The 62,949-nt window shown below is 38.9% G+C and overlaps 2 protein-coding genes and 2 pseudogenes across 2 annotated transcripts; 3 read left to right on the top strand and 1 right to left on the bottom strand.

Annotated features, from left to right (window-relative positions):
- Positions 1 to 18,613: 18,613 nt before the first annotated feature.
- On the bottom strand, positions 18,614 to 20,033 carry LOC148693627 (uncharacterized). Its single transcript, XM_088678690.1, has 3 exons — positions 19,536 to 20,033; positions 19,224 to 19,455; positions 18,614 to 19,140 (listed from the first exon to the last, which is right to left on the bottom strand). Exons 1-3 carry the CDS (start codon positions 20,031 to 20,033, stop codon positions 18,689 to 18,691), a joined length of 1,182 nt encoding a protein of 393 aa, XP_088534816.1. The 3' UTR covers positions 18,614 to 18,688.
- A 7,211-nt stretch (positions 20,034 to 27,244) lies between these two features.
- LOC148693626 (uncharacterized) lies at positions 27,245 to 33,801 on the top strand (annotated as a pseudogene).
- A 6,057-nt stretch (positions 33,802 to 39,858) lies between these two features.
- LOC137727387 (pentatricopeptide repeat-containing protein At4g35130, chloroplastic pseudogene) lies at positions 39,859 to 42,867 on the top strand (annotated as a pseudogene).
- A 10,177-nt stretch (positions 42,868 to 53,044) lies between these two features.
- On the top strand, positions 53,045 to 62,172 carry LOC137730217 (disease resistance-like protein DSC1). Its single transcript, XM_088678070.1, is given in 10 exon segments — positions 53,045 to 53,584; positions 53,586 to 53,675; positions 53,777 to 53,829; positions 53,832 to 53,891; positions 53,894 to 54,595; positions 54,598 to 54,847; positions 59,908 to 59,932; positions 60,097 to 60,438; positions 60,535 to 61,599; positions 61,696 to 62,172. Coding segments are annotated over 10 exon segments (3,465 nt in total). The 5' UTR covers positions 53,045 to 53,183.
- Positions 62,173 to 62,949: the final 777 nt, after the last annotated feature.

Below are 62,949 nucleotides of genomic sequence, written 5' to 3'. Positions count from 1 at the left end.
CGTTAGTTCTCCACAAGAGCTCTTCTCTTTTTACATTATGTCAAACAAAGATCTCATTGATGCTTACTTCTCATTGTGAAAATACAACTGCAAACTAAATGGACATAATTATATAAATTACTTACAATTTCTAAGCACGGTTTACTATTTATTAAGTCTGCATCTAACATGCCTACATGTAATAACTAATGAGAAATAATATTTTCACTAATTAGAAAATAATCTTACAACATGTATATATACAAGTATCACCACCAATAACAATAGCACCACTATATTCTAACTAACTAACTAACTAACTGTCAAATATCTAAGTAAGATCTTTTACATCTGCATTTACGTTTGTACCCTCAATATCCCCTTTCAAACTGATCTGAAGACAACGAAGAGCAAGTTTGGCCCTGAGAAATAGAAATCTGGACTTGGACAGAGCTTTGGTACAAAAATGTCAGCCACTTGATCCTGTGAACAAACAAAATGCAGAGAAAGTTCATGTGCCAAAACTTTTTCCTGAATGTAGTGATAATCTATTTCAACATGCTTAGTGCAAGCATGGAAAATATGATTCTTAGCTAAAGAGATAGCTGAGATATTATCACACCACAACTTTGGTTTACAAGGTAATTGAAAACCAATGTCAATAAGAAGTTGGCAAATCCAGGTTAGTTCTGCAGCAGTGTTAGCCAATGATCTATATTTAGCCACTGTGGAATATCTTGCCATTGTGGATTGCTTCTTAGCACTTCAATTGAGAATGGAGTTGCCCAGAAACACACAAAAACCACTAGTGGACTTGCACTCAATAGCACAGCCGGCCCAATCAGCATCAGAATAGGCATTAATACTTGATGTTAAAAAGCTTTTAGAAATCCAGAGACCACATTCAATTGAACCTTTGAGATACCTCAAAATTCTCTTGACTGCTTAAAGATGAGAGACTCGAGGACAATGCATAAATTGACTAACAAGGTTCACTGCAAATGAGAGATCTGGCCGAGTCTATGCGAGATATTGGAGTGTGCCAACAAGTGATCGATATTCAGCGGGGTTATCCAAGAGAGGAGAAGAATGATCAAGCTTGGATGTACTAAGTGGGGTAACACACAGTTTGGCACCTTCCATTTTGGCCTTGTGCAACAGATCCAAAATATATTTTGTCTAAGAAATGAAAATGCCCTTGGAAGATCTCTTAACCTCAATGACAAGGAAGTAGTGTAAGGGACTAAGATCCTTGATTGGAAATAGAGCACTCAACTGACCAATAACATGCTTGCAAGCTTGAGAAAAAGGGCTAGTGACAAGTATGCCATTAACATAGACAACAATGGACACCAAGTGAGGATCTTTCTTGACAAATAAGGAATGATCTGATTGTGATCCAACAAATCCCAAGGAAAGTAATGCACCATTTATCTTTTCATACCAAGCTATATGAGCTTGTTTGAGACCATACAAGGATTTATGTAACCATCAAACGGAATTAGGCTGTGTAGGGTCCTCAAATCCTGGAGGTTGTTGCATGAAGACAGATTATGTGAGAGTACTATGTAGAAAAGCATTGCTTACATCAAGTTGGTTGAGAAACCAATCGTATTGAGCAGCCAAGATAAGTAAAAGTCGAATGGTGACAGGTTTTGCAATGGGACTGAAGGTCTCAGTTTAATCTAACCCTTCTTGTTGGTGAAATCTCTTGGCAACAAACCGTGCGCTGTACCTGTCTATAGAACCATAGGCTTGCGCTTGATTCTAAATACCCATTTGCAGCCTACTAGGTTCTGAGAATGAGAAGAGGGAACCAAGGACCATGTACCAATGTTGAGAAGAGCATTGAACTCTTTTTCCATGGCTTTCCTCCAGTGAGCATATTTGGATGCTTGATGATAAGTAGAAGGAACAAAATCAACATTGTGATGAGAGGGAATGTGATGTTTGGTGGCATGTAATTAGGTTTGAAGATTCCAAGTTGGATCGAGTTTGCATTGGGTGAATATTGGTAGTAAGTGGTGACAATGGTGGAGAAGAAGAAGATGAAGAAGTATTCGGTAAATAAGAGATAGAAGATGAGGTTTGAAGATAAGGTGTGGTGTTTAATGGTGGCGGAGAAGGGTGAGCTAAAGTAAATGTGAGATTGGATGAGATAGTATGTGATGATGAAAAAGAGAGAAGTTGAGAGGAAAATGAAGGTGATGGAAAAGGTTTATGAAAAGGGAAATTGCTCTTATCAAATATAACATGCCGGGAAATATAGAGTATTTGGGAGAGAAGATCCAGACATTTATACCCTTTGTGATGTAAACTGTACCCCAAGAAAACACAGTATTTGCTTTTTGGTTCTAACTTGGAACTAGTGCAAGGTTTTAACCAAGGAAAACAGGTACAACCAAAGACTTTGAGAAAAGTATACTCTAGAGCTTTCTTGAATAAAGATTCCCAAGGAGATACTTTTGTTGCAGTAGGCATTCTGTTGATAAGGTAAATGGCTGTGGAGAAAACAGGAACCCAATACTTGTGTGGAACCTTTGAAACTGTCAATAAAGTGCGGGCAGTCTCAACAAGGTGTCTATGCTTGCGCTCAACACACCCATTTTGCTCTGGAGTGTGAGGGCAGCTGAGTTGATGTGTAATACCATGATGAAGTAAAAACTGAGAAAACTTTGAGCTCAAGAATTCACCACTAGAGTCTGAACGAATAAAAATAACTTTGGTACCCAACTGATTTTCAATAATAGCTTTGAATTAAACAAATGCATAGAATACATCATATTTAGATTGCAATGGATAAAACCAAGAGTACTTGGTATAGTCATCAACAAATATCACATAGTTTTGAAACCCATGTACAGAAGCAACATGAGCTAGTCCCCATACATCTGTGTGAAGAAACTCTAATGGCTTTCTTGTAGTACAAGAGACATACAAAAAGAAGCTTAGAGCTTTTGCTTACAGCACAATCTGAACAGAAAGTGTTATTCATAGTATTAGAAACAAAAATACATGAATTTGAGATCAAATTATTTAGGATTTTAGCAAAGGGATGGCTAAGTCTTTTGTGCCAAAGATCATTGGAAGCTTTTGTAGCAGCATCAAACAATTTTTGATTACCAGTAACAATAAATGATGCATGAAATGGATATAAGCCATCACGAATTGGTCCACTAAAAGGCATCTTCACCAAAGAAATATCCTTCACAGTGAAGTGAAAAGGATAAAGATGCATGGAACACCAGTTGTCAAGAAGAAATTTATTTACAGATAGCAAGTTTTTCTTTAAATCAGGCACAAGAAGAACATTTTTCAACTGAAAACAATGATTACTAGTATTTAAGGTAGAAGAACCAGAGTGATAAATGGGCAAACCTTTGCCATCACCAGTGTAGACTTGTTCAGGACCATGATAAGCCTTAGGATTTTGAAGATTTGTGTAGCTATTGGTCATATGTGAATTGGCGCTAGAATTGACAAGCCAAGTAAGGGTAGAGGAAGAAGATCCAATGTTAGCTACCATGGCAGAATGAGAGGAAATGCGAATGTAGCTTGGATTTATTCTTTGTGGACAGTCAATAGCTTCATGATCATATTGGTGGCAGATTTGACAAGGAGCTTTTTTGCTAGAGAAATTTGAGAAAGAACGACCACCACGAGGAATACATTGATTGTTATGCTAATAACTGTTGCGTTGAGAGTTGCCTTTGAAATTACCCATGCCTTGAAAATTTCTAGGGTTTGAAGAATTGCCCCGATGTTGAGAGTAATTTTGAGAGCGTCATTGAGAAAAATTATGTGAGGAATTATTTTGAGCATTGTAAACCTGAGGAGGCATAGTGACGTGGGAAGAAGACCTGTAGAAGAATTAAACGCTTGAAAAGGATCAGTGGGAGGCAATTTCTTGCGATTTTTCAACTGAATTTCTTTGCTCATAAGAAGGCCATGTAATTCATCAATCATAGTCGATATGATGCGAAATTGAATAGCATTGACGAATGAGTCATACTATGATGGCAATCCATGAAGTGTGACATAAATGAGCTCGAAATCATCCACCGGAGCTCCAGCGCTCGCAAGGGCATTTGCAATTTCCTCAACTGTTGGAAAATTGAGCGGCTGTGGATTCACCTTTGGTAATGTTACGCAGATGATATCTGAGATCATGGATGTGAGATTGAGATGCAGCAGCCAATCTTGATTCCAATTTTGCCCAAAGTTCTTGAGAATATGTAACTACAACAATGTAAGGAATTAGGATTTCAGACACTGTAAAATTGATCCAGATGAGTATATTTTGGTCATTCTCATACCAAGAAACATACTTTGGATTTATGAATGAGGTGCGATTACCAGAATCATCCAGTAACATTTGAGGCGGTGGAGGTGTTGATCCATTAACGATGCCGGTGAGATTGTAGCAACAAAAAATTGGAGCAAACAGAGCACTCCAGATGAGATAGTTTGTGGTGGTGAGCTTAATTGGGATCATCGATCCAATGTTTGAATCATGATGGAGGAGGTCGCCAGAGGGGTGATTGTGATAGAGGAAGTCATCGGAGGAGGTTGATGAACATGAGCGGTAGAATCAGAGGAGGAGGAAGCAGGAGCCGCCATTGATGCGCAAGGCTAGGGTTTGGAGATCGCGATCGCAATCGGGAAAAAGGAGGGAAAAATATCACAGGTAGTGAAACGTGCTTGGATCAGGTTGTGAGACAGAAGGCAGTTAATACCATAATGAAAAATAATCTTACAACATGTATATATACAAGTATCACCTCCAATAACAATAACACCACTACATTCTAACTAACAAATTGTCCAATATCTAAGTAAGATCTTTTACATATGCATTTACATTTGTACCCTCAATAATAACTGTTGAAAATAATTCACGCCAGTGCTCGACGAACGTAGTATTCCTTAACTTCTAAATAAAAAAGTGCACGAACTTCAACTACCTAGACGAAATCAAGAAATAATTCCTCACGTGTAAAATTAAAGAATACCTCTCTTTAAGATCAAACAATTCCATCAAATTGAGTATGATTATTTGTGGTATGTAAAATTATAGGTAACCAATCATGTCTGATAATTAAGCTTATCGTGTCCTCCTTCAAGGCTTCAACCCCAAGACTTTTGCCTACTAGCTAGGGTTTATGAACTTTAAGCTTGATACGTTCAATAACTGTGCTGGTTGAGGGAGATAGCAGGAAGAGAGGCTATATATAAACAGCTCATTAACATACCTTTGACATTTTGCATTCCATTTTTTTGAAGCAACCCTAATTTATATGAAATTAGAGAGTTGAAAATTTATCCCCATAACCACATATAGATTCTTCATTCTCGAATGCCACCTATTTACAAACCTTTTAAATTTGGACCAAACACCATCTGATTATTAATTTACTAATCTCAAATAATGTTCTCTTCAACGTTATTTAGATTATTTAGGACTTTGCATGTGAAAACCGTCGTTGTGTCACATTCCCACATATAATTAGGTAATGAATGGTCATATAAAATTATCAAATCTAATGATTGAATACGTGACCGGCTAGTCTTTCAAAAATATGCCATGAACAACTTAAAATGTGAACCTTGTTTCATTCATATTTTAGTAGTTATATACCATTGTGTTGGATAATAGATTTTCACATTGAAAATATAATAAATAATATATAGTTTATTTAGGGTAGATTTAATCTTAGGCTTTTTAGCCAAAATGGTATATGAGATTTGCATAACTCCTTACTCTGGTCCTTGAGATTTGAAATCAATAGAAGTGGCCCTGAAATTGTCAATTATCAATCATTTTGATCATTCCATGAAAAATCTCCATTAAATAAGAATAAAATGACAAAAATACCCTTAATTTTTTGTCAAATCATTTTGGCCTTTTGTTTGTTAAATTGAGGGTATTTTTATCACTTTGATCCTTATTTAACATAATTCTTCACGGAATGACCAAAATGATTGATGATGGACAATCTCAGGGGCCACTTCTATTAATTTCAAATTTCAGGGATCAAAGTAAGGAGTTATACAAATCTCAAGGACTATTTTAGCTAAAAAACCTTAATCTTAATATCACTCGTTGTCTGTTAGTTTAAATTGTTGTGACATGTTAGTCTAATTAAATGTGAAACGGAAAGAAAAATGTAAACTTGATATACATTATTATCTCATTTTTTGTCAGTTTAAATTGGTGTAACCTGGTTGTTGTGTAGGCCCTGTTGACTTCGACTATCGCAGCTGACACCCAAATGGCCATAGAATATAAGTTTCTTTCTAACATAGTCAAATGGTTGCTACCATTCAATTTTATGTTAATTAAAACTTCTAGTTACAACTCAGATAGCAAAATCCCACATTGGCAATTCCCATAAAAGCTCAATCAGAAATTGGATGTTCATCAGTAAACAGAGGTTTAATTAAAGCTTAACTAAAAACACACAACACATTAAAAAAAATAAAAAAAAGTCGCCAAAGTTCATGGATCTCGGAGAACTTCTTGTCCCTAACTTAGCAAGCACATCTTCCATCAGGTTAAACTCTATAAATGTGTCAGAAAGAAACCTTTTGAAAACTGTTAAGAGTATGAATCCCACATCGGGGAAAAGTGATACCCTGTCCTTAATTTTTTAAGTATTTGTCATATGAATTTACCAAATTGCCCTCGTAACATGAACGTTGACTTTCATTGACCATCTTGTCGTGGCGCGTATGACTAATTTTCTTAATTTATTCTTTTTGTACTTGACGCCATGAACATTTGGGTGCGAGAAAATTGGAATTTGGAGCTAGAACAAAGGTTTTACGATTTTCAAAATGTCGAGGGTATTACGGTAATTTCACGTTTGGAACCTATTTCATGTTTTTTCTTTAGTGGTCTTCATGTGTGAGCCACTGGGACCCACTTCTATACCCTTGCCCCTCGGCCCTCCCTTTTTCCCGTGTGATCCCTCTTCCTATTTTTTTTTGTCACTTTTATCTCTCTCTAAACTCTCTCTGAAACCAGCCCTCCTCAAGGGGACACACACAAACAACAATGACAACAACAACCCCACCATCACCCTTGTGAACACAAACAAAAGATGACCCCCCAAACTCTTTTTTTTTTCTCTGCACTGTCACTTTATATCTCCAATGAGTTCTCTCATTTTTCCGGCAACGGTAAGCCTCAAACTTAGTCCAAAACTTGTAGATCGTGTCTTGATGTATGTTTGGGACTAGTTTTAAGAAGTTTTGGTAACTTTGGACAGAGCACACTCATGGGGAAAACTTCCCCCAGCTTTTCGACGAAGACAGCCATTTTGCAGCCATTTTTTGGCCAACTCCGGCCACCACTATGTCCCAAATTGGTACGAATCTCTTCTCCTCGTGTCAAGCTTCATTTTGGCTTTTGAAAAATAAAAAATGGTTGAGAAACGAGCTCGAACGAAGCTCGGGAAATCGAGCCCAGAAACCAGCCAGTTTCAGGCCTCGGGAAGAAAGCAGGCAACCTGCACTCTCTGGAGCGTGATGCTGCACCTGGAGCACACGAGCCTCTCCAGAGGTATTGTGCACGTGTGCTCCGTAGACGTGGACAACGGCGCCAACGACTATTCCGGCTAACTTTCCGGTGACGTAACTCGGCGCATGGCTTTTCGGGTCATCACCCCGTGGCGGTGCGTGCGACAACACGTGGGGGAACTCGAGGTCCCCTTCCTTAGGTTTTTTGACATTCTGAATCCAAATACAATGTTCATTTTCCCAAATTTAATCATCTTGTTAGGGTTTACTAATTAGTCTTCTTTTGTGCTTAGGTGCGTCATTGGAGGTGATCCCTCCCTCCCTATTATTTAACGGCACTTTAGTAACGGATTAACTGGGAGTTGACCCCTTCTAAAATGCATGCTTTTAGTACTAGAAATGCATACATGAAAAGCATGATTTTATGACTACGTTTTATGAAACGTTTATGAGTTATCGGATTTATGCTTTATGAAATATCATGCTTTATCGAATTTACGTTTATTGAAATATTTATGAACATGGATTTGTGATATGGTGTTTAAGTTATTGAGCTCCAATGATATATATTTTGAATAGATTATGTTTATGATTTTCTGTGCTTACTTAGCAGGTATTCATACAATTTGCCTTTGGGCAAGTGATGAATGTGCCTTCAGGCGGGCGATGTATGTGCCTTCGGGTGGGCGATGTATGTGCCTTCAGGCGGGCGATTATGATACCACTACTAAGCACACTATATATGATATATGTTTTACGATGTTTTTATGGCATGCTAAGGTTTTTGGAAAACCTATTACTTATTATGCTATATGAGTTTTCTAAAACTGGGGGTTAGTACGTTTGAAAGGTAATTGATTTTAGTATTATTTACATTAAACTTGGTCCACTCATATTTTGTTTTACACCCCCTTCAGGACATAGGAATGTGGCGTACGATCCGAGCTATGAGGCATTCTCATATTAGTGACTTTGTGTCGTCCCATCTTCATAGGACATCCTTAGTCATCGCACTTTTTAACATCATTTCCGCTTGTATTTCGAATTAGTAGTATGCTCTGAAGTCCATACATGATCTCTTTTTAAATATTCATAGTTGAATATTTTCCTTTTATCAGTGATCAGTACCTTATTATTATTATTATTATTTCATTAAGGTGTGTATTTTGATTTTACCTTGCGTGGTTACGACGCAAAATTTGTATGCATGTTTTACATGTTCTCGGCATATGCATTAATTAAATGACTTGCGTCATCCTCGTGTGTCAGCTAGCACGTGGCTATCCCGTTGTCATTCGAACACCGAGATCGAGGTGTGTTAAATTAATATCAGAGCATCCTTAGGATTTCATTCTATTCCACTTGGTAGTCATAATTCTTCTTGCACAATCATGAAATCTTTCGTCTTTCTAAACCTTGTTTTGCCTCTTATTAGAATCATGGATACTCATGGTGGGAATGTGCCTCGTTGGACTTATACTACTTTGATGGGTGGAATTTAGCAATTGACATCTGCTGTGCGACATGCTTTCCCTAGGAATAGTGAGCAGAGTCGTACTTACATGGAAATTGCTCGGATTCATGGTGTTACTGATTTGAATGTTGTTGGTGCTTGTGAGGTGGCCGAGGATTGGCTTGAGAAGATGGAGGACACTTTGGAAAGTATGTCTTGCCCAGCAGCTGAGTGGGCAAATACGGCAAGTTACTTTCTCCAGGGTAATGCAAGATTTTGGTGGAAATCAGTGAAGGACTCTTGGCCACTTAACTCGTTGATGACTTAGCCTGTTTTCAGGAAACTTGGGAAACACTTTTTGAGCTCGTAATACAAGTTAAGAAAGAGACATGAATTCTTAGAATTTTGCCAGGGTAACTTGTCGATTATTGAGCTGGATAGTACTTTTCGACAATTGGCGAGACACTACCTCACAGTCTTTAGGAACACACATGAGATGATGTCTCAACTTGAAATTGTTCTGAATGGTGACATCCACGAACTTATGGCACCACAAACTTATGCATCATATGAAGATATGATTCGGGAAGCTTTGAGGATTGAACAGTCAGGTTGAAACTGAGTTGCCCAGAATCCACCTTGAAATCAGTTTCAGCATGGTCGAAGTTTTCGATCTCGGAGCACGAGAGAGCTTTTCGCTTCTTCTTCTTCTTCTTTCGGCCCTTGACACTCATTTCATTCAAATGCCATGGTTAGGGTTCGAGATCTTCCAATGAGGGATCTGGCAATGAGATGTCAAGACAGACTTCCAGTCATTTTACTCCAGCAATCTCAAATTGTACGCGTTGTCGTAGGCGACATTTGCAAGAATGCGTTGCAGGCATAGGCTCGTGTTTGAGGTGTGGTGGCACTGGACACTATACCCGAAATTGTCCTACTGGACGGCCAGCGGAAAGTTCTATTTCTGGTTCAGGTTATGGTAGAAGTAGCAACTTGGGTACTGAGAGGTCGTAGTAGTGGTTTGGAATGATAGGCTCACGGACGTGTCAATGCCATGACGCAGCGGGAAGCAGAGTAGAATGCCAGAGTAATCACTTGTACGTTACTTGCTTTTGATCGTTGGGCTCATGCGTTGATTGATCCGGGTGCTACATATTCATTCATATCTCCATAATTTGCATGGGTTGTGAACCCGCAATCTTCACCGCTTGATTATGATATATTTATACAATTACCCATGGGGATTTACTTTGTGCACAATGGGAATTTAGGGATTGCCCAATTATTGTCGAGGGAGAAATTTTGGAGGCCAATTTGGTTCCTTTTAAGTTGGTTGAGTCTGATATCATTTTGGGAATGGATTAGCTATCTAAGCACGATGCACATGTCAGTTGTAGACAGAAGCTTGTGACATTTGATCAGCCTAGACAACTAGCAATCACATTTTAGGCTGAGTGTAAAATAGTATTATTTCTACCATCAGGACGAAGAAGTTGTTATAGAAGGGTTATGTTGGATACTTGGCTCATGTGGTCTCGCATGGTCAACCTTCCCTGTGTGTTGGGGATGTGCCAGTGGTGAATGAATTCACCGATGTCTTTCTTGAAGATTTAGAGTTATCGTCTGCAAGGGAAATTGAATTCACCATCGACTTAATTTCAGGTACTAATCTTATTTCTTTAGCACCATACCGAATGTCACCAGCTGAATTAAGGGAGTTAAATATTCAACTTTAGGAGCTTGTGGATAAAGACTATATCCAACCCAGTACGTCTTCCTGGGATGCTCTTGTATTGTTTATGAGGAAGAATGATGGGTTGATGAGAACCATTACCCCCTACCTCGTATTGATGACTTGTTTGATCAACTGAGGGGTGCTCAGGTATTCTCAAAGATTGATCTTCATTCAGGTTATCATCAACTGCTAATCCAGAATGAAGATGTGTCGAAGACCGCTTTTCGCACTCAATATAGACATTATGAGTTTCGTGTCATGCCTTTTGGATTAATGAATGCATTTGCAGCCTTTATGGACTTGATGAATAGAGTTTTCAAATTGTATTTATCGATGACATATTGATTTATTCCAAGAGTAATGTCGAGCATACAAAACATTTGAAGTTAGTGTTGGAGAAGTTGAGGAAGCACCAGTTGTATGCAAAGTTTAGTAAGTGTCAATTTTGGTTGGACCAGATTAGCTTTCTCAGGCATATGGTTTCTGCTGAGGGAGTTTGCGTGGACCCTCAGAAGATTTCTGCAGTTGCAGCATGGGAGCAACCAAAGATTGTTAAAGAAGTATAGAGTTTTCTTGGTCTAGCTGGTTATTATTGACTATTTGTGCAGGATTTCTCAGTGATTGCCTTGCCTCTTACTAAGTTTACTAAAAAATAAGTCAAGTTCGAGTAGGAAGAAAATTGTGAAAGCTTCCAGGAGTTTAAGCATCGTCTTACTCATGCCCTTGTCCTTGCTCTTCCAGACGATGGCCGTGAGTTTGAAATTTAAAATGTTTCATCCTTGTCAGGCTTGGGTTGTGTTCTGATGCAGCATGGGAAAGTCATCGCCTATACTTCCAGGAAACTCAAACCTCATGAGAAAAATTACCTCACCCATGATCTGGAACTTGGAGCAGTAGTCTTTGCTTTGAAAATCTGGCGACATTACCTTTACGGCGAGAAGTGCCACATCTTTACAGATCACAAGAGCATGAAATATGTTTTCACCTAGAAGGAGTTGAACTTGAGATAGAGAAGGTGGATGGAACTCATTAGTGACTATGATTGCACTATTGAGTATCATCTTGGTCATGCAAATGTCATAGCAAACGTTCTTAGTTGGAAATCCTATGGACAGCTTGCCTCTCTTCGAGCTATCCATGTTCAACTATTGTTTTCTCTCAGATGAACTGACTTTGCGTTGGCTCCATATCCACATGGAGCATTGTTGGCTCACTTTCAAATTAGATCTGTATTGGTGGATCTGGTTCAGAAAGCTCAGGAACACAATCAACAGTGTGCAGACCTAAAAGAACAAGTGCAGAATGGGTTGAGACGAGATCTGAGGATTTGAAGAGATGGAGCTTTGATGATGGGAAATAGAGTATTCATGCCCAAAAACAATGAAGTCGTGAAAAAGGAAATCTTTAATTAGGCTCACATTTCGCCTTATGCGATGCACCCGAGTAGTACTAAATTATACCATATTATTCGTCCATTCTATTATTGGTATGAGATGAAACGGGATGTAGAGGAGTATGTGAAGAGATGTATAATTTGCAAACAAGTGAAAGTTGACAAACAGAGACCAGAAGGGCTGATGCAGAACCTCCCTATACCAGCTTGGAAGTGGGAGGAGATCACTATGAATTTTATGTTTGGATTACCGAGCATGCGGTTAAGGTTTGATGGCATTTGGATAATTGTGGATAGGCTGACTAAGATTGCTCATTTCTTACCAGTTCGACAAAATTATACATTTGAGAAGCTAGCATAGCTGTTTATCAAGAATATTGTCAAACTTCACAGTGTACCCGTTACCATTATTTCAGACAAAGATCAAAGATTCACCTCTAGGTTTTGGAAAGCATTCCATGATGTTATGGATACTCAACTATTGTACAACATTGCCTATCACGCACAGATAGATGGTCAATCTAACAGTTCGACAGATTGTACGCCTTGATTCTAAGCCCTGAGGGGGCGCAAAACAAAACATGAGTGGACCAAGTTTATATATAAGTAATACTAAAACAGTTATTCTTCAAAGTAGTAACCCCTAGTTTTAGAAACTCATATAGCATAATAACTAATAAGTTTTCCAAAAACCCTAGCATGCCATAAAACTTTCATAAAACATATATCATATATAAAGTGCTTAGTAGTGGTATCACAATTGCCTAAAGGCCCTACATCGCACGCTTGAAGGCATATATAAATCTTTCGCCTGAAGGCCTTACATCACCTGCCCGAAGGCGTACATAAATCATTTGCCGGTAGGCCCTACATCACCCGCCTGAAGACATAAATAAATCATTCGTCCGTATGCCCTACATCACCTGCCCGAAGGCATTTATAAATCTTCGCCCGTAGGCACATAGTATGAATATCCACTAAGTACAGAAAATCATGAACATAATCTTTCCAAAATATATCTCATCAAAACTTAATAACTCAAACATCATATCATAAATCATATTCATAAATATATCAATAAACATAAATTCAATAAAGTATGATATCTCATAAAGCTTAAATCCGATTTACTCATAAATGTTTCATAAAACGTAGCCCTAAAATCATGCTTTTCATGTATGCATTTCTAGTAGTAAAATCATGCATTTTGGAAGGGGTCCACTCACAGTATCCGTCGCCAAAGAGCCGTTCGAACTAGAGAGAGTGGGATCGCCACTAACAAATGCACCTAAGCACATAAAGGGACCAAATAAGTAAAACCCTACTAAAACAATTGAATTTGGAAAAACAAAGCTCAGATTTGGAATCAAAGCGTCGAATTACCCTAAGAAGGTTCCTGGGCAAATTTCGTAAAACTCAACAAAGAGTTAACGCAAGAATATTCCAAGGATATTCAAAATATTCCAGAGAATATTCCCTAACAGAATACTCCATTGGGTCCAGGTCGGGTTGAATCTGGGTTGGGCCGGATCTAGGTTGGGTCAAGTCTAGGTCAGGTCAGGTTTTGGGTTGCTAGGGTTAGGCTGGGTAGCTGGGTTGGGCCTGGTTGTTGGGTTGGATTCAGTTTTGGATCGGGTTTTGGGTTACGGGTCGAGCAGACTCGATTTTAGGCTGTGGGTCGGTTGGAATCTAGGCAGAGGTTCTAGAGTTTCGTTTAGCTCATTTTTTCACCATTTTCGATGTTCTAGTTATGGAAATGAAGCTTAGACAGAGAAGAAGAGGTTCATACCAGAGAAGAAGAGGTTCATACCAATTTGGAGATGTGTCATGGCCGGAGTTAGCCGAAAAATGGCTTCGAAGTCACGATATCCCTTACTGGAAAATGCGTTTAGGATCCCCGCACTATTTCTACATCTAACAAGTGAAAACGACTTAAAACCTACCTTAATCTAACCCTAAAACATAACCTAAGAGGTTCTAGAGACTTACTTACGTCGGGGGTGGCGAGAAATCACCATGGGTTCGTCGAGGAGGAAGGTGAACCGTGGTCTCTGCCACTGTCGAGTTTCTAGGACCTTGGCCCAAGGTTTGCGATCGTGACATTCAAGGGGTGGCACTAGCGTTATTTATTTGTGAAGGTCAGTGCCTCGAGGATGAGAGGATATTGCAAAGGTAAGAGAGAGAGAGAGAAAAAAGAAAAGAGAGAGAGAGAGAGAGATGAGGTTCACAGGAAGAAGAAAGGAGAGAAAAATGAGGGAAAAAGAGAAAGTGGGCTGAGAAATTACAAATATCCCAACCAAAGTGAAATTACAAAATTGCTATCGACGTTCTGTGTTTCATAAAATCCGGGATGGTTCATTACATAATAACAGTTATCACTCAAGCATCGGTATGACACATCTGAAGCACTGTGTGAAAGGCCGTGTAGGACACCACTGTGTTAGACTGAGGTTGGTGAACGAGTTTTGGTGGGGCGAGAAAATGTCGACACCGCTAATGCAAGAGTATCGCTAAACGAATTCTAAGGATCGTGAGTATGAAATTGGTGACTTTGTATTTCTGAAATTGTCGCCCTGGAAGGGTGTGGTCCACTTTAGTAAGCGAGAAAAGTTGAGTCCTCGACATGTCGGCCCCTACAGAATCATAGAGAGAATTGGCAATGTTGCTTATACATTGGAGTTACCACCCGAAGTGTCGCAAATACACAATGTGTTTCATGTTTCCATGTATCGAAAGTACGTACCAGATCTATCTCATGTTTTGCAACCGCAATCGTTAGAAGTGAGTTAGGACATGAGCTATGTTGAGGAGCCAGTGGTAATCATCGACCGACAGGATAAAGAACTGAGAAACAATGGCATTCTGTTGGTAAAGGTGTTGTGGAGGAACCAAGCAATTGAGGAAGCGACATGGGAAATAGAAGAACTGATGAGAAATCAATATCCATACCTGTTTACTTGAGGTAGTAAATTTCGGGGACAAAATTCTCTTAAGGGGGTAGATTGTGATACCCCATGCTTAATTTTTAAGTATTTGTATTATTAAATGTGTGAATTTGCCAAATTACCCTCGTAGCATGAACGTTGACTTTCGTTGACCATATCGTCATGACGCGTATGACTAATTTTCGTAGTTTATTCTTTTTGTACTCAAAGAAATTTGAATTTGGAGCTAGAATGAAATTTTTACGATTTTCGAAACATCGAGGGTATTTCGGTAATTTCACGTTTGGAAGATATTTCATGTTTCGTCTTTAGTGGTCTTAATTTGTGAGCCACTAGGACCCATTTCTATACCCTTGTCCTCTGGCCCACCCTTTTTCCCGTGTGACCCCCTTCCTATTTTTCTGTCACTTATCTCTCTAAACTCTATTATCTTATCTTTCTCTCAACTCTCTCTGCTTTCTTTGAAACTAGCCCTCCCTGAAGGCGCACACACAGACAACAGCAAAAACAACGACAACAACCACCCCCACCACCACACTTGTGAACCCAGAAACGAAGGAAGACCCCCCAAGCTCTCTCTTTTCTTTGCACTGCCACTGTTCACGAAATCTCTTTGGTAAGTTCTCGCCTTTTTCCGGTGAAGGTAAGCCTCAAACATAGGCCAAAACTTGGGTCGTGTTTTGGTGTATGTTTGGGGGTAGTTTTAAAAAGTTTTGGTAACTTTTGGACGTAGGAAACTCACAGGGAAAACTTCCCTAAATTTTCGGTGAGGACAACCACTTTTCGTATCAAGCTTCATTTTGGCTTTTGAAACATTGGAAATGGTTGAGAAACGAGCTCAAACAGAGCTCGGGAAGTTAAGCCTAGATATCGACCAGTTTTAGGCCTCGCGAGGAAGGCGCACTCGTAGGTGCGTGAGGCTGCAAGTGGAGCACATGCACCTCGCCAGAGGTACTGTGCTCTACTACTGGCCAGCCACTTTTCCGGCGACCTAACTCGGAGCGTGCAATGGCGCATGGTCTTCTGGGCCGTCGCCACGTGGCGGCGTATGGGGGAACTCAACGTCCCTCCTTAGGTTTTTCAATGTCCTAAATCAGAATACGATGTCTGTTTTCCGAAATTCAATCTTCTTGTTAGAGTTTACTAATTAGTCATTTTTGTGCATAATTGCGTCATTAAAGGTGATCTTGTCCTCCTTATTGTTGAATGGCACTTTGGTAATGGAGTAACTGTGAGTGGACCCCTTCTAAAATGCATGATTTTATTACTAGAAATGCATACATGAAAAGCATGATTTTATGACTCTGTTTTATGAAACGTTTATGAGTTATCAGATTTACACTATATGAAATATCATGCTTTATCGAATTTACATTTACTGAAATATTTATGAACATGGATTTATGAAATGGTGTTTGAGCTATTGAGCTCCGATGATATATAATTTCAATAGATTATGTTCATGATTTTCTATGCTTACTTAGCAGGTATTCATACAATGTGCCTTCGGACGGGCGATGTATGTGCCTTCGGACGGGCGATGTATGTGCCTCCAAGCAGGCGATGGATGTGCCTTTGGGAGTTTATGATACCATTACTAAGCACACTATATATGATATATGTTTTATGAAGGTTTTATGGCATGCTAGGGTTTTTGGAAAACCTATTACTTATTATGCTATATGAGTTTTCTAAAGTTGGGAGTTAGTACGTTTGAAGGGTAATTGATTTTAGTATTATTTATATTAAACTTGGTCCACTCATGTTTTGGTTTGCGCCCTCTTTAGGATCTAGGAACGAGGCACACGAGCCGAGCTACGAGGCATTCCCATATCAGTGACTTTGTGTCCTCCCCTCTGCATAGGACATCTCTAGTAATTGCACTTTTTAATATCCCTTCCGCTTGTATTTTGAATTGGTAGTATGCTCTGAACATGTCCATGCATTATCACTTTTTAAATGTTTACAGTTGAATATTTTCCTTCTATCAGTGATCAGTACCTTATTATTATTATTATTTCGTTAAGGTGTGTATTTTGATTTTACCTCGCGTGGTTATAGCACGAAATTTATATGCATATTTTACATGTTCTCGGCATATGCATTAATTAAATGGCTTGTGTCACCCTCCGGTGTCGGCCAGCACGTGGCCATCCCATTGTCTTTCAAACATCGGGATCAAGGCATGTCACCTTGTATGTGCTTATAATATAGGGAGTAGTCCAACTTGCTCTTACAAGCACATCCAAGGTCCCTCTTTTTTCCAATGTGGGGATTCATACATAATAACAAATGTTAATAACTTACTTACCAGACAACGAATACCAAGGCATGTGAAGTGACTGTAAAACAATGTCAGTTAGGGTTTTGATTAGACCAATTGACATGAAGTATAACCAATTTATCTAAATTAATTAAGCTCTGTTTGATAACTGTTTTATTTTTTTTAATTATTATTATTAAGGGGAGAGGAAATGATTCTAATTATTACAATCATTTAGGGGATGCGAGAGTTTCGAACATCGGACGTTGATAAAAACCCAACACCCTATCTATTTTCAATTTAATTACGTGGGTAGTGCTATGGAGACTAAATTTGTAAATTAAATTTTGTAAACTGAATGACATAGAAGTTGATGATTGGATTATTACTTAATTTTAGATTGACGTGCTTATTGCTCATTAGTGACACATCATTTAGTTTACAAATTTAGTATGCGTAACATTACTCTAATTACACTAAAGGTGAATAAGTTTGGGAAAAAGGAGGGATGTAGAAGAGAAATGAAGGATTGTGGGGTAGAGATGTATAAGAAATGTATAAGGTAAGGCACACAAATGAAAACAAAAAAAAAAAAAAAAAACCCTAAAACCATTAGAAATAGGGGTGAAAAGTAAAATGGGCTGTGTGAATATCACACCCCAAGAAATATTCAAGAAATGTATTAGGAAAGACCTACATGAAAAGAAAAAAAGAAATAAAAAAACTAGTTTTCACTTTCAAGATTTTGATTTCATCATTCATTTTTTTTCCTTGTCTTTTATCCCATTTTCTCAATTTACTTTCTTCATATTTCAAATAAAAATGTCAAAATTTAAAACTGAAAACAAAATAATTATTAAACATGCTTTAAATTTTAAATTTTCCTCCCCTTGTTGGGAAAAACCTCATAATTTACCAATCATGTCAAATAATTAAGCGTCCTTCAACCCCAAGACTTTGGCTCATGATAGGGTTTATGCGCTGTAAGCTTAGGACTGGTTTGGTATTGCTGTGCTTTGAAAAAAAGCTGCTGTGAGAATAAGCGGCTGTGCTGTGAGAATAAGCGGCTGTGAAATAAAGCAGCAAAGTGTTTGGTAAACTTTTTTGTAAAAGTGCTTTTGGAAAAAAAAAACAGTATCATAGTGTTTGGTAAACTTTTTTGTAAAACAGCTGTGACTGTGTGAAATGACCAAAAAGGGTATATTACTAGATGTGCTATTAATTTAATTTTCTTAACAAATAAAAGTGAATTACTAAATATATTTTATTTTTAGAAGAAAAGTATTTATAAACTTTATCTTAAATATTAATTAGTATGACAAACTACTTTAATAGAAATATTTTAGAGTGAATAGCTAGGATTCATTAGTACAATATTGTTAATGTACTTGAAAGTAGTCTAATTAGATGCATTCATCAAACTTGTTGCTATTCTATTTCTTAATGCCTCTATCTCATGTGATCCTTCAACTTGATAATTTTGATATTCATCATCATCATCATCACTACTATCGCTTTCTTCGCAAAAGTCCCTGGGGTCATCAAAATGACGATCACGTTCAGAATACCTCCGTATGTAGTTATGAAGAGCCATTGTAGCAATGACAATCTTCACTTGCTTATTGAATGGGTAATTAGGCATATCCCTTAAAATTGCCCATCTTTTCTTCCATACCCTAAAAGTTCGTTCAATGATGCTCCTAAGAGAAGAATGCCTGTGGTTGAATACCTCTTTGTGACCCGTTGGTTCGGCACCCCTACGAAAGTCCGGGAGGTGATATCTTTCACTTTTATATGGTCCGAAATAACCTCTCATTTGTGGGTACCCCGCATCTACCAAGTAATATTTTCCTGACAATTGAAAATTTGTTTTGTATTGTAATAATTATACAAAGCAAGTATGTAAAATGTTATAATAAGAGTATTAAGATTACCATTTGGAGGCTCAGAAAAGTTTAAATTTGGATTCCGTAGCACGGATAGAAAAACCCTTGTATCATGTGCAGTGCCTTCCCATCCGGCACAAGCAAATGTGAATTGCATGTCAAAATTACATGCAGCCATAACATTTTGAGTCGGTATTCCTTTCCTACCAATGTATGGAACTTGATCCGGAGGTGGTATTGAAGCCTCAACATGCACTCCATCTATGGCACCAATACAATCCTAAAAATAATAATATAAAAGAAAATCGTCAACCTACACTTGTAGTTTGCAAATAAGTTAGAATACGAGTCAAATTTTACCTTAAAATAAGGCATGTATCTTGTATCTCTCCTTATTTCTGGGGGAATGCCACGAAACTCCGAATCCATTGGTTTGATAATATCTATTGCCATCTTACATACGATATCCAACATAGCACCAAAATATCTACTAACAGTCTCACCAGAATGTTGAAATCTTTCTTGAGCTAATCTATTTTTCACACCATGTCCCAACATATGCAAGAACATTCCTAATATTTCAGTTGCATTCATTTTCCTTGAACCTTTCAATCCATAATTAGTTTGCAAGTCATTGGATAATCTATAAAAGACATCTTTGTTCATCCTAAACATTCTATAGCATCGCACATCATTTCCTTGCAGTACTTCCATCAACCAAATATTACCTGTATGGGAAGAATTCATACATGGAGTTTTGTGGACATATTTTAAATAATATGTTTCAACAGCTCTCGCTACAGCGCATATAATTAGACCATCCTCCAACTCCTCAACATCATCATCAGAGGTGTTCATATTGAATATACCTGTAACCTAACACATAATTCAACATTCCATAAGTCATAATCCAACAATCACTAAGAAGTCATAATCCGACATTCAAGAAGAAGTCAATCCAACGTTTAACAAGAAATCATAATCCAACATTCAATAAACACAAAATACAAGCAACATTCAACACATAGTCTTAATGCAAAGTACAAACTACACAAAGTTCTAATTCATAGTTATAGCTTCTTATTGTTCCTTGTTGAACATATATTTCAACCAAGTCAGCTGGACTTCAGGATCTTGTATCGTAAACACCTCTCGCTTCTCTGCAGAACAAAATAAACATGTAGCAAACAACCATAACTCGCTAGGTGGCTCACAACAAGGCAATTGTGCAACAACCGCTAACACTTCCGGAATACTACTACCTATATGCAGCGACCTCATCAATGAGTTTGCAGAACTCCTAGTTTCATAAGCTTCAACAAGACGGTCAATTTGACCACAAAGTTTTGCAGCACCTCCAATTTTTTCCCTTTCTTATCAACCTTCTTCTTTTGCAATTCTCCTTGGTTAGCCGCTCTTTTTTTTCCCTTCCTACTTGCTTGCCTTAGATCCTGCATAGTCACAGTTTCTTCCTCATCATATGAATCAATTTGTCCTACAGATTCCTCTCTTGACTCTGGTGGTAGTACTCCAGATGAAGGTGCCCAGGCATGTTCACCGGTAGCAATTGTACTCAAGAACATCCTATCTAACTTGTCCTCCATCTCAGGACTAATGCCTTTTTTTCGCAATTTTCCATATTCTTTGTTTATCTACAAGTAAGAAAGAATATGGTTAATACATATTGCATGATATCATAATACATATTAAAAGATAAATACACAAACCTGAATTTTATTGTTCCACCACTCCTCAGAGGCATCAACGGTACCCTTGCTTGAATTCCACCCTAGGCCAGTTTCTTTACCAACTAATTCTTTCCACAACTTCCACTCATTTTTAAGTACATCCCACTTATTTTTCAGTTGCTTTTTTTCATAATCATGCCCTGTCTCTGCCTTGAAGTTAGCTCTAATATTTGCATATCATTCTTTGTCAAAGTGAGTGCCCGGACGATGTCCGGCCTCAACCTCCTTGATGCAAACATCACAAATATTGATATATTGTGCGCATTCCATGTAGCTACAGGATTTGACGAAGATGCCCCCTTCTTTGCCATCGATACCAACTACTAATTTGTATAAATACATACATACATATATATATATATATATATATATTAAAACACGAACAAATGATATTGTAATATAACCAAGAAATAACCGATAAATGATCCACATACAACTACAAATACATTACATCACAGATTGGGTTCACAGTTTGTATATATACATACATATAAATACACACACACACACACACACACATATATATATATATATATATATATATATATCAAGAAATAACCAATAAATGATTACATCACAGTTTGGGTTGTTGATATAATATCAAACCAAAAGGAGGTTTAGGCTCTGAATGAGTGGAGAGTTATTTTTAGCTTACTACTCAATGTCAATCGTGGCTTTTACACTTTAAAAGATATCTATTCACAGAGATGGGGAGCTAGACAAATGCTGTGATTGATGACTAAATTTTTCTGGAGTCACCATGAACTTTAATTGCCTTCTAACTTTTGATCCTCGTTCAAATAGTTATTAGGCCTTTATGGGCCACTAGATTTCATTTTGGTTAATGTTTGTCAAATGTTATAAGAATTACAACGTTCTATATGTAAAGGACGACATGCTCCCTAAAATTTATGTTTATTTCTATCTCAAATGCTCCTTTGAGTAGTTAGACAAGTTAATAATCATTCATAGATAACGTTCTATATGTCCTTGCAAGTATTTTCTTACTTTTGCATTTGGGTGGAGAGAGAGAGAGAGAGAGAGCTTAGTTTGAAGTTCTTTTAGGCCTGCTAGCCAATTAAACATGATCACTTTTGTTTCACATACAGTATAGAAGTTAACAGTTGTAGGTTGCATGCAGCGCACAACTGCTGAAAGATCCATTTGTATCCTTTATGTCTTGCTCTGTGGGTGGCTGAGTCCCCAAAGAACATACTAATGTGGTACATAATTTGACAAAAAATTGACTTTTATGTAGTGCCGAGTCCAAGGTAAAGATGCGTTCTTCACTTAGTCGTGTTTGGGGACAGCGTTTGAAGTGGAAACAGTTAAGGGAGAAGATTTTTCTTTCATCGTCGACAATATCACAGTTTGGGTTCACAGTTTGTAATACAAGAGATTACAGTTTGTAATACATATACATACATATACATACAAAAGATTACATCACAGACTTCGGTGCAGTTTGTAATATATATACAGTTTGATACATATACATACATATACATACAAAAGACACTTCCTCTTCACACCATAAAAGTCCAAAAACCTCAAGGGAAAATAATCCTCCAAATTAAACCTATAAATCAAGTCGTACCCTTCTTGAACTAGCAACATTAGCGTTCGATTGGTGCTAACCTCCTTCTCTGAACCTAAATAATTAGTGCCAAATACACTCTGGATTATGTTATCTAAAGAACCCTTCTGCAATATTGCTTTCAATCCCACAACCCTATTTTCCTTCATCTCATCCCAAATTATCACAATTTGGGTTCACAGTTTGTAATACAAGAGATTACAGTTACACGATACAACGATAAGTGTGCTGAAAAGGAAAATACAGAACAGAAGAAACTTTACTTATCACCAGGCCTTTATAACCAGTCAATCCAGATCCAAAGTAGACACCTGAAACTAAGTTGTATCAAAATTTCATTGATTTTCGAGTTCGGGAAGTGTAAGAAAATTTAAAACTAAAACAGGTATGCAGCTGTGTTTAAAACAGGTATGCAGCTGTGTTTAAATGCTCCTGTAAAAACAGTTTCAGCAACACCAAATTACATACATACATACATATATAAATGATCCCTCACTGCAGTTGTGTTTAAATGCTTTAGCTATAGCTCGGGACTCCTTGAGGTGATTAAAAAAAAAAGCTACTATGAAAATAACCCCCACATGAAAAAATACAAAACTGGAATCCAAATGATAGACAATTTTAAAAAAACAAAACAAAAACAAACAAAAAAAATCTAATGTGAGCTGCAACTTAATTTCATACTCAGTTTGGAAACTCATCTATTCCTGATCAAGTTCGTATTATCTCTAATATGAACAAAATCATGAACAGATAAACAAAACCTAGAGGTGATAATCACATAAACCTAAGAAGTTCTTGTTCCCTTTTCTATTTATTTCCTCTTTCTGTTTCCAATAAACAAAGGACAAAAGAAATTGAAACAAAAGCTGTTTCAAATTCTTCTTCCGGATTTGTTTTGATATCTTCCCAGTCGACTCAATTTGTATCATTAGTGAAAGGGAAAATACAATGGCATCATGTAAAAAAAAAATTAAGCTTTCCAGCAAAAACCAAAGAGAGTAATAATCAAATTTATTATAACTTGTGCTATTATATTATATCAAGGAAAACAAACCAGAATTTTGGAGAATATAAACCCTCTAACTTCTTGGCTGCGATCTTCAATCCTGCGATCTTCTAATGTGTCACCTGCAACATAAACCCGGAACTTCTGAGGAATATTTTGACCCAAAAAACACATGACAAATCAGAAGCACAGTTCACAGATTAGAAGCAGAGCAAAGCAAATTATCCCTTACATAAACCCAAATCAGAAGCAGACCTTCTTCAAAAAAACGAATACAGAAGTAATCAAACTTCTCTCTCAATTTTTTTTTGTTTCCTCCACAAACCCTAATTTTTTCCCCAATTAATTTTTTCCCAATTAAATTTTTCCACAAACCATATCACCTTCCCCAATTAATTTTTCCCCACCCTCCATCCCCAATTGTTTTTCCCGACACCCATACCCTCATCCCTTTGCTCTTCCCACCCCTCGTTCCCTAATCTCCCCATCCCTAATTTGAAAAATCCAAACAAATAAATAACAAATTTTTACAAGAGAAGCTTACCTGGAGAAACCTGGAGAACGAGAGAACGAGTTTGCTAGTTTTTGGAACGAGAGAACGAGAGAGATCGCTCTGGTTCGGGTTATGCGAGAGAGCTCTGAAAGGTGAAGAGCGTGCGAGAGAGCTCTGAAAGGTGAGAGCGTAGGTGAAGGGAAAGGAGGGCAGTTTTGGGTTATTCAATATTTCATTAAACGTGTACACTGTTCACCCGTGTGTGGGTGAAAATAAGCTGCTTTTGGAAGCTGCTATTTGCAGCTTCTTGTCATCTCCTGGTTTTGGGCTTTTTTTCACCCTCAACTTTGAAACAAAGCTGTTTTTCAAAGTTTACCAAACACCAAAAATTTTCATAGCTTTTTTTTTAATCACCTCAATCCCAAACAGGCCCTTAATACGTTCATACGGTTGTAGGTTGGGAGAGATACGACTTGATAAGTAATGATTAGAGAGACTGGCCACACAAACAACTCACTATTTCATACCCCTTCACATTTTTCATTTCAAAATTTGGACGCAATTTAGATTCTTCGTTCTCGAATGCCACCTGTTTACATGCCATTTTAATTGGAGCCACACACCATCTGATTAATTTAATTAATCTCAATGAATGTTATCTCTTTACCTAATCACGAATCTATGATAAACACATATAACATATATAAACCTAGATACCTCTTTAAACGGGTATATGCGTCGTCTTCATTAGCACCAGCCTCCAACCTAGATATCTTTTTAAACGGGTAGGTGTCCTTATAATAAATAGTTCACTACTAATTGAATTGAGACGTTTCGTACAAAATTTCATATTTATTGGTTTGTATAAGCAGTCAAGTTGTGGATTGTGAACATTAATTAATAGCAACGCCACATGACTGAAATTTTGACATGGTATCATAGTGGACCAAAAGTAAATTAAGTTTGAAGTCCAAAGATGACACCCGAATCAAATATCTTAAACTCAAACAAAAAAGGTTCACCAATGTGGAAACCCCGACTTCGAAGTCCCGAGTTTAGAGTTGGACACTTGAATTTTAACCCCAAAGTCCCGAGCAAATCAAATCCCCAAATCCCAAATCGGAAACCTACAATGCAATCTCATGAAGCTAAACCTCCCTTATAATGAATGATTCAACTAATAAGTGCATTGAGCCATTTTGTATAAAGCCACACACCTATTTGGTTTGAACAAATTGAGTTTGGACTTGGAAACCTGAATAGTAACCGTGAATTCCAGAGTCGAGCACTTGAATCAAATCCATGAAACTCAAACCGGGAGCCTATAATCAAACCTCACGAAGCTAAATCTCCCTTATAATGAATGACTCCACAACTAAATGCATCGGGTCATTTATTCATAAAACCACACACTTACATATTGATTTGAAAAATGGATTAAGTTATAGACAGTATCAATGAGATTTGTAGTGATCCACTCGTGTATGAAACTTTAACAGTTTCCACTATTAGTAGGTTTTTGTTCGTTCAAAAAGAAAAAAAAAAGTAGGTCTTTGTATTGTGACAATTGCAATCCATGGCTCAGCAAACATGTATATCCGCAATCAGGTTAAACTCTATAAATAAAATGTGTCGGAAAGAAAAATAACCTAGATCTTGAAAACATCAAATGACATGAAAAATTCTAGTTACCAAAGAATGAACACACCAAGGCGCGTGATTTGACGTGAAACAATGTCAATTAGGGGTTTCGATTAAAATCAAAGTTTTAAAATACCTAGGCGCTATAGAAAAAAATAGAATGTAATAAAAGTCAATAAGCTCAATAAGTAAATTAACAAATTACAAATATATAAGAACAGATTTCACAACTGAATTAATTTAACAAATTTCTTTGGGTAGCTTACTCGTTACCCACTTTAATTTAATTAGTTAATTAAAAATAAAGAACTTGAAACCACCTAGTGTGCCGCCTAGACCGCCTAGACTGCCTAGTCCTTCCCCAATTTTAGTGATTGTTTTGCCAAAAAATGCCACAAAACTCCACTAGCAACCGTCTAGGCTGATTTTCAAAACACTGATTAGAATCAATCGACATTGAGCCTTGTGTAGCAGGCCTCACTGGCTCCACCTTGCTCTTACAAAAACAAACAAAATCTCAGTATTATGTATTAATTGTCCACCCCTAGAAACCACACCCTAAGAGTTGGTTTCTAGGAGTTTAAGCTTGATAAGTTAATATAATTGTAAGTTGAGAGAGATAAGACTAGTGATTAGAAAGACAGACTATAGAAACATTTTGGCAATTGATAATTTGAAGCAACGCAAAATATGAAACTAGAGAGTTTTCTCTTGACCACCATATGGATTCTCATTTACAAAGCATTATAATTTGAACCAAACACCACTGTGATTAATTTAATCAATCTCAAAGAATGTTTTCTCTTTACTTAATCATAAATCTAAGATAAAATATAACTGATAGAGACCTAGATATCCCTATTTAAACGTGTGCACACGTCGTTTTCATTAGCACCAGCCTCCAGCGCCACTATGTACTATGTAGGGCTTTCGCATGTGAGCCGTCGGTGCGTGTCACGATCCATTCATACGTACCTACAATTAAATAAATGAATGAACATATAAAAATTTCACAATATAATACCTAGTCATTGAATAAGTAATCGAAGTTTGTAGTGCAGCGATCAACTTCAAAATGAGACCTTGTTTTATGATATTTTAGAAGTTATAGATATTTTGATGCGTAAACTTGATATGCATTGTTGACTTGTTTTTTGTTAGCTTAAGCTTTTGATGTTTAATTGTTCTTCGGTTGTCTTTCTCCCCTTATCTAACTAGATCTATACATGAGTGTTGATTCTAAAAATTACAAAGCTTATTTGATGCATGAGCCGATCAACTATTCAGCTAACTACGTCCTTTTTATGAATGCGGGCGTGCCAACTTGCGATCGAGCTTGGTTAGGCAAGTAGAATAGATGTGGTGGTTGTAAGGATATGAAGGTTCCAGATGATGACAGGTGTCAAGAAGTTAAGCATTAAGTTGTTAAGTTGTTAAAACCAGTTAGTGGAGTGTACTTAGTGTGTAAGAAAAGGCTATGACAATATATTATACTTGTAGTGCTACTGCAAATTCATTCATTTAATACAATTGAGATATTATTCAATGATAGTTTTCTTCCCTTCGAAACTTCATCTTTTCTCTCTCTCTATATATGCTTTATCTCTCTGATAACACCATTGCAGAAGCTTCATCTTCTACATCTTGACATGGTATCAGAGCTAGTTGAGGATTCGTTTCTTCGATCCTAAGGTATTGTGCAATTTGAAACCCTAATTTTTCAACGACTTTTCAAGAAATTGCTCAATTCTTTGAACTTGTGATAGAACTATGGTGACTTCTACTCAGTTGCAAATTGTGCAATCTCCGATTATGAATCTCATTCCGAATGTGAATACATTTGTTACTGTGAAGTTAGATGATATACGAATTATCTTGTTTGGCACTATCAATTACAATTGTTACTTGAAAGTCATGGAATTCTTGGATTTGTGGATGGATCTCGTCGATGTCCTTCTCGATTTGAGAAAGACTCTGAGGTTTAAGGAGTTGAAACTGATGACTTTCAAATCTGGAAAATGCATGATCGTGCTCTCATGCAACTCATCATTACAACACTGTCTCCCACTGCTATGTCCTGTATTATTGGATGCGTGACTTCATATGATATGTGGACTAATTTGAAGGACAGATTTTCTACTGTCACCAAGGCTAGTATTTTCCAGATGAAAACTAAATTGCAGAATTCAAGAAAGGTGTTGATTCTGTTTCTCAATATCTTCAACGCATCAAAGATCCTAGAGATCATTTGTCAGCTGCTGGTGTTACTTTTGAAGATGATGATGTGGTAATTTTAGCCCTCAAGGGTTTACCAGTTGAATATAATACTTTTAGAACTGTTATTCGCGGCAGAGATAATGTCATCTCCCTAAAAGACTTCAGAACGCAACTATTGGCAGAAGAAGCAACCATTAAAAATAGTACAATTTCTGAGAGTTTTGTCATTGCTATGCTTGCTCAAAGCAATAATGGGAAAGGGAAAGCACTAATGCTTGGAGATAATGTTTCTGGTAGCTCTTCTGGCGAATCATCTCAGTCCCAGGCTTATAATTTTGGCTCTTTTAGTGGTTCTGACTTTGGAAGTTTGTCACGTCCCAATGGAGGTTTTACTGGTTCATCTGGTTTTTCTAATTATAATGGCGGCTTTCCTACTTCTGGCTTTTGAGGAAGAGGAAAAGGACGAAACAATTTTCATTCTCCCTTCAGATTCAATGGTGCCTCTAATAATGGTGCTGGAATTCTTGGCTCACCAAAGCCTCATGTCTCTACCTGTCCCGAGCATGGCTTTGATATTCATGTGTGTCAAATCTGTAACAAAGAGGATCACCTAGCTTCAGATTGTTTTCAACGGCATTCTAGCTCCATTTCTTCATCCTCCAGAGTTCAATGTCAGATTTGTTGGAAGTTTGGCCACACTGTTATTCGGTGTTATCACAGGGCAAATTTCTCTTACCAAGGGAGACCACATTCCTTTAATCTCATTGCCATGCACACCACTTATCAGCCTCTGCACCTCAGGAATCTTTTTGGGTGGCTGACACGGGTGCTACTTCACACATGACCTCAGATCTTGCTACTCTCAATCTGGCAGAACCATTTCCTGGCAATGAAACAATCACCACAACTAGTGGTACAGGTTTGAAAATCTCTCATATTGGTTCCACTACCTTGAAAACTCCTAGTTATGCATTTGAGTTGAAGAAAATATTGCATGTGCCTCATTTGTCTCAACATCTATTATCCATATACATATATATATATATATATATATATATATATATATATATATATTATGTAAAGACAACAAATGCAGATTCATTTGTGATGAATTCTGTTTTTTGGATTTAGGACAAATTCACAGAGACAATCCTCCTGCAGGGACTGTGTAGAAATGGTCTTTACCCTATACCTTTCCATGTTCCACACCACCAATTTTCTCAAGCACAAAAGTACACTGCATCATTCAAGCACCAAGCATGCTATCTTGGACAACAAGTCAAAATAAATTTGTGGCACAAACGATTAGGGCATCCATCCAACATTGTTGTTTCTACAATGTTGAGTCAATCTAAAATCCCTACATCTGTTGATAATGTGTCTTCTCTTTGTACATATTGTCTCGAAGGCAAGTTCACCAAACCGCCATTCATTTTTCCTGCAAATAAAGTTGTAAAACCCTTAGAAGTGATACATAGTGATGTTTGGGGGCCTTTTTCTACTGTCTCAGTTGAAGGTTACAAATATTATGTAAGTTTTGTCGATGAATGTACCGGGTTTACCTGGATCCATTAGTAAATAAAAGTGAAGTTTACAGTGTCTTTGTTCACTTTTATAACTTCTTAGTTACTCAATTCTTTGCCCATGTTAAAGTTTTTCAAAGTGATGGTGGTGGTGAGTATACAAGCCACAGATTTACACAGTTTTTACTTGATAAAGGTGGCATACATCATAAGTCATGTCCCTATACCCCAAAGTAGAAAGGTCTAGCTGAAAGAAAGCATAGACACATTCTTGAGACTGCTATTACCCTTTTACAAACTGCTGCATTACCATCACAGTATTGGTTTCATGCTTGTGCCATTTCTGTGTATTTGATCGATAGGATTCCTTGTCAAACTTTAAAGATGTTATCTCCTTTTTCTTGTTTGTTTGGCACTCTACCAACACTTTCTCATCTTAGAGTGTTTGGTTGTGCATGTTTTCCATTGTTAAAACCCTACAACTCTTCCAAGTTACAACCCAAAACTGCACAATGTGTTTTTATAAGGTATGCAAGCCATTATAAGGGTTACTTATGTCTTAATCCAATCTCTGGAAAAATCCTTGTTTCAAGGCATGTATTGTTTGATGAGGAGAGATTTCCTTATTCTTCTCTGATTCAATCTGTTGGTGCATCTTCATCATATAAACCTCCATCATCATTTGCACTATACACTCCACCTTTGGTCACTTCACAGAATGTCACAGTTTCATCACTTCCCACCCAATATTCTTTTTTACCCTTTCAAGCCACAAAGTTCTCATATATTGCAACCCGTAATGCCTCAGAGTGTTCCAATACACATATTCCTAAAGCTCCAGAATCTTTTCCTACCACATTATCCACCTTTGAATCATCTACACAGTCTGTTGTCCCTAGTGATCTAGATTTTCAACTGAAAATCTGCAAGTTGTCATTCCTCTTCCTACTGTGAATTTGTACCCTATGCAAACTAGGTCCAAAAGTGGGATAAGTGAAAAGAAGGCTTTCTCTGCGAGTGTTCAGTCCTCTATTGATATTATAAAACCTAAAACTTTTAAGGCAGCTACTAAAGTTCCTGAATGGAAAGTTGTTATGCAAGAAGAAATAGATGCTTTGCATGCTCAAAATACCTGGACATTGGTTCCCATGCCTCTAGATAAGAATTTAGTGGGTTGCAAGTGGGTTTATAGACTCAACAGGCATCCAAATGGTTCCACAGCCAAATATAAGGCTCGATTAGTAGCTAAAGGCTAAAGTCAAGAAGAGGGTATTGATTATAATGAGACCTTCAGTCCAGTTGTTAAACCTACAACAGTTAGGTTAATCTTAGCCTTGGCTGCACAATTTAAATGGTCATTAAGGCAGTTGGATGTTAAAAATGCATTTTTGCATGTTGATCTTCATGAAGAAGTATATATGTCTCAGCCACAGGGGTTTCAGTGTGTTAATCATCCTTCTCATTATGTTTGTAAGCTCAACAAGTCTTTGTATGGTTTGAAACAAGCTCTTCGAGCTTGGAATGAGAAATTCACTAGCTATTTGCCTGGATTGGGTTTTAAATCTTTACTTGCAGATCCTTCCTTATTTATTCAACACTCTTCTCTTAGCACTGTGGTTCTTTTGTTATATGTGGATGATATCATCCTTACTGGGAGCTCTTCTGAGTTAATTGATACAGTTATTACAGACTAGACAAAGGCATTTAATATGGAGGTTCTGGGGCACTTGCATTATTTTTTGGGTTTGGAAATCAATTATTTGTCTACAAGTCTATTTGTTTCTCAAACCAAGTATATTAAAGATCTACTTCACAAGGTTGATTTACAGGACTCAAAACCATGTGCTACTCCCTGTTTACCCTGTCACAGGTTACTTAAATCTGAAGGTGTTGCTTATCACAGCCCTGAACAATACAGAAGTATAATAGGTGCTTTGCAGTATTTAACGTTCACTCAGCCTGATATTGCTTTCTCAATAAATCAGTGTTGTCAGTTTATGCATAGTCCTATGGATTCTCATGTTATGGCTGTTAAGCGAATCTTAAGGTATCTCAGTGGTACTTTGGATTATGGCCTTCATTTTCAATCTGGAAACCTGCACTTGCAAGCTTATAGTGATGTTGACTGGGCTGGTGATCCCAATGATAGGAGGTCTACATCTGGACACATTGTTTATTTTGGTTCCAGTCCCATCTCTTGGGCTTCTAAGAAGCAACATACAGTCTTTAGGTCCTCCATAGAGGCAGAATATCGAGCTCTTGCCATTGCAGCAACAGAGTTGGCATGGATTAAGCAGCTGCTATGTGATTTGCATATTCCTCTTAGTGTTGCCCCAGTGATATATTGTGATAATATATCGGCTATTGCTCTATCATCTAATCATGTGTTCCATTCCAGAGTGAATCATATAGAAATAGACTACCATTTTGTCAGAGAGAGAGTTATTCCTCAATGTTCAACATGTTTCTTCCAATGAGCAGTTTGCAGACATCCTCACCAAGGTCTTGTCTAATTCTTTGTTTCATCAACATTGTTCCAATCTTATGCTTGGCTCATCCAAGCATATGATTGAGGGGGGATGTAAGGATATGAAGGTTACAGATGATGACAGGTGTCAAGAAGTTAAGCATTAAGTTGTTAAGTTGTTAAAACCAGTTAGTGGAGTATACTTAGTGTGTAAGAAAAGGCTATGACAATATATATACTTGTACTGCTACTGCAAATTCATTCATTCAATACAATTGAGATATTATTCAGTGATAGTTTTCTTCCCTTCGAAACTTCATCTTCTCTCTCTCTCTCTCTCTCTCTCTATATATATATATATATATATATACATATATGCTTTATCTCTCTGATAACACCATTGCAGAAGCTTCATCTTCTGCATCTTGATAGTGGTGTGGTATTAAACGTGTTGCTGACTTTTGGACTTGAACGACTATGGTTGAGGAAGGAACGCCTCTCAGCCTAGGATTTTAGAACCTGAAGTTACATAATTCATTGTGAAGTTCAAGATTTTCTACACCAGATTTTGCAGCTTCAACTATATTTGTGAGAATATAAGTGCACCAAATCAGTATGAGGCTGTATGAGCAAAGATACTCAAAGGAGAAGTATCTTTATTGTGAACGTCGTTTTCTCTCCTCGGCACAAATCGGACATTTCAGGATCAAACAGTGAGTAAACCTAATATACGCTATTGTCTTATTCCTGTTGGTTTATATTGTTGTAACTAATAACCAATATAACAGAATTGCCACATGGCATTATCTAGAAGATGGGGTAGTTAATACAGGTAGAAGGGTACTGTTGTAATTAGTCCTTATGGGTATATAAGGAGTAATAGGGTTCTCATTTGTGGTAAGAAAGCATTGTAAGAATTTCTGAAAGTATTAATACATACTCTCTTTCTTCCTCTTTATCTCTCCTCATCTTCTTCTTCGTTTCTGGTATCCATTGTTGTTCACAGCTTCTCTGTGTTAATATGGTATCAGAGCCGGTTTAGGCTCGTCGCCATTTTCGGTTCTGGTGAAGACTTCCGCTGGTTTGGGTGCTATCTTGAAGATTGGGTGCTCGAAGATTGGGTGTTTGGTGGTTATCTGGAACGGCGTTCTTAGGAGATTTGGTGGTGCGTTTTTCAGCGAATCAGGTGTATTTGTTTCTTTCTTGGGGCTATGATTCAATCTGTTGGAATTTGATTGAAGTTGGGTCAATTTGTTGGAATTCGATTAAAGCGAAGATTTGGGGTTTTTGGTAGAATCTTGATGTGTTGATTTCTGTTCTTGTTATTCTATGTGTTTGTTCCTTGGAGTATCATTCTCTAGGACTTGTCGATTTAAAGAAGAAAGTGTCATTTTTTCTATGAATCTTGGAGTTTTAATCTCCTGAGCTGTGTTTGTTCCTTGGAGTATCATTCTCTAGGACTTGTCGATTAAAACAAGAAAGTGCCATTCTTTCTATGAATCTTGGAGTTTCAATCTCCTGTGCTGTGTTATATTGGAGTATCAATCTCCTGGTTTGGTGTCTTTAGTCGAAGTGTGTAATTTGGGTTGTGATTTGGGGTGTTATTCTCCTTACTTGGGTAGTGTTTTGTGAATTTTTCGAAGTCAGTTGTGTGTTCTTTGTTTGGTAATTTTTTGGTTTGCTCAGAGTTGTGGTTGATTGAATTCTTTTCAATGGCGTCTTCTTCATTCAAGATTGAGAATTTGTTGGGTATGCTGACTATAAAACTTCGAGATGATAATTTTGCCAAATGGGCCTTTCAGTTTCAGTCGGTTCTTAAAGGGTACAAATTGTTTGGTCATTTTGATGGTACGATTGGTTGTCCATCAAAGTATGCCGTGAGTTCAGAGACTGGTGTTACAAGGGAGATTACCACAGCGTTTCTTGATTAGGAGTCTACTGATATGGCTCTTATTAGTCTGCTACTTGCTACATTAACAGATGAGGCAATGGAGTATGTCTTGGGGTGCAGGACTGCTTTTGAAGCATGGTCAAATCTTGTTGAAAGATATGCTTCTGTTTCGAAGTCTCGGGTTAACCATTTGAAAACAGAGTTGCATACGATTCAGAATGGGGCAGATAACATTGATAAATACTTGTTGCGTTTGAAGAATATCAGAGATCAGTTAATGGCTGCAGGGGAGACAGTTTCTGACAATGATATTATCATTGCTGGGCTGGCAGGTTTACCTAAGGAATATGGTGTTATTCGCACAGTTATCTTGGCACGGGAATCTTCCATTACCTTAAGGGAATTTCGTGCTCAACTACTTGGAACTGAAAAGGAGATTGAAGGGGAAATGAATCTGCTGCCTCAGAATATGGCTGCTCTTTTTGTTCAGGGTGCTCAGTCTGGGCAGAATACTAGTTTGGGTTCTGTCATGTATGGAGGTGGATCTTCGAGTGGTGCATCTTCGTCAAATTCTCAACACCATGCTCATATACCTGCTACTACAGCAGGCACTATTGTTCAGCAACCACAGGGTTCATGTAATAATGCTCATCAACATGGTGTGGAGTCCCAGATGTTTGGTTCAAATACTTGTCCTCCAGGGCATCATGATCAATCTTGTGGATATGGTTTTGTAGCTCACTCTCATTCTGGTCAGCAGCATGGGTTCAAATCTCAGACCTACAATGGGGGTTACAGGGCTGGAAATGGTGGTTAATTCAGGAATAATAGCAGCAACTATAGAACTGGTAATCATTTCAGAGGACGAGGGTTTTATGGTGGAAATAGTCCTTACTCTTCAAGGACAAGACAAGTTCAGAATGTTACTGGGTCGTGGTCCGGCAATGCAGAAGCTAGAACCAATGTTGTAGTTGAGTGTCAAATCTGCAATAAAAGAGGTCATACTGCAGTGAACTGTTTTCACAGAAATACAGGAAATACACCAGCTGGTTTCATTATGGAGTGTCAGATATGTGGGAAAATAGGACATTTTGCGCTTGACTGTTTTCATCGGGCCAACTACACATATCAAGGTCAGCCACCTCCAGCCTCACTGTCTGCCATGAATGCACAACAAACATCTCAGGCTCCTCCTCAGGATTTGTGGATTGTGGATTCAGGTGCTTCACACCACATGACTGCAGATATAAATGCATTAAATCAAGTGGCTCCTTATCAAGGGTCTGATAATATAACCATTGGTAATGGTTCAAGTATACCAATTAAGCATATCGGTTCCTCTGCAATTCATACTCCTGATCATTCTCTTATTCTCAGTAAAGTTCTTCATGTTCCAAATATTGCCAGAAATCTTCTTTCAGTTAAACAATTGTGTGCAGATAATAATAGTTGGTTTATATGTGATGAGTGTGAGTTCTTTGTGCAGGACAAGAAGACAAGGAAGGTGGTGTATCACGGAAAGAGTAAACTAGAAGAGTTATTTCAGATTCCAGTGGTTAAAGCGTCTAGAGGGCACAAGTTTGTTACAAGAGATCCAGTGGCTTACTTGGGGAAACTGGTGAAATCAGATATTTGGCATCAAAGGTTGGGACACCCTGCCCATGATATTGTGGCTGCAATGTTAAGGCAATCTAAGGTTTTACACAAGTTAGATGAGACTTATGATACTTGTATTTCTTGTATTAGGGGTAAAATGTCTAGGATACCTTTTCCTGTTAGAAATGACAGTTGTAGGGTTCCTTTTGAGAAAGTTCATACCGATGTTTGGGGTCCAACACCTGTAAAATCTGTGGAAGGTTTTCGATACTATGTACTTTTTGTAGATGAATATACCAGATTTACTTGGATATTTCCCATGTGCAACAAATCTGATGTGTTTGCAATTTTTCTCAAGTTCTATGCTTTCATTCATACTCAGTTTGGGTTAACAATTAAAGGTTTGCAAACAGATGGTGGAGGTGAATACACTAGCAAGTGGTTTACGTCCTTTTTGGCTGCAAAAGGCATTCTGCAGTTTATTTCTTGTCCTTACACACCTCAACAGAATGGGATTTCTGAGAGGAAACACAGACATGTGGTGGACACTGCTCTCACTTTGTTAAATGCTTCTGGTTTAAGTAGTGAGTTTTGATACTTTGCTTGTGCTCATGCAGTTTTTCTGATTAATAAAATGCCGTGTAAAACCTTGTCTTTTAGTTCTCCCTATCAGCTACTATACAACAAAGTGCCTGAGGTACAGTCCTTAAGAATTTTTGGAACTGCTGTGTTTCCATGGATCAAGCCGTATAACAATCATAAATTGCAGTTTACGTCCAAAATGTGTATCTTCTTAGGCTATGCAATGGCGTATAAGGGAGTAATATGTTATGATCAACAGTCTAAGAAATGCATTATATCACGGCATGTTATTTTTGAAGAGTCAATGTTTCCAGCAAGGTTGGGGCCTTCTCACAGTGGTGTGGCATCTGCTGAGACAATCAATCAAACTAGCTATGTGGTTATACCATTTCCTATTCCCATGAGGTCTACAAGGGGTCAGTTTGAGCACGGTCAGCTATCACAGAATCACATTTATGAATACTCTTTAGCATCAACATCTCATGGTTCCTCCTCTACAACAAGTGATACACCAACTCCACCTCCTTTGCTTCCTGTCCTCGATCCTACTCAACTTCAGGTATTATTACCTTTGTCTGAGCATTCATCTAGCACTGATTCACATGTCTTACCTGTACACCAACCACTTCATCCTCGGATTCAAACTCGGTTACAAACAGGTGCTATTTCCAGAAAGAATTATGCAGCTCATTTGGCAACTTTCCCTGAGTTAAATTCATTACAAATACTGGAGTCTTGCTCTGATATGTCCTGCTCTGGTTCGATTACTAGTGCATGTCCTGGAGTGTTTTCCTTCCTAGCTGATATCACAGAACCTGAAGAACCTAAAACTTTTAGGGCAGCATCGTGTAAGTCTGAATGGCAACATGCTATGCAAGAAGAATATGATGCATTAAAGGCTCAAGGTACATGGGTTCTAGTTCCACCTCCATCTCAAAGAACAATTGTAGGTAGCAAATGGGTGTATAAAATAAAGAAACATCCAGATGGATCAATATCAAGGTATAAGGCTCGGTTAGTTGCTCAGGGGTACACTCAAGAACACGGGCTGGATTACTCAGAGACCTTCAGTCCTGTGGTCCGACACACTACTGTTCGATTAATTCTTGTTTTAGCTGCACAGCTTGGTTGGAATCTGCGACAACTAGACATTAAAAATGCTTTTTGGCATGGTGATCTCGAGGAAGAGGTCTACATGCAGCAACCTCAAGGATTTGTGGATCCTTCCTGTCCAAGTTATGTGTGTAAACTCATTAAATCTCTATATGGCTTGAAACAAGCCCCGAGAGCCTGGAACTCGAAGTTCACGAGTTATCTTCCATCCCTTGGTTTCACAACTTCCTTATCTGATACAAGCTTATTTGTTAAAGTCGATAAAGGGGATATTGTTATCTTATTGCTCTATGTAGACGATATTATACTCACTGGTTCCAACCCTACAACAGTTCAAGCAGTGATCAGTGACCTTGCAGACGTTTTTGATCTCAAAGACATGGGCAGATTGTCTTATTTCTTGGGGTTGCAGATTCAGTATAAAGAAGATGGTTCACTGTTTATCAGCCAAACGAAATATGCTCAAGATCTCCTCAAGAAGGCAGCAATGGAGACATGTAAACCTACATCCACACCGTCTAAACCACATGCACAATTACTTGAACAAGAAGGTGCTCTTCTCTCTGACACACGTCATTATCGAAGTTTGGTCGGGGCTCTCCAATATTTGACCTTTACTCGGCCAGATCTTGCTCAGGCTGTTAACATGGTCTGTCAATTTATGACTTCTCCGACTGATCTTCATATGCATCTTGTCAAACGCATTTTACGGTACCTGAAAGGAACACTTGAGTATGGTTTACATTACAAAAAGAGCTTGGATTTCAATTTGCTGGCCTATTCTGATTCCGACTGGGCAGCAGACATAAATACCCGACGTTCAATAACTGGTTTTGTGATTTACTTGGGCGATAATCCCATTTCATGGCAGTCTAAGAAGCAATCCACCGTATCTCGCAGCTCTACTGAGGCTGAATACAAAGCGTTAGCACATTCTGCAGCTGATTTGTTTTGGATTCGATCTCTTCTCAAAGACATGCATCAGCAAATTTTGGTGCCTCCAGTACTTTACTGTGACAATCTGAGTGCTTTAGCTCTAAGCTCCAATCCTGTCTTTCATTCGAAGATCAAACATCTTGATATCGACTATCATTTTGTTCGTGAAAAGGTCCAACGGGGTGATTTACTTGTCCAATATATACGTACTGAAGAACAGGTTGCAGATGTGTTCACCAAAGGCCTGCATGGTCCTGTGTTTGTAAAGCACTGCCGACACCTTGCTCTTGCTGTTTCAGGTCCAGTTTTAGATCCCGTTTTAGGTGTTTAGCTATTTCAAACTTCACTTGGCAGATCCATGTTCAGTTTGAGGGGGGAGTAATAACCAATATAACAGAATTGCCACATGGCATTATCTAGAAGATGGGGTAGTTAATACAGGTAGAAGGGTACTGTTGTAATTAGTCCTTATGGGTATATAAGGAGTAATAGGGTTCTCATTTGTGGTAAGAAAGCATTGTAAGAATTTCTGAAAGTATTAATACATACTCTCTTTCTTCCTCTCTATCTCTCCTCATCTTCTTCTTCATTTCTGGTATCCATTGTTGTTCACAGCTTCTCTGTGTTAATAGTAACTCAGTTGTTGTATAGACCCCGTTGACTTCGAATATAACAGCTAAAACCCAATTGGGCACAGGAGTACATTAACAAAGTCAAATGGTCGCTACGATTCAGTTAAATATTAATTAAAATTTTTAGTTACAACTCAGATGGCTAAACCCACATTGGCGATTCTTATATAAAGCTCAATCACAAATGCTATGTTCGTCAGTACATCGAGGTTCGATTAAACGCACAATACATAAAAATCAGACATTTAGAACGATGGGGATGATCAAGAGAGTACTATTTCGACATTTTCGAGCTCTGATTAATCGAAAGAACAATTTGATCAGAAGCAATGCTTTAATGGAGGCCGTTGCAAAAGTAAATGGTGATCATCGTCGTAAGAGTACTAGCGTAATTTCTCATCAGACTCAGGAAGATGGGGCTGTGAGGATGAAGATTCTGGTAAGAAAGGATGATTTGAAGCAAGTTCTGGAGCTCATGAATGGCAACAGCATTCATAACCAAGCATCAGTTGTTAGGGCAACGTCTTCATTTTCTTTGGAGCAGAGGCTAAATGTTTTGAGAAAAAAGCAAATTCAAAGAGCCAAACAACGCCACCAGAGTTCTTGGAGTCCTGAATTGCAAAGCATCCCTGAAGAATTTCAATTTTAAAACCTTAATTACAACTAAAATTTTCGAGTGTGTTATTTGACTTTGTGTTTGACATCATACTTTGATCGCATGTAATTTTTTTCTCCAATTCATATTGGTTTCTTTCAACATAATGAAACTATCCTTGTTGGTTCTATCATCTATGGTAGCTTGTTATAGCTCTAACTAGCTTTAGTTTGGGCTTTCCGATTTATCAAAATTAATCTTTTATGCTTCTCTCGGGAATAACTTACATGACACAAGTATACCACTTCAGTAGGGTTCCGTACCAATATAATAAAGACATGTGTAAAATTTTCTTTATATGTCCTTATTTCATGAATACAGATATCGTAACGATATATTCGTGTTATGTAAGTTTTTCTCACTTGAAGGTTCCTCTTAATTGTAAATGATTACTCTTTGGGCTTAAAATAGCTGGGTAAAAAGATTCGGGCTGCCCCAGCCCGTTAACGCTGATGAAATTGAGGTTCCATCATAAAACCAATTGGTAATATGGGGAGTAGCCCAAGACCATATAAGCACATAGCAAACCTTGTCCCTCACCGATGTGGGACAACTCTCAACACGCCCCCGCACGTGAGGCGGATTTTCAAGCCTACACGTGGACAACAACTGGGTGACGTGGAGCGCGTGTGGCCGTTTGGCTTCACACGAGGACAACCCGCTCTGATACCATGATGAAATTGAGGTTCCACCATAAAACCAATTGGCAATATGGGGAGTAGCCCAAGACCATATAAGCACATAGCAAACCTTGTCCCTCACCGATGTGGGACAACTCTCAACAACCGCTGCATATATACACAATTTAAAAGTTTACAGAATAACGGCTATCCTTCAAACCCCTCCCCAAGAAGAAGACGGAGGAGGAAGAAAAAAAGAGTGGACCCCTTTGTCTATTGAGTAATGAGTTGCAACAGCTATTTTCCCAGCGCCGTCTAATCCCCTGAAACCATTAAAAAATGGCTGCATCTCTCGCGCACAATCAGCTCTTACCTCTACAACTCCACCTCCCCGCCAGCGAGCCTTTTACGAAAACGAGCCGGTGAGCCCAAAGCAAACCAAAGCTCCGACCAGCCGAAGTTTCCTAAATTGGTTCGCGGAATCCGAAAACTTTCGAAGAATCCGAGCACCTGGATTAAACCCCTCAACAACTATGCGCTCAAACAGGCTCTTCGGGAGTATGTTGAATCTGGGTCCATGGAGGATGCACTCCGGGTGTTAGAGAAAATGTCCCATTCAGATACGTATTACTGGAATGTTATGATTAGAGGTCTCGCTGATAATTGGTTGTTCCGGGAGGCGAATGATTTTTATCATAGTATGCAAAGGGAAGGTGTTCGAGCTGTAATTATACCTACCCATTTGTGATCAAGGCTTGTGGTGGGTTGTTGTCGTTGGATGAAGGGCAAAAGGTTCATGGGAAGTTGTCTAAGGTCGGTTTGGATTTGCATGTTTATGTCGGTAACTCGCTTTGTGCTGCATATGCGAAACTTGGTTGTATAGAGTATGCAGAGAGAGTGTTTGACGAAAGGCCTGTTAAAGACTTGGTTTCTTGATATTTTATGATTGGCGGGTATGCTGCTATTAGGGATGGCTGGAGGGCGATGGTTTGTTTTCAGGAAATGCAGGTGCTTGGGATGAAGCCTGATAGATTCAGTATGATTGGCAGTCTTAATGCTTGTGCTATTGAGTGCTTTCTCCAACCAGGGAAAGAAATCCATTGCCAGGTGCTGAAATGTATGCTTGAATCGGATTCAGATGTCATGGTGCAGACCTCGCTTATCGATATGTACCACAAATGTGGTACAGTGGAATATGCAGAGAGGTTGTTTGATGAGATTTGCACCAAGAATGTTGTGGTTTGGAATGCCATGATACGTGGGTATACTCAAAATGCTCGTCCACTTGAGTCACTTTCTTGCTTGAAAAAAATGCAAGAGGCAGATAAGTTGATTCCTGATTCTATCACAATGATCAATTCTCTTCCCTCTTGCACACAACTAGGAGCCTTATTGGAAGGTAAATCAATCCATGGCTATGCCATTAGACGAGGTTTTCTCCCTAATATTGTATTGGAAACTGCATTGATCTATTTGTATGGTGCCCGCAGCAGGATAAATTTGGCAGAACATATATTTGGTCAGCTAATTAAAAAGAACTTGATATCATGGAATAGCATGATTTCTGCATATGTACAAAGTGGACAGAACATGGAAGCCTTGGAACTATTTTGGAATCTCTTGAATGAACCGCTTGAACCAGATGCAATTACATTTTCCAGCATAATACCTGCCTATTCTGAAGTAGCATCAATAGGGGAGCGGAAGCAAATTCATGGTTATATCACAAATGTATGCAAAATGTGGGTATCTGGAGACGGCACAAGAAGTTTTTGATAGGATGATATTCGGGGATGTCAGTTCATGGAACACTATAATTATGGCTTATGCAATACATGGGCTTGAGAGAATATCCATCGAGTTTTTCTCCAAATGAGAGACAATGGCATTCAACCTAACGAGAGAACATTTGTTTCCCTGTTAGCGGCGTGTAGTGCTTCTGGCATGGTTGATGAGGGTTGGAAATACTATGACTCAATGAAAAGAGACTATGGTATTGATCCTGGAATAGAGCACTCTGGTTGTATGATTGATCTTCTTGGTCGAACAGGTAATCTTGACAGTGCCAAGATTTTTATCGATGAAATGTCACTGCTTCCCACAGCCAGAATTTGGGGGTCATTACTGGCAGCTAGTAGAAACAACAGAAATATAGAGTTCGCTGAACTTGCTGCTGAGCATATTTTGTCCTTGGAACATGATAATACCGGGTGTTATGTCTTGCTTGCTAATATGTACGCTGAAGCTGGGAGGTGGGAAGATGTAGAACGGCTTAAATATCATATGAAGCAAAGAGGACACCGGAAAACTGTCGTGTGCAGTTTTGATGAGACCAAACGTAGGTCTTACAGATTCATCAACCAAGATACGACCCATGTTGAAACCTACTGATTTATGCTGTTTTAGATTTGATTCTGAGGAAGATAGGGGAAGACAAATACGTTCATAGTATCACCAAGTTCAGACCGTTGGATTTGAAGAAAAAGAGAGCAAATTCCGCCGAGAGTCACGGTGTAAGATTGGCAATTTGTTTTGGTTTGATCTCTACGGAAATCAGACACCCCGTTGTTGTTAGGAAAAACACTAGAATCTGTAGAATCTGTGAAGACTGTCATAGTGCTGCAAAGAAGATTTCAGAAATCACCAAGAGAGAGATAATTGTTGGAGATTTAAAGGTCTTTCACCACTTCATTGACAGCAATTGCTCTTGTCGCGATTACTGGTGAGACTAGTTTTGTAGAAACATGGTGTATATACACATTTATATTGCACAACTGTGACTAAACATCTAGGCCTCCTTTGGTGCTTAGGATGGATTGGGTTGAATAACTCACTAAATCCTATGTTAGTTGATAGAAGCAATGAAAGAAACTTATCTTTTTGTGTGTAAATTTCATGCCATCCGGTCTAATTTGCTTTGAGGTGATGTAATTCAAATAGGGAATTCATTTACCAAATGCATTTAACATAAATAAGATACTTTTTTTTTATAAGTACCGCAACAACGACAAATCAGCCCTTAAGTATCTGGATTGTTGTAATATATATAAAAAGATCACGTAGTATGGATGCAGTCCAGCAGGTAGCAACACAGAAGACAGCTAAGCACGCAACTTCCACCCCATTAAACTATTTAAACCGATTATAAAGATGAACATAATTGCTGATGCACGGTTAAGAAGTATAAGAGTGCCAACTGCTCCATCGATCTTTAATAAAGAGGAAATTGACACGATCTCTCCCTTCCTTCCCCCTCTCCTAACAACACCAAACACCCCCACCCCCCCCCCCCCCTCCAACAAACACACACACACACACTTTCATATCTCTCTTATGCCATCTTTCCACGATGTCCATTCCCCACACACCTTCATACTTCAATAATTTATTTGATGTCCATTCCATACCCCACTCCCCCACCCACCCAACACCACACCCCACACAACACCACCCCCCCCCCCCTCCCTCCCCACCCCCCCCCCCCCTCCCTCCCTCCCCCCCCCCCCCCCCCCCCTCCCTCCTCCCTCCCCCCCGGCTTTCATATCTCTCTCATGTCATCATTCCACGATCTGGTTTAATCATTTATTTGATGTCCATGCATCACTATTACAATAAATATCTGATGGGACTTCAGTTAGCATTATATGTGTGGGAAATGAAATTCTAAATTGGTTAAGGGAAATTGTTATTAGGGTTCCAAAAATCTCATTTGGCATTTCAAATTTTCTATAATTAGAAAGAAAAATACACTTGTAAGGATTGTAGAATGAGACTTTGGGAGTGCTAATAACAATTTCCTTGGTTCAGCCATCAAAATGAGGGATCTTCGATAACTATCAAACTTCCTCCAAATTGGTATGGTACATATTTATTCGGTTTTGCTCTCTCTTGTTGTCAAAGACGACTTTGGTGATGCAAAAATGATGTTTGGATATAAGTTCAAATTTCAAAACTAATCCTAGTGAAAGCCAAACCAGTTATCCTTTGTATTTTTTTTTTCTTTATTTTTAATAAGAAAGGGGAATTGACTTCTTCTATCGGATCATATCACGCGTGTGCCCAAAAAAAATAATGCATATTTGTGTGGTGTAGTGCGTTTCCACTCTGAGATGAGCAAATTTATATTGCTCCACTGCATTTTACAGACCTGTTTTTGTAGAAAAAGGTATGTAGGCTAAAAAATATATTTGTTATTGATACGTGAATGTGGAAAAATGGAAGAGAATGCTTTTTTTCTCATTGTGTTTCTCTACAAGATTACAAGGATATATATACATGATACAAGTGTGTAGGTAGGACAAGGTAGCCGTCCTAGTGTGTAGGTAGGACAAGGTAGGACGGCTGTAGAGGACAAGGTAGCCGTCCTAGTGTGTAGGTAGGACAAGGTAGGACGGCTGTAGGACGGCTTGACGGCTGTAGGACGGCTAGTGTGTAGGTAGGACAAGGTAGGACAGCTGTAGGACGGCTTATTCTTCCAATAATAATATTATATACAATTACACAAGGACTCCAACCATATTCCTTATTTGTCTAACACTCCCCCTCAAGTTGGAGAGTGGATGTCAAGAACTCCCAACTTGCGTAACATACCCGAAAACTTTTCTTTCCCAAGAGGTTTGGTAAACAAGTCTGCCAACTGTTGTGCCGTACCCACATGCTTGGTCTTTATTGTGCCATCTACAATCTTATCTCGTATAAAGTGACAATCCATCTCAATGTGATGAGTTCGTTCATGAAAAACAGGATTGGCAGCTATATGTAACGCTGCTTGATTATCACAAAATAAAATGGAAGGACCATCCAAAGGAATGTTCAAATCCTTCAACAAAAAACGAAGCCAAACTATCTCGCAACAAGCACCTGCCATGGCCCTATATTCCGCCTCTGCTGAAGAGAGCGAAACGGTTTTCTGTCGTTTCGTCCGCCAAGAAATCAAAGAACCGCCCAAGAATACACAATACCCAGTAGTCGAACGGCGAGTGATAGGGCAACCTGCCCAATCAGAATCACAAAACGCAGTTAACTTGGTCTGGTTGTCAGAACGAAATAATAAACCTTGACCTGGAGTAGCCTTCAAATAACGAACAATACGAAGCGCAGCATCCATATGAGATATCCTTGGCTCGTGCATAAAACGGCTTAGAACATGCACAGAATAGGTGATATCCGGCCGAGTGATAGTGAGATATATTAACCGACCTACTAATCGTCGATACTTTTCAGGATCCTTGAGAAGTTCTCCTTTATCAGATAATTTTGTGTCATCCATAGGAAAAGCAATGGGTCGTGCTCCCAAAAAACCATAGTCCTTGAGAATCTCTAATGCATACTTGCGTTGAGAAATATAAATCCCTTGTTTGGAACGAGAAACCTCAATACCCAAAAAATATTTTAAATCACCAAGGTCTTTTATCCGAAAATGATCACGGAGAAAAGACTTCAGAGAATTAATGGCACTAGCATCATTGCCTGTAATCACAATATCATCCACATAAATGAGCAAAGCTGTGAAAGAAATACCAGACTTTTTAGTGAACAATGAATAGTCAGCTTTAGATTGTTGAAAACCGGCAGAAATGATGGCACTAGTGAATTTGGCAAACCATTGGCGAGAAGCCTGCTTAAGACCATAAAGTGACTTGTGAAGGCGACACACAAGATTCTCCCCCTGTCGCCGAAGACCAGGAGGAGGAGACATATAGATTTCTTCATGTAAGTCACCATGTAAGAAAGCATTATTAACATCAAGCTGATGAAGAGACCAAGACTAACTAGCAGCAAGAGCAAGAAGACAATGCACCGTAATCATCTTAGCAGTAGGAGAAAAAGTGTCATGATAATCAATACCTTCAGCCTGAGTGAAGCCTTTAGCAACCAAACGAGCTTTGTAGCGGTCAATAGAGCCGTCGGAATTGTGCTTGAGTTTGTACACCCACTTACAACCAATGGGAATTTTGCCAGGGGGCAAGGAAGTTAAAGTCCAAGTACCATTAGCATGTAAAGCTTGAAGCTCCTCAGTCATAGCACGTTGCCAATTGGGGTCAATGGCAGCCTCGGCAAAGGAGGAAGGCTCCACAGTCCGACTGACAGAGTTAATGTAAGAAAAATGCCTGGGAGAGTAACGGTGATAAGAGAGAAAATTACAAAGTGGATATCGCGTACCTTGTGTAGAATCGGGTTGCGAAGTCGAAGATGGGTGGGATGGCAGAATCACCTGCGAGCAAACGTAGTCTTTTAAATAGGATACAGGTTTATGGGCACGGGAAAAAGTGCGGGGAAGGAGAGGATTGGTAGGTAGTGGGGGGGTAGGGATGTCCGTGGGTAAAAGGGTGAAAGGTGGAGGAGGGTGAGGCGTCGGGGCAGGAAGGGGTGGGTTATATGTAAAGTCCAGAGGGGGTGGGATGGGTAGGGTAGGCGAAGAGGATGGGATAGGAGGGTGAGAAACGGCATAAAGGAAAGTAGTTTTGTGAAAGATGACGTCTCGACTAGTGAAAATGCGGTGATTGTCGAGATCGTAAAGGGTATAGGCCTTTTGTCCATGAGGATAACCGAGAAAAATGCAACGATGAGCCCGAGAGGAAAATTTGGTGGTGGGAGTGACAGAGGTGGCATATGCCAGACAACCAAAGACGCGGAAGTGGTCATAAGATGGGGTTTTCAAAAAGAGAACCTCAAATGGGGATTTATGATGGAGAAGACGGGTAGGGAGACGATTGATGAGATAAGTAGCGGTAAGAACACATTCCCCCCAAAACTTGATAGGAAGATGGGATTGAAAACGAAGGGCGCGAGCGGTTTCAAGAAGATGACGATGTTTTCTTTCAACAACGCCATTTTGTTGGGGGGTATAAACACAAGAAGTTTGTAAAAGCACCCCATGATCAGAGAAAAAACTACGAATAGATAAAAATTCACCACCATTGTCAGTACGAATGCATTGGATGGTAGTGAGGAATTGGGTAGTGACATAAGCAAAAAAATCCTTAATTAATTGTTGAGTGTCGGATTTATGTTTCATGAGGAAGACCCACGTAAAGCGAGAAAAATCATCCACAATGGTTAAGAAATAATGAGCACCAGAAAGAGAAGATTGACGATTCGGGCCCCAAATATCACAATGAATTAAAGCAAAAGGGAAAGTTGATGAAATTGAACTCAAAAGAAAAGGTTGACGAGTTTGTTTTGCCAACGGACAAACATCACAAATATGACTAGAATCAAAAGTACAATTAAGAGAGCTAGATGCTAAAGCTTGCAAACGAGTGGAGGATGGGTGACCAAGACGCCTATGCCAGAGGGAGGAGGGGATGGTAATGATGTTGCAGAGAGGTTGACGGGTGGGGAGAGAAGAGGTAAGGGCCACAAGGTAATACAGATCGCCACGTCGCTTACCCACACCAATCATCGTCTTCGAAACCAAGTCCTGCAAAACACACCAAGAAGGAAAGAAGGTTATGGAACACGATAATCCATCTGTAAGTTTACCAACCGATAAAAGGTCCACTCGGAAATTAGGGACACATAAAACATCCTTCAAAGTAACTGATGAATTTAAAGGAAGAGTGTCGGTAAAAGTAATGGGAGCGGAAGCACCACTAGGCAAAGAAACAGGCGGCAAATGTGAAAGAGAACGATTAACCAAACATGAAGTGGAAGAAGTAATATGATCCGTAGCACCACTATCAAGAATCCATTGACCATGACGAGAGGTGACAGGTAACAAACCTTGGGCAAAATCAGTAGTGAGCACGGCATTGGCCTGAGGAGGGGTGGTGGTGTCACGTAGAGCAGCTAGAACACGGGAGTGCTGCTCGACAGAGAGGTCAGGCATGGCAAGCTGCAAGTCATGCAAAGTGGGCTGGGCCCCGTGCACTTGGTGGGTCGCTGAAGTAGAAGATGAGGCGGGGGCCTGGGTGCCTTGCACGTGATGGGCCTGGGTGAAATTATGGGGCCGGGAAGCAGAAAACCGTGGCTGCCGGGGAGGACTGGAAGGTGCATGGCTGCGGGAAGAACTGGAAGCAGTGGCACGGCGCGGTGGTCACCACGGTTGGCCATGGAGGGGATGGCCAACGGGATAGCCATGAAGTTTATGGCAGGTGTCTCGGGTATGATAATCAAAATTGCAGTAGGTGCAGTGGAGGGGAGGACGAGCAGAGGAGGGACGGGACGGGCCACGAACAGCCATGGCAGCAAGTTGATCGACAGAGCGGAGGACGCCCAGGGAGCGTTGTTTTTCAGCCTGAGACACCGAGGAACAGGCCTGACGAACAGTGGGAAGGGGATTCATTAAAAGAATCTGGTCACGAACAGCAACAAAGGATTCGTTGAGGCCCATTAAAAATTGCATGAGTTGTTGACGGTCATGCTTGGCGGTGCAAGAGCACGTGCAGCCATCATTATAAGAAGCAAGCTCATCCCAGAGAGCTTTCAGGCGAGTAAAATAGGGGGAGATAGAAGAAGAACCTTGAGAAATTGTAGCAAGTTCCCGGTTGAGTTGGAAGATGCGTGGAGCATTACTCTGAGAGAAGCGTTCGCGAAGATCATCCCATACAGCTTGGACAGAGGTGGAAAAAAAGCACAGATTCTTGAAGGTCAGGTTCCAAAGAATGCAGAAGCCAAGAGAGAATCATGTCATTGCAACGACGCCAAGCCGCGTGAGCATCAGGGTCGTCGGAGGAAGAAGGTTCTTGGATATCGCCAGTGATGAAACCAAGTTTATTCTTGGCACTCAAGGAAAGCTGCATGCCACGGGCCCAGGATGTGTAGTTATCACCATTCAACTTCTTGGATACAAGGACAAGATTCGGGTGGTCGGAATGATAAAGGGAAAAAACACCATCGGAAGAAGAAGAGTCAGCCATGGGAACGGCAGAGAAAGCTGCCGAAAAAAAAAATTAGGGCTAGGGTTATAAACCTGCTCTGTATACCATGTAGAAAAAGGTATGTAGGCTAAAAATATATTTGTTATTGATACGTGAATGTGGAAAAATGGAAGAGAATGCTTTTTTTCTCATTGTGTTTCTCTACAAGATTACAAGGATATATATACATGATACAAGTGTATAGGTAGGACAAGGTAGCCGTCCTAGTGTGTAGGTAGGACAAGGTAGGACGGCTGTAGAGGACAAGGTAGCCGTCCTAGTGTTTAGGTAGGACAAGGTAGGACGGCTGTAGGACGGCTTGACGGCTGTAGGACGGCTAGTGTGTAGGTAGGACAAGGTAGGACGGCTGTAGGACGGCTTATTCTTCCGATAATAATATTATATACAATTACACAAGGACTCTAACCATATTCCTTATTTGTCTAACAGTTTTGAGTTCAACGTTCTGGACCTCGATCCTCTCCCTGGGAGGAACAACAAGTTGAAGCAGTCAAAGAAAATGATTAGAAATTAAAAATAAAGAATTTGAGCTGAGATGTTTGTAAGCCTTGTAGCCGAGGGATTTTTTTCCTAGTGACCGGTATTAAAAGGATACTCCAAGTCATAAAATAGGTGGAGACACATGGATAAATATATTATTTCCTCATATATAGAGTATCCGTTTAAATACCCGTATTTCGAAAAATCTATTACGATCAAGGGATTCCTAGTGTTAGTCATTGTTGTTGTAAAGCTTTGGGTCTCCAAGTAATTTACCGAACTTTTGTGTTGGTGTGCAAGTTGGGGGTTTTGTTTAACATTACAAAATATTTTTAATATTAGGATTACTTTGATTAACATTTTGTGCTTTTAAGGATAAATCAACAAACAGATATTTTAGCAAAATTATTGACTTTAGCTGAAAAGGAGAAGTATTTCAATTGAGTTATGCTAGAAGATATTCAAGACAAAATGATCATCGACCTATATCAAAATATATTATTATACTTCTCGAACTAAATTGAATCTTTTGTTGTAAGCCTACTTTGGTAAGGGAAAAGAGAGAAGATGAGACATAGGAAGAAAGAGAGAAAAGAGAGTTGGAGGATTCATATGATGATGTTTTTCACCATTTTGTGTCTTTATTTATAATAAAAATAGTGGGTTTACTTGCCCTACAAGTAATACAAGGTCCAATAGGAAGGATCTTAAACATAATAAAAAAAGTTGAAGTTACACTATAAAACTAATTGGCAATATAAAGAGTAGTCCAATTACTTATAAGCACATGCAAGATCTCTCCTCTCATCAATGTAGAATTCATTCTCAACACGCTCCCTCATGTGTGATGAATTTTAAGCTTAACACGTGAACAATACAATACGGTAACGTGGAGCATGTGTGGCTATTTGGCTTCATACGTCAGACAACTTGCTCTGGTACAATGAAGAAGTTGAGGTTCCACCATAAAATCAATTGGCAATATAGGAAGTAGCCCAACTACTCAAAGTCCCTCCTCCCATTAATGTAAGATTCATTCTCAACACATAATCCTAAACACAATCTACTAGGATTTACCCATCACAAATAATTAAATTAGAATTGCAAAACTCCCTCAAGTGTGTAAATACTCAAGTAGAGGGTGCATCAAGTTATTATGGATGATATAGAAGTAGTTAATGAAGTCATCTCTAGTCAGCACAATGACTAAACGCAAGTCTCAAATAGGAAATTCATATAAGAAGTAAGTTTCACAAAACCTAGAGTTTTTCAGTGCACCTAGAACACAGGATGATACACCACATGTCACTATATAAGTAGTAGAGAATGTTAAAAAATTAACAACTTAAATAACTAAACGTTCTGTATAATGACTAAATGTTTTTACTTATATAACGACATGTGATGTACCACTTATGTTCTAGACACAATAAAAAATTTCTTCACAAAACCTAGTTATGATAACATGGAACAAATCCAGAGTCTAATGAGAAAATTGAGTAAATCATTTGGGTCGTTGTAATATATTACAAAAAGATCACGTAGCATGGAGAATATACATACAGATACATACATACATCCATACATACGAATATTGTGTATGTATAATGGAGTCCGGCAGGTAGCAACACAGAACACGGCTAGCACGCAACTTCCATCTCATTAAACTAATTAACCCGATCATGAAGTTGACTCATTACAAAGGAGCATCGACTTTGTGCATAAAATTAATCAACTACTAGTTAAGTAGGAGAAAATTAGACAACATGACTATTAAAAGTTAGGCAACCTCTCTCTACAACTTCTTTTTATCTCTCTCTCGTTTAAGGCAATTAATCTATGTGCGCACAAATACTTTCTTGATTCAAAAGTAAATCATTGACTTACACGTATTTAATTAGATAAATTTTGGTTCTGAGTAATAGCGTAAGATAATTAATCTCTGTGCGTGCAAATACTTTCTTCGAATCTTTGTTTGTTTCCTCTAATTTTGAATTGGTGTTTAGGATGTAATAATTGATGTTATAAGTTATTTTATTTTCAGAAATTTGAAATGAAAATTGATTTAGTATTAGACTAGCGATTACTTATTGTAGCTTTGTATTAGACTTGTTTTTTGATGGATTTTGTGGTTACCACTTACAATTACTAATAAAAGCTTTAGGAAATTCTGCATTGACTTACACGTATTTAATTAGATAAATTTTGGTTCTGAGTTATAGCGTAAGATAATTAATCTCTGTGCGTGCAAATACTTTCTTCGAATCTTTGTTTGTTTCCTCTAATTTTGAATTGGTGTTTAGGGTGTAATAATTGACGTTATAAGTTATTTTATTTTCAGAAATTTGAAATGAAATTTGATTTAGTATTAGACTAGCGATTACTTATTGTAGCTTTGTATTAGACTTGTTTTTCATGGATTTTGTGGTTACCACTTACAATTACTAATAAAAGCTTTAGGAAATTCTGCATTGGAGTTTCTGATCGTTCACGTACATGCAAACTGAATTCGGTTTGAGTATATCATAAGCATGCGTGGTCCCCCGACTCGAAAGCGTGGGTCGAGTTATCATGACCCTTTTACTGGAGAATATAAGCTTGAACTCCTTCAGCAATCTCTTCCTTTCATTTTTGTGCTGTATTATCTGTATATGGATTTGTAACCAGTAAAGATCTTGAACGTAATTCTAAACTCAATCTATTAAGATCTATACAATCACAATCCTAATTAAATTAAAACTGCAACTTTTTTTTTGAGTACATAAATACTTAAGTAAATGTCGCATCAAGTCCTTATAAATAATACAGAAGTTGTTAATGAAATCATCTCGTCTAATCGACACAATGAATAAGCGCAAGTCTCAAATAGAAGATTCATATAAGAAGTAAGTCTAGTCGACACATGCATGGGATATAACCCACAATTTTTAATGAGAAAAAGTGAGTTAATTAATTAGTTGGATCGTTGCAAATTGCAATATAATATAGAAAAGTTTACGTAGCATGGATAAATATATAATGGAGACAGGCAGGTAGCAATACAGAAGACAGCTAGCATGCAACTTCCATCTCATTAAACTAATTAAACTGATTATAAAGTTGACTTTCGTTACACAGGAGCATCGACTTTGTGCACAAAATTAATCAACTACTAATTAAGTAGCACATGATCATCAAAAGGCAACTAATCTCTCGTTTAAGGTAATTAATTTTTGTGCGCGCAAATACTTTCTTGATTCATAGATAAACCACTGACTTGCATATCTATAATTATATAAATTTTGAATTGAAACTATAGTTTAAATATAATTTAGTGTATTTCTTCGAATCTTTTGTTTGTTTTCTGTGTTTTTGAATTGGAGTTTAGGGTATAATAATTGATGTTATAAGTTATTTTATTTTCAGATATTTGAAATGAAATTTGATTTAGTCTTAGACTAGTGATTACTTATTTGAACTTGTCGCTTTGTATTAGACTTGTTTTTCATGGATTTTGTGGTGTATGGATACCACTTACTATTACTAATAAAAGCTTTAGGAAATTCTGCATATTGGAGTTTCTTGATCGGTCAATGTATATGCAAACTGAATTCGGCTTGTGTATATCGTAAGCAGAAAGTGGATGTGTGGTTATCTCTGACTAGAAAGCGTGAATTGAATTTTCATGACCCTTTTAATGGAGAATGGAAGATTGAACTCCTTCAGTGCTCTCTCCCTCTCTTTTTTGTGCTGTATTATTTGTATATGGATTTGTAACCAGTAGATCTTAAACACATATACTATCACCTGGTCCACCTGAGGTACCCCCTTGCTATACTTTCCTGGCTCCCCCCGCCGATATGTGCATATCTGTGTGTGTTTATGTATCTATATATGGGTGTGTTTGCAGGTTATGAGAGATACAGTTTGGTTTGCAGGTAATTAATATGGCGTCTTCATCTTCTGCTGCTGCTGCTATCTCACCTCGAAGAAAGCATGATGTGTTCCTTAGTTTCAGAGGTGAGGACACCCGCGACACTTTCACCAGCCACCTTCATGCTGCTTTACTTCGAAAGAAACTTGACACCTACATAGATTACAAACTGGAGAGAGGGGATGAAATCGGACCTGCCCTTCTAGACGCTATTGGAAAATCAAAGCTTTCGGTGATCATTTTCTCAAAAAACTAAGCTTCTTCCACATGGTGTTGGGATGAACTCTTGCATATACTAGGATGCAAGGAAAGGGATGGACAGTTTGTTATACCCATTTTTTACGACATCAGTCCAGCGGATGTACCAAAACAGAAGGGGAGTTATGCATTTGCATTTGCTCAACTTGAAGAACGTCAAGGACTGCATGGACAAGGTGCTTGAGTGGAGGGATGCTTTGGAGAAAGCTGCCAACCTATCTGGCTTTGATAATTCAAACAAAACCGGGTAACTATGCACCTCTTGCATAATTTTTGAACCTCTTTGCACCTCATTAAGACATATTTAATTGGTATCTATTTTTTGACCTTCTTAATCATATTTTTCAGGACAGGGGCCGATTTCGTTGAGAAAGTTGTCCAAGTTATATTGACCAAATTGAATTGCAACAGTCAAGTGATTCTAAGGACCTCGTTGGAATTGAAACCAAAATCGAGGAAATTGAGCGTTATTATGCATTGATTCACCAGATATTTGGACTGTAGGTATATGGTGAATGGGAGGTATTGGCAAGACCACCCTTGCTGGTGCTGTATTTAACCGACTCACTTCTAAATTCGAAGCTTCTTGTTTTCTCGCAAATGTTAGGGAGAAGTCAGAACAAGAAGGGCCAAAGAACTTGCAGAATATACTTCTTCGTGAGATATTAAACGAGAAAGATCTGACCATTGGCACTCCATCTATAGGATCTAAGCTTGTCCGTGAAAGGCTCGGCCGTACAAAGGTCCTCATTGTTCTTGATGATGTGAATGATTCAGAACAATTAGAACTTCTAGTTGGAGATGATGTTCGGTTTGGTCCAAAAAGCAGAATCATTGTAACAACTAGAGATAGGAGCCTACTGAATGAAATGGTTGGTGAGGACAAAATTTATGAGGTCAAGGGATTAAAACATGACGAAGCCCTTCAGCTCTTTCAAATGCATGCTTTCAAGAATAAGTCTCCTACAAAAGATTATACAGAGTTTTCAAGAAAGGTGATAGATTATATTAAAGGCGTTCCATTGGCTTTTAAAACTTTGGGTGCTTTATTCCATCGCTGCAAAACAAAAGAAGACTAGGATGAAGAGTTGAGAAAATTGAAAAAGTTTCCTAGCGAAAAAATACTGAATGTATTGAGACTTAGTTATAATGGATTAGAAGAAAATGAGAGGAAAGCTTCCTTGATATCACATGCTTTCTTAAAGGGATGGATGTTGATTCTGCGAAAAGAATGATACATTTTCGAGGTTTCTTTGCAAACGGAATTCAAGTTCTCGTTGATAAGTCTCTAATATCAATTTCAATGACGAATTGCTTAGAGATGCATGATTTGCTGAAGGAAATGGGTCAGAAAATTGTTTGCGAACAATGTGCAGATGAGCCTGGAAAACGTAATAGGTTGTGGGCTCCTGAAGACGTTGTTGAGAGAACTTGTCCCACTAACCTGGACAGAAGGAATACTGCACGTGGGTACAATATTCCTTGTCAGCAGACTACCACATGGTTTCAGCTCATGTGCTCTGATGTGTTGCAGCATGGGCAGCAATCACGCCACCTTTACAACATTTGTTTATTGCATGCGTGTGTGTAAGATGTATATAAAACAACCAACTGCCATTACAGCAGAACAAGAATAACACAACCAAATATTAAACTTAATATGGTATCAGAGCAGATACAATCCTTTGCTCTGCTCTGCCTTCACTCTTCCGCTGCTATACTGTGAACAGCGACATCTGTTACTGCAGCAACCAGTGCACTGCAAGCTGCACACTCGCTGCCTTGCCGTCGCAAAGCTGTTACACAGCCATCGTCGCTGCTCTACCTGTCACAGCCATTAAGCACAGCCAAGCACAGCCACTGCACACTGCCTGCCGACATGGCAACTGACTCTTCCAGCAAACACACCAAATACGAAGATCCCAGCGATCCTCTTTATCTTCATCACTCTGATCAGCCTGGAGCGATTCTCGTCACACACCTTTTGAATGACGAAAATTACTCCACTTGGAGCCGAGCCATGGCCATGGCCCTCAATGCTAAGAACAAGGAAGGATTCATCAATGGATCCATTAAAAGGCCCGAGTCTGCATCCACAAGTGAATTCCAACAGTGGACTCGTTGCAACAACCTTGTGAAATCCTGGCCGCTCAACTCTGTCTCGAAAGATATCGGAGCAAGTGTCATCTACAACAATGTTGCAGCTGATATTTGGAATGAGTTGAAGGAACGTTTCTCTCACACAAACAGTGTACATCTCTTCCATATTGAACAAGAGATACATGGAAGTGTTCAAGGAAATTTGAACATTGGTGCATATTATACCAAACTGAAAAGTTTTTGGGATGAACGTGATGCCATGTGCACTCTCCCAACCTGTACATGTGGAGTTGCAAAAGAATTAATGCAGTTTCAGCAAAGTCAGAAAACCATGAAGTTTCTCATGGGCCTTAATGAATCCTACGCTGCGGTTCGTGGGCAACTTTTACTTATGGATCCCCTCCCTGTTGTCAACAAAGCTTTCTCACTTATTATTCAAGATGAGAAGCAAAGAACAATTTCAATGCATGCTCCTGAAAGGTCCTCAGTCATCGATACCGCAGCTTTCGCCGTGCGGGATAACATGCGAAACTCTGGTAGGAATTTTTCTCCAAGAAATTCCGATCTAAAATGTGGTCGTTGTGATGCAACTGGACACACTTCAGATACCTATCGTGCACACCTCAAGTGCGACTACTGTAATTGGAGAGGTCACACCATTGATCAATGCCGCAAACTGAAAAAAAAGGAAAGACAACAGCAATAGGGGAGATTATCAGGATCGCAGGGGTTCCAATTACAAGGCTAATCATGTTGATACCCAGCCAACGCCTCCAGCAACATCTCCTTCATCCTACAGCCTCACTTCTGAGCAATATCACAATCTGCTTGCACTCCTTGATAAGAGTCAATCTAACTCCACATCTAATCATGTCGGTACCACCTCTACTATGAATAACTTGTCAGGTAGAGTTTTTTGTGCTTCTGCTCTCAATAAGGGAAGGGACTGGATTTTTGATACAGGCGCCACAGACCACATGGTCTGCTCACCAAGCTTAATGACCACAAGTGTTCCGGTATACAATCGACAAATGCACTTACCCAATCATGCACTTGCCGATGTCACACATATTGGCACAGTTCATCTCTCGAATGATCTCACCCTTCACAACGTGCTTTGTGTTCCATCATTTAAACTGAATTGAATTTCTGTCAGCAAACTCACTAATACCTCATCTTGCTTTGTCATCTTCACTGATAAAATGTGTCTACTTCAGGGCCAACGATCGGGGAAGATGATTGGGACGGGAACTGAACGAAAAGGACTCTACAACCTTGATAATGTGATGAAAACCAGGTGCAATTCAGCGTCAATTGTTGCCTCTTCTTCTTCTCAGCTTTGGCATCAACGCCTTGGCCATCTTTCCAACAAGACCTTACGGCATCTCTCTACTTGCATTAAAAATTTGAATTTTTGTAGCATTGATGATTGTTTGATCTGTCCATTAGCCAAACAAACACATGCTCCTTTTCCTTTGAGTTCTATCACCACAAAGGCTCCTTTTGAGTTAATTCATGTTGACATTTGGGGAGGTTACCATGTTCCCATTATCACAGGGGCACAATATTTCTTAACTATTGTGGATGATTTCTCAAGATGCACATGGGTTTATTTAATGAATCACAAATCAGATGCACAATCTTATCTCATCACTTTCATCCACCTTGTTGAAACACAATTTTCCAGACGAGTCAAGGTTCTTCGTAGTGATAACGGTCCAGAATTTTCTATGACCCAATTTTTTTCAGATAAGGGGATTCTCCATCAAACAAGTTGTGTCTCTACTCCCCAACAAAACAGGGTAGCAGAGCGCAAACACCGCCACTTACTCAATGTTGCTAGAGCCTTACTTTTTCAATCTCATCTTCCTAAGAAATTTTGGGGTGATGCAATCCTCACTGCCACTTATCTCATAAATCGGACTCCCACTCCTCTTCTTCAAGGCAAATCACCCTATGAAGTACTTCACCACAAACAGCCAGCGTATGCACATTTGCGAGTGTTTGGTTGCTTATGTTTTTCTTCCACCCACCACCATCGTCCCACAAAATTTGATGCAAGAGCCACACGGTGTCTTTTTCTTGGGTATCCATATGGCACAAAGGGATATCGAGTTTACGACCTTCACACGGGTAAAATCTTTATCTCCCGTGATGTTATTTTCCATGAACATGTGTTCCCTTTTTTATCTTCTGCTGCAGTTTCACCACTTGTGTTTCCACATACTCAAGAAACTGCCTATGATGATCTCATCATTCATCCGTCCATTCTACTAGAGCAGGATTCCGTCGATCCATCCTCTTCTTCGCTGGTGAGTCCTGTTTCGGTTTCATCTCCTTTTCTTTCCACCTCACCACCTCGTCTTAAACGATCCACTCATGCACCTGGTTATCTTCAACAATATCACATCGACATCAACCTCCCTTCTCGGTTCGTCCCTTCATCTCACTCGGCGTTGACCAAAGTACCAGGTACTCCTTACCCTTTGTCTAATGTCCTCACATACGATCGTTTATCTGCTCGACATCGTGATTTCACCACTTCCATTTCAGCTGCCATAGAACCCAGCTCATTCTCACAGGCTATACGCGACCCTCACTGGCGTTTCGCTATGGAAGAAAAACTGGCAGCCCTTGCTGCGAATAGGACATGGTCTCTGCAACCATTGCCCCCTGGCAAGAAACCGGATGTAAATGGGTTTACAAAATCAAATTTCGATCCGATGGATCCATTGAGAGATATAAAGCACGCTTGGTTGCCAAAGGTTATAGCCAAATTGAAGGCTTAGACTATCGAGAAACCTTTGCTCCGGTTGCAAAATTGACTACAATTCGTCTACTCCTTGCTGTTGCCTCGGTCCAATAATGGCACCTCCACCAGCTTGATGTTAATAACGCTTTCCTCCATGGTGATCTTGAAGAAGATGTCTACATGTCCTTGCCTCCTGGTTTCGGAGGAAAGGGGGAGACACGAGTTTGTAAACTTCATAAATCTTTGTATGGGCTTAAGCAAGCCTCTCGTCAATGGTTTATCAAACTCTCTTGTGCTCTTTGAAAGGCCGGTTATCAACAATCCAAGGCAGATTATTCATTGTTCGTCCGAAACCATGATGGTAAATTCACTGCCCTCTTTGTCTATGTTGATGATATTATCTTGGCATGAAATAACATACAAGCAATTGAAGATACCAAGTCTTTTCTTATGAAGCAATTCAAGTTGAAAGACCTTGGCCAATTAAGATATTTCTTGGGCATTGAAATTGCTCGCTCTAGCAAGGGGATCACCCTCTCACAGCGAAAATATGCCCTTGAAATACTCGAGGATGCAGGTCATCTTGGCGCAAAACTAGCCACCTCTCCTATGGAGCAAAACTTATCACTCAGAAAGGACGAAGGACAATGGGTTACTGATCCTTCCTCTTATCGACGACTTGTTGGGAGACTAATCTACCTGACAATCACGCGCCCTGATTTGGTGTATGTTGTCCATATTCTTAGTCAATTTATGGAGAAGCCTCGAACTCCACACTTGGAGGCAGCCCAGCGAGTCTTACGATACGTTAAGCACACACCAGGGCAAGGTATTTTTCTTTCTGCAAGAAGTCCAATTCAATTGAATGTTTTTTGTGATGCGGATTGGGCCAGATGTCGAGACACACGACGTTCTACCACCGGATACTGTGTATTTCTTGGAGAATCCTTGATCTCCTGGAAAAGCAAGAAACAAAATACTATGTCACGTTCTAGTGCAGAGGCGGAGTATCGTTCAATGACAGCAACTTGTTGTGAAGTCACTTGGTTGAAATCTGTTCTACAAGACTTGGGTATCAAACATAAACGTCCAGTCAAGTTATATTGTGATAATCAAGCGGCACTTCACATCGCTTCGAATCCGGTCTTTCACGAAAGAACCAAACACATAGAAATTGACTGCCATCTTGTACGAGAAAGGGTTCAAAGTGGAATGATCGAGACATCTCACATCTCAACCATTAAACAACCAGCCGACATCTTCACAAAGCCACTGAGCTTATACCAGTTTACGACTTTGCTTTGCAAGTTAGGAATAATCAACATTCATTCCAAACTTGAGGGGGAGTGTTGAGAGAACTTGCCCCACTAACCTGGACAGAAGGAATACTGCACGTGGGTACAACCTGGACAGAAGGAATACTGCACATGGGTACAATATTCCTTGTCAGCAAACTACCACATGGTTTCAGCTCATGTGCTCTGATGTGTTGCAGCATGGGCAGCAAGCACGCCACCTTTACAACATTTGTTTATTGCATGCGTGTGTGTAAGATGTATATAAAACAACCAACTGCCATTACAGCAGAACAAGAATAACACAACCAAATATTAAACTTAATAGACGTCTATCATGTTCTGGAGAATAATACAGTAAGATCCTAAAACTTTCTTAAACCAAAAATAAAGTACATGAGCTGTCTACAAGAAAACACAAAGGAAACTCGTTTTTGATAAGCCTATCAGATGTAAAGTAGTTTCGAGTAAACTTTGTTGTATATATTTTTCTCATTTTATACTTCGCTCTTGATTTTCAGGGAACTGCAAAGGTTCAGTGCATATACGTTGACACGTCTAGCATTACAAGGCTACAACTCTCCAGTTCATCCTTCAAAGAGATGTATAATCTGAGATTGCTAAAGATTCATAGTTCTGAGGAGTTTCCCAAATTTATAGGTTTTCAAGATGCTATCTTTGGCGAGGTGTACTACAAGATTGACCTTTCTCAAGGTCTTGAGTCTCTTCCCAATGCTCTCAGGTATCTCTACTGGGACCGATACCCTTTGAAATCTCTTCCATCAAAGTTTTCTCCAAACAATCTTGTTGAGCTTCGAATGCCCTATAGCAGACTTGAGGCGCCACTTTGGAATAAAAACCAGGTACATATACTTACTTGAGTTAACCTTGTATGAAATATGGTGGATGTGGAACTTTATTTCAGCGAAGTTAATAAATTTCTCTTTAATTTGTTACAGATTCTTGGAAACTTGAAAGTTATTGATCTTAGTTATTGCACACATCTGGCTGAGGTTCCAGATCTCTCTCGCAGTTCAAAAATTGAGCATATAAATTTTTCTGGTTGCGTAAGATTGACACGGATTCCTTCATATTTCAAAGATTTTGACAAGCTTACTTATCTTCATCTGGGACACTGTGAAAATCTAAAATCTTTTCCTCAGATGCCTGACAATATTGAATTCTTAGATTTATCTTTCACGACAATAAAGGACTTGCCCACATCTTCGATTCAGTGTCTCCTTGGTCTCACTACACTTAAACTGAGTTATTGCAATAGGCTGGTGAGTCTACCAAAGAACATTTGTAAGTTGAGATCTCTTGAGAGCCTTGACCTCACTGGTTGCCTTCGATTCAAGTACTTCCCAGAAATTTTGGAGCCTATGGAACATCTGAAATTTCTTAGTTTACAAGGAACAGCGGTTAAAGAGCTACATTCATCGATAGGAATGCTAATTGGGCTTCAAAGTTTAATCCTCGATAGGTGCGAAAACCTTGAGTTTGTCCCAGACAGCATATACAGTTTAAAACATCTTAAGAAGTTGAGCTTTACTGGCTGCCTGAGTCTCAACAATTTAAATCTCTCACTCGGTTTGTGCTCTTTGGAACTAATAAGCCTATGTTCCTGTATTGAATTAGAAATCCCCAACCTCCTCATGTTTTTACCCTGGTTACGAGATTTAGATCTAGGAGGAACCGAAATTGAGTGCATACCTTCAAGCATCAAACGAGGTTGTCAATTGTCTCACCTGCGGTTAAACTATTGCAGAAACCTTCGATCTTTACCAGAGCTCCCTGTACTATGTAGTCTTGAAGCAAATGACTGCAGGTCACTGACGACAGTGTCAAGTTCAAGAAATTCACTCACACAAGCTTGGGATAAATATGAATTGTTTCGAGGGAGTTATTATTTTACTGAATGCCCAAACCTGGATGATAAGGCACGGAGCAACATAGTCACTGACGCACACCTAAGAATTATGCGAGTTGCAACTGCGCCATCCAAGGAAGTAGAATGTTATAAGGTCTCTCTTTCTCTCTCACATGCGCACACACTGTCTATTTCACTTCTGCCACTTTATTCAAGAGTTTAATAATTTTGATGTGCATCACTATCACAGGATATCTCTAATGGGACTTCAGTTAGCATTGTCTGTAAGGGGAATGAAATTCCAAATTGGTTCAGCCATCAGAACAACGGAAGTTCAATAACTGTCAAGCTTCCTCCAGATTGGTACGGTACATATTTCTTGGGTTTCGCTCTATCTCTTGTTTATAAACCCGGTCAATTCATTTCTCATCCGCAGAGTATGAAGTTTGGATGTCAGTGCACTTTCAAAACTGCTAATGGTGAAAGCCGGAAAATCAATTACCCTTCCTATTTTCCTTTTAATGGAAAAGGGTACGACGATTTGAAGTCCGGTCATGTGTATGTGTGGTATAGTGCGTTTTCCATTGGAGAGGGAGCATTCACTCGTTTTTACAAACTTGTCACCGAGGCCTCTTTTGACTTCCACCTCCTAGACTGTGAGAGCAACTCCAGTGTTGGAGCCCTCCCCCCTGGCAATACACTATTCAATCCACCTAATGAACAGTAACTGCCCTTAATGAACAGTAAGTAGCCCTGGCAATAGAATTTGCATCTCCACCGTTACACTTCAATAACCCTAGCAATAGGCAATAAAATATTAGTATTTTTTTTATTATAAAATAATACAAAATAATTTTAATTGTAATATCGGATAAGATTTTTAATCGTTCTCGTTGCGCCACGTGTCATTATCCAAAATATTATTAAATAATACAAAATAATATAATTATTGGTGATGAATTTCTGATAAGATTATTAACCAATCACGTCGCGCCACGTGTCATAATCGGTTCACAATCTTTGAGGATAGATTTCCATCAGATTTTTAACGAATGACGACATGCCACGTGTCATAATCTGTTCACAATCTTTGAGGATAGATTTCCATCAGATTTGTAACGAATGACGGCATGCCACGTGGCATTATGCAGAACCTAATCCTTTCTGAATCCTCTATATAATCCACCATCCATCTTCACAAATCTCACACCAAAATTCTCAAGATCTCTATCATTATTCATAGTTTCTGCTTCCTTATTCACAAAAATTTGTATCATTATTCATAGTTTCTGTTTCTTTCTTTCAATGTCGTCTTCTTCTTCCTCAAGGATGATGTGGGAATACAATCAGGAAGAGGAAGAATTGTTTAACGAATCTGAAGCAATCTTCAATCACCAGAGGGTAAGAAATGAGAGGGAAGAGGATGAGGAGCATCAAATGAGAAATGACGAAGTAAGAAGGGGCAGAGCCTCACATTCCCGTCGAGTCATCCAAGCTGCAGCTC

Source organism: Pyrus communis, chromosome 10, assembly GCF_041283825.1.
Source record: "Pyrus communis isolate YQ-2024b chromosome 10, ASM4128382v1, whole genome shotgun sequence".
Lineage (NCBI taxonomy): Eukaryota > Viridiplantae > Streptophyta > Magnoliopsida > Rosales > Rosaceae > Pyrus > Pyrus communis.
Note: the sequence above shows the minus strand (reverse complement) of the source record. Positions and strands in the feature narration are given on the sequence as shown.

Bases quoted from the DNA above. Each gene is read 5' to 3' on its own strand.
- LOC148693627 (XM_088678690.1), bottom strand. From the start codon at position 20,033: ATGAACACCTCTGATGATGATGTTGAGGAGTTGGAGGATGGTCTAATT. The intron at 19,456-19,535 runs GTAAAATTTGAC...TATTATTTTTAG, and splicing joins GATACATGCCTTATTTTAAG to GATTGTATTGGTGCCATAGA. The intron at 19,141-19,223 runs GTAATCTTAATA...TTCAATTGTCAG, and splicing joins CTTTTCTGAGCCTCCAAATG to GAAAATATTACTTGGTAGAT.